At 33.8% G+C, this 72,089-nt stretch overlaps 1 protein-coding gene across 1 annotated transcript; it reads left to right on the forward strand.

The window, feature by feature from the left end:
- Positions 1-44,235: 44,235 nt before the first annotated feature.
- LOC145259624 (uncharacterized) lies at positions 44,236-44,667 on the forward strand. The gene has a single exon (XM_080117280.1). The coding sequence runs from the start codon at positions 44,236-44,238 to the stop codon at positions 44,665-44,667; it is 432 nt and encodes a 143-aa protein (XP_079973406.1).
- Positions 44,668-72,089: the final 27,422 nt, after the last annotated feature.

The following is a 72,089-nucleotide window of genomic DNA, read 5'->3' on the forward strand; positions in this document are numbered from 1 at the left end:
TAAATGTGTTAACTTAAGTGGAACGGCTCCTCGAGAACTTGTTTATATGTGACTTGAAGACAACCATATTGTAGTTAGCTGGAAAGCAGGAAAACGGAAGACAGTTCCACAGGCGTGCAGTTCTAAAAAGAAGCTTTGTTCATAGAATCTACGTTTAGATTTAGGCACAGCTAAAGAGTCGGGGAATTATTGATAGTGTTTTCAGATAGACGAGTGTTTCTTGTGAAAGTTTGGCGATGGGGGGCATAGATTGTAGCTCAGTCGAGCACTTGCCATGAAAATAAAGATAAAGCAAAGACTAACTCGCAACATCGCTTCTGTGGCAAAGAGGTTGGAGGGAAGAGAATAGGACTAGTGTATTAGTGCAATGAAAAATAATGTTGAAAAAATAAAACAAAATTAGTATATTCATTCTTTTCTTTTATTTTTTCAGGCTCCTATCCTTATCTCCATAGTTGTTGCTTTACCACGTTTCGGCCAACTCATCTTCTAACCTTCTTCAGTGGATTAACCGCGACGAAATAGGCCAGAGAAGAAGAAGAAAACTAGAGCATAAGTTGGCCGAAATGCGATGAACCAACAACTGTAAGGATGAAGATTAAAGTTTGCAAAAAAAAACGTATACACGCATTATGAAACCTCATCTCAAAAGATCCCCCCCCCCAAAAAAAAAACAAACAATATAATGTCATTATAGGGACCTTACGATGAAGAACACAAAATTAGATTTATAAGACCATAAAATCCAACCATGATCTCACTTCCGGGCCCGATACGTTGCGTCTCTCCGGTTCCGGGTGTGCATTATCTGTTAATTCCTACCAAATCAGGCCAGATGATTACTATGCCAAAACGTAGTGGGACAACAACTATGGAAGGTACTAATTACTGGGGATAAAATACAATACTGAGCATCCTATCCCACCCTTGTTAATTACCCGAAGAAGGCCAGAGCATAAGTGCTAAAGCAACAACTATGGCGATGAGGAAAAGAGTCTATTAAAGAATTTCTAAAAACAAAAATAATATAAAACAAAATTAAAACAATCAGAATCAGAAATTAAGCTAATTTTTTTTTTTTTTCGATATCGATTCCGATACTCTAGAATATTTTGACTTTTCCAATTCCCGATTCCGATTAGTCGTCTCAACGCTAGTATTCTTTTTGCGTCGGATTAGTTGCTTTTCTAAATTAATAATCGATGAATCTATCCGTCGTTTCAGTAAAGCATCGCTTTAGATTCGATTTCGTGCGCGCCGAAGCAAATAGCGCGGCTTACAGATGATGGCGTAATGAGAAATTATGAAAGCGTAAAAAAAGAATGAGTAGGGATTAGCGTTTGGTTTTGATGGCAAGCGTTGATAGCTGTGATCAAACATGAGACTAGGGGTAACAAAGGGGCAGGAAAGAAACAAAAAAAGGGAGAATAAAGAAATTATAAAAATGAAAAGCATTGGCGTCGAAGCGTTAAACCCAGATGTATTTTGGAAACATGGCGGTGATGAGGAAGGAACCAGGCTTGGAAATGAGCATAAAGTTTGGTTATGGAAGAAATGATACGCTTAGTTCTATCAACTGTAGATGAAATGATGTGACATCGTAGAAGGTTCCTATTATTTTTAACATTAGGTTTTGTTGTTTGGTGATCTTGTTTTACGGCATATCAACCTTTACTGCGTTATTTATGGCGAATTCTGTTACTTTGGTAAAAGTGTTAATATCTTAAAATATTTATTTATCGCGTTTCTGTTGATTTTATTGTTTAACGACATATCACCCCATTTCGTGTTATTTAACGTTGAATCAAGTCAATTTTTTTATGGTTCAATGTCTTTATGACTACAAATATCAATTTAGGTTGTTTTTTCTTTTAGTTTTCCCGGAGAAAACTGTTGTTTTGTTTTGGGCTTAGCAGAACATTTAGTTTTTCAAATGGAAGAAAAAACATTAATATTAACGTTGGATGCTAACGTTAATGTAAGCAAGATGGCTTGAATTAAACTAGATGTACTCATGGCGCGTTTGGTCACAATCAGTTTCACTTTGATTTTATTCGAGAATACATGAACTACATCCATTAAAAACTACTTCTTGTAAAACAAAAAGTAAATATTCACTTTTTTTTCTTTTGTTTGTTTTTTTTTATTTCAAAGAAATAGTAGTATGTCAGTCTCAGGATGTTTAGAAGAAAAACATTTAGCATTAGTTTAAAAGTTTAATCAGTTTTTCTTTGTTGAGTATAGTGCAGTTTCGTTTGAATCCAAGCACTATTTAAATTCATTTATTCAAGTAGTGTCTTACCCAGTACAGACATTGGCGTCTGTGACTTTCTATCTCGCTCCCTCGAGGCATCGAGGAATCCATTGTTGCTCATCATTTAGAAACCGATCCAAGTATTTTATGTATTGCTACAGCTTTCTTTACATTTGAACAGACAGTAGGTTGCAGTTTTTATCTGTTCGAACAGTGCCCCTATTGGGCGATTGTCCTGACCATTGTACTCAAAGTCACAACTTGACTCGCAACAACGAACTGAATTAGTCACCTGCTTTCAATGACGCGACATTCGGATCGTGTGACTGAAGTGGATTCTCGACCTTGTTCAAGGATCTCCCACAGACAGTGGAGAAAAGGGGGTACCTTACTATTCCTGTAACAGTAGCGCTGTCCCGTCACTCTGTACAGCGCCTAGTATTAACAAATGGTCACCCATCTGGTACTACCCAAGCCCATCGTTGCTTAACCAGTGGGCTGGATGAAATCGGTGTGTCAATATGAACCCCAATTAAATATTAAATATCATAGAAACATAATAATGTGGCCACGCTACACACCTTATTAACTAGAATTTATTTTTTATAATTCATAATGATGAGTTTAATAGTTTAGGATTTTACAAAACACATTACTGATGGTCCTGCATGCAGCGATCTTTTATAACATCTATTACTAAACATAACTCTAAAGTTGATGTAGAGCAATTCTCTCTCGTATATAAGATTTTTTTCTGACTTGCTTGATTTAATGACACTAACTATATCTCGTACTCTCTGCACTAGAGATTGACCCTTCGAAGTTAATAATACCAGAAAAATGAACGTTATTACACCGAAAGTTTAAAAAGGAACTGTTGTCAAAAACATTTAATAAAATATTATATAAGAAAATTTGAATTTTTAAATAAAATAAACTACGGATGAAATACGTTTGAAGCCAAATTACAACGCGAAATTATTAAAATAAACAAGTGTTTATTTTTAAGATATATTTCGGAGTAAAACTCCCTCGTCAGTCTTTTATACTTTTTCTCTATTTACTCGCCATGATGTAAAGTAAAAGAAAGTTGAATGAGGAGTCCGCGTGATGTTAACTGCGGTGTTGCTTTTGAAATGCCGAATGGATGCGCCTGGCCACGTGATTTGAAAAAAGTTTTTTTTTTTTTTTTTCTGTTTTTTTATCCGTGTTGGAAGGTTGGATGAAATTTTAATTATAAAAAAAATATACGTACGAAAATTTTCTTCAAATTAACATTTTACAATTCAAATTTCAGTTAACACTTCTTATATATATATATATATATATATATATATATATATATATATATATATATATAAAGCAAAACAAGTAATAATAAAAAAAAATTCTATAATTCTCAAATGAATCTTGCAAAAATAATGCTTTCGAATATGTAACCATAATCGTACTATCAAAAATTGCTCAAACGACGCAAACATACACATCAACCTCAAACTTATAACAACTGCCAATAACACAGGATGTATAATTTTTTCATCCTACGAGAGGTTGAATGCTTGGTGTTAATACCACCTTGAAAAATTGAAAGTACAAAAACTAGTCTTCTTTACAAAAAAAGAAACTGCTTTGCACAGAAAGATTCAGAAAACAAATGACTTTAATAATTTTTTTTTTTTCTAAAATTTTTAACTAAACCTTATGAAATACATTTTCACATGTGTGAATAAACTTTTATTTTATTTTTTTATATTTTCGATTGTGGGTGAGAGGGACTACATATCTGAGAAAACCTTATCATATTTTGATATATTTTAGAGGGCCCTATAAACAATGAGAAATGATAGAAAGGAAGAGCGGATGAAAAAGAAAAATATTGAAACAAGAAAATTAATATCAACGAATAAAGTAAAATAGAATGAAAAAGAAAGACTAAAAATTAAGAAAGTTATAAATCCAATAACGAAAATAAATAAATAAAAAAGAAAAAGAATAAAATAAGAAAATAGCAGCGAAATAAAAAAAAGGATTGTGGAAAATAAAGCAGAAGTCAAGAACTCTATATCATTGACAAAGGTGAATAAAAATGAAAGAGAAAAATAAAAGGCGTTGTTTGGCACTTCATGAGCCTGAACGAAGATCGGGCTCTGGAAATGACGTTAATTTTTAAATAACATTTTTGTCCAGTTTTTCAGATTCAAGTTTGAAATATTATTTCTGTTCAAAAGCAATTTTCTTGTTTGGAATAGGACTTTAATCTTTTTTTTTATAAAGCTTTTCTGTAAATATCATTTATATTTAACAAGATGCTTGACTGTCATGTTTGAGTTTGAAATAGCATTTTTCTATGTGTCAGAAATATTATATTCGCCCGTCTGTAAGGCTTAAGTTTGAAACAACATTTCCGGCCGATTAAAACGCTTAAACTTTAATTAGCATTCCAGTTCAGATACTATTATTTAATAGACCGTTTAGTCGACACTTGAACAACCATATTATAAATTTCTTCATCATGGGTTTTCCATGCGTATGACTTAAGGCAAATTAAGTGAGATAGAAGAATAATATTTAAAAAAAAACGCATCTAGAGCTATCATTCCCCCATCCCACCAAATACAACTTTCACATTGTTAAAAGATTGATAAATCCAATTTCAAATGCACACATGAGAACATCCAAGATATATAACTCTATATTATGATTGTTTATGCGTTGAAAAACTGTTCATCAATTATTTGGATTTTGGAAGTTGAATACAGAGATGATTAGTTAAATCTACGTTTCTATTATTTATTAATTAATGCCCTTGTGTAGAAATGCAAACTAAATGACATTGATTAAGCTTTAGCCTTGAATTAGAGTAGGAAGGAGATTTGGGGTATGCTTTTGACAACCACTTAACTCTCGCTTTAATTACAGTAGTTTTTGTAGTTCTTTACCTTAAGTGACTTAATCATTTGTCCAGTAGTAATTGCTATTAATAATATATAAACACGCAGACCCCTCGTTAGATTTGAAAGCACTTTCATCCATCTGTAACGCTTCAGTCGGAAATAGCATTTTCCAAGATCTAAAATGCAAAAGCTGAAATATCTCTACCTCTATGTCTATTAATATATAAAAGTCACTGTGCGTGTGAAAGAGTACCTTCCTCATAGGTTCCGAAACGGCTGAGTCCACCTCTCGCAAATTTCACATAAAGCTAGTTTTGTATAGAAATCCATCTGATGGATATGGGAACAATCTCATCTTAAAAATATCTTCTATCTATAAAGATAAAAAATGAAAATAACTTTTGCAGGGCAATATTTTACTTTACACTGGCAAGGAGAATAATACTTTCAGAAAATCATTTATTCTTAAAAGAATAAACAGGTTTATTATAATCTACAGATGTAGGTTCGTGGTAGAGCATTCGACGAAAGATCGAATGATCTTCTGTTGAAGCTGAGGTGTACCTCACAATTTTATTTTAAATTTCTTTTTATTAATGAGTTCAATTTGCAATTAGATAAGAGGTGCCATTTAAAATCGCCGCAAATCATTTCTTCGCTTACATATTTTAAATAACTAAACATTAATCAGTAGAGCATTCATCGGCAAGCCCCCAAATCAGCTGATTTGGTAATGTAAACTAACACAGATGAAATTTCATGAGCAAAATTATCATGATTATGTTTTTACTTTATTTATTTATTGGGGGGGGGGGGATTAGTTCACCGGGAAAATTATTTCTCGTTATATATAATAATCAACACAGGATTTATTATACAGTAATACATAAGCAATCTACATAAACTAAAATATGTTAAAGTGTATTATACAACCGAGCAACGCCAGACTGCCACCTAGTAACATATATCTCCGCCCATCATGCTTAAATCTGAAACAATATTTTCAATAATCAGTCACTGAAATATAATTTTCGTTTGTTTAACATTTTTAAATTAAAAAATAAAAATATTTTTCTAGTTTTAAAATAATTGTTTTCTTCAATCTGATAACTTTAAATTAGAAATATTATTTCGGTCGTCTGTTACGCTTAACCTGGAAATATTATTTTCGACCTGTGTCATAATCATAGGCTTTAAGTTAGATTTCCGTCAGTTTATCATGTGTAATTTTGAATGTAAAGATGGAATAGTATCTTGATCACTATGTACGTAGGTTGAATAGATGCATCTTGTTCTGGATGCGTCCACATATTTACAAAGAGGCTCTGCTCGTCCTCTGGTCTGTACCGCTTAATTTTGAAAATACGCTTATCACGCATTTCTAAGGATAACTGTACGTTGATATATATTTTTTTCAAGATCGTAATACTGAGAGGAGGTATAACACGTCACCCACCGGAACTTTGACAAAAGAGAAAAGTTCATGAATAAAAATCAGAATTTTAAAATCGAACCAATCATACAGAATTGATCAGGAATCGAACAACGAATTGTGAAACATCCCTAGAGAAATCGAAGTTGGAGGACCAAATGAAAAAGTATAGTGAATAAAATGGGGTCATCAATCATGATATTGTATCGAAAAATCAAATTGTTTTGACGATCGGTAAAAAGCAAAAAAAAAAAAAAAAAAAAAAATGGCATCGTTAAAGAGGGGCTTGGCCAGTAGCAGAATTGCGTCTGGACAGCGGAAAGTAAAAGTTTTTCTAAAACAAAAATTATTTTCTTGATTCATTTTTTTAGAGAGAATTATTGCTGAAAACAAAAGCAATTTCATTCGGTTTTTATCCATTATTTCTATTTATTGAAGACTTTTCCTCCCCAGTGGTTTCAATTTTAGTAAACTATCTTCCCATCTCTTTGCCCCTCCCTCATTCTCATTCTCTTTCTCTCTATCTACCTATCTATCTAACTCTCTCTCTCTCTCTCTCTGTCTTTCTCTCCCCCTCTTGATAGATAGATAGACAAATAGACTAAAATATATTACTCGTTGAGTGATGGTCGGTTTAATTGTTTAAAATATATAAAGAACGATTTTGCGAAGCCAATTGATACCCAGGAATAAGAATTAGGAATCGAAATGTATCAAACCTGTACTTGCGACATATCTTCTTACTTACTCTACCTCTCATCTCTCTTCCTCTTTTCCCCTCTCTTCCACACACCCATATATATATATATATATATATATATATATATATATATATATAAAAGTGAAAAGTGTCTGTGTATCTGTGTGTCTGTGTATCTGTGTATCTGTGTGTCTGTGTACATTTACCTACGCAATAACTCTGTCAATTTTTAGTCTACAAACTCGAAATTTGATATACAGGGTACTGAGATTTGGTAAAATCGATGTGACCCGTTTTTGGCCAGAAATGTAGCGATTAAGGGGTCAAAGTTCAACGATTTGACCTTTGATAACTCTACCAAACTCCTCCGATTTTGGGTCTACGTACTTGAAATTTTAGATATAGGTTCCTTGGACATGGACCTAACTAAATAACTTGATTTGAGCACAAAGCAATACATTTTAAGGGGTCATAATAGGGTCAAAACATTTTTAAAAAATTGACCTCTACGGTCTCTTCCAAATTACTCAGCCAATTTCGGGTCTAAATATTTGAAATTTTACATAAAGGGTATTCAGTGATAGGGCAAGCTTTTTCATCAGTTTGGGTCGAAATTTTTTAGTTACCAATATATAAATGCATGTATGTATGTATGTATGTATGTTTGCATGTCTGCCTTAAACTTTCAATAGATGCGACGGATTTTACCAAGATCAGTATCGTTTTAAAGGCCGACCTTTCATACGACAAATATCGAAAAATTGGCTAAAAACATTAATATATTCCCTTCAACTAGGTACTTTTCTACTGGGGGGGGGGTCACCTTTTTCGCCGATATATTTGAAAGTTATCCTCTGCTTTAGATTGTCTATCCTTAATTTTAAAAAATGTCGCTACCGGTTTGGCGGTGGTCGTAACAGCATAAACGTTAGGTTTTACCTGCTCTTTTCCTCTTCTCGATACGGGTTCGAGCCTGCCTTCCTTCTACCACTTTTTTTTTTTGCTCAACATACACATCCGAACACACGGGCAACGCCGGGCGCCCATGATAATATATATATAAAAGTGAACGTGTATGTGTGTGTGTACATTTCCCTACGCAATAACTCTGTCAATCTTTAGTCTACAGACTCGAAATTTGATACACAGAGTACTGAGATTTGGGAAAATCGATGTGATCGGTTGTTGGCCAGACATTTGGCGATTATGGGGTCAAAGTTCAACGATTTGACCTTTGAGAACTCTACCAAACTCCTCCGACAATTTTGGGTCTACGCACTTGAAATTTTAGATATAGGTTCCTTCGCCATCGATCTAACTAAATAATTTGATTTGAGCCCAAAACAACAAATTTTAAGGGATCATAACAGCATAAACGTTTGGTTTTACCCCGTTCTTTTCCTTCTTTGCGGTATGGGTTCGAGCTTGCCTTCCTACTACCACGCTCAACATACACATCCAAACATCCGGCCAACGCCGGGCTGAAATGCTAGTATATATATATATATATATATATATATATATATATATATATATATATATATATATATATATATATATATATATATATGAAAATCAACTGCTCATCAACTCGGAACTGCAAACGAATGGTGGCGTGTGATCTTTTCAGATGAGTCTCGATTTTGTATCTCCTTCGGCGACCAAGGGCCACGTGTTTGGCGAAGAACCACGGAACAGTATAACCAAGAATGCGTTAAGAAGTCTGTGAAGTTCCCGCAGTCTCGCATGGTTTGGGGCTGTATGAATGCTAAAGGTGTTGGTAATTTATGCTTCATCAAAGGAATTGTAAACGCAAAAGTGTACTAAGAAAACCTGGAAGCTAATTTACTGCCAGTGTTGGATAAACAGTTTAACGGAGAGGTTACAAACATCGTTTTTCAACATAACTTGGCACTGGCGCACTCTGCCAGTACCACGTCTTCCTGAAGGATCGATCCCTGTTCTTGAATGGTCAGCGAACTCGCCAGATTTGAACGTTATGGAAGCCTTGTCGGACCAGATAAAGAGGAAGCCCCGCAAAGAAACACCTACTACCTTTGTAGCCATCACGATTGCAATCCAGAACACATGGAATTCAGTGTCTACACTCGATTGCGAATTGATGCTGTTACTAAGGCAAAAGGTGCTGCTACTAAATATTGATTAATTTTATTTGTATTTATGTTAATAAAAAAACTATTTTGTTTACTTACTAGCCTTGGTCTACTATTTTGAAACATAAAATATTCAAAAACTGACATTGCAATTGATATTTATTTTTAAATTATAATTCACAATTTTTGAAAACGCATTTTCTTATATTTTCTCGTGAGTATATGTTACAGATCTGTTTCGTTAGTGTTGTGTCTCTATAAATAACAACACGAACGCAGAAAGTAAGGGTAAAACAAATATATTACGACGAAAATAAAATACATATTTACAAAGGTGCAGTTGTACTGCAGTTGGAAGATTGTCCGGCAGAGGGCGTGTAAAAGTCTTTCATGGAGCAACCGGCACATGCGTCTTGCCTATCCGGCGTTCGAACACAGCTCCCCGGTCTTGCTGGCTTGATACCTTTATCTATATCTTGTTCACCCACGTATGATAATTAGTGGGCGTCTCCACAACATTTAGCAATCAAATATAAAAATTTAAAAATATGCTATCACTGTATTTTTGACTCTACCAAACTCTTCAGACAATTCTATGCAGAAAAAAAGCATCAATCTTTACATATTACAAAAACTCAAAATCCTACTTCTGATGTGGAGGTTGTAATTCTTAAATCTGTAACATATGAGAATATAAAAGAGCATGTGTTTTCAAAAGTTGTGAATTGAACTTTCTTGGAAGCTTTTTTAACCTTGAAATCCATATAAAATTTATAACAATTTAAATGTCGACCTTCGTTGGAAAATTGATTTTTCAGTAACTCATTTAATCTCCTGCTATTGCTGAACAAACCTGCTTTCTCGAACTCAAAATAGTTCTATTTTTTTTTCAGGAATCGCCAGTTGTTTAGCATGAAGCACTCTTTGGGGGATTTAAAAACAACACAGTATATTAAAATTATGGCTCCCAAGCAGTGTTGATCAAACACCACCTACCTAAATAAAAATAAAATCCGGATTATGAGTCCAGTTTTGCTGCACCAGGTTAATTTAATTAGGCTAATCTATTTATATTATAAAGTTATATAACCTAGATGTTTCATGTACCGCTTAAAACGACTTCAGTGCAACAATTATTTTTTAAAACAAAAACAAAAAATAAAATAATAAAAAAATCACATTGTTAAACCATTAATAATGCAGGTTTAAATCGTCGAACAGTCGTTGTCATGGAAAATCTTATATTTTATTTATAATATGGTTCTTCACGTGTCAACGTGGGCCCCTAAAAGAAGCAGAGATTAAGCCATTTTTGAAATGATCCTGTACCTTGTGTAGTTTCCGGTGGGAGTTTAGTACCGTACCGTTCTAGGAGGATACTTTCCCAAGCTTTAATGCCTCTCTTTGAGAAAGCGTAATTTTATTGCTGTCTGAGGCGCCTTTACCGAGTAATGCCGATGGTGCAAATGTTGCAGGTCATATTACTACCCTTCTGTGGTGCTGACTTCGAGATCTAACTTTCTGGCCCTGGTGTTTAAGTTTTTGCATTGAGATAGAACAAAACAACTTTATATGTAAACGGAACGGAACACTTAAATATATTGATTTTCTAAAGTCGAATAAAGAAATGGTTTCTGTAATCTACCATTCTATCGGTTATCTCTATATTCTATGCTGCTGAAAAATGAAATAAATAATATCCGTTAGCTTTGATATTGAAAGTAGGAATTAATAACGAATATAAAGCACACACAAACACACATCCTTTGCACTGCCCGTCACAACAAAGTATGTAAGTACCTCCATTAGAAGATCTGTGGAGAGATGCAACTCGACAGTTCGACGAACATCTGGGAACATGTATCACCACCGATAACATCAAACGGAAAAGTGACTGTATTCTATAACAAAGACATTCAGGCGGGCAGATCCATAAAAGACTAGGCCATCAAGCTAGATATTGTAATATGAAACAAGCCCGAAAGAACTGCGCACATTATCGATGTCACAGTTATAAATTATTTTGGCATCAATAGAGCTGAACGGGAACAGATAACAAAATATCAGGACCTAAAAAATGATGTAAAAACGACATGGTCTCTGAAAGAAATAAACATACCGGTTGTGATAGGAGCAACTGGTTTAATAAAAAAGAATCTACAGAAAAACTTAGAAGCAAGCCCTGAAAGACCAAGCTGTAACGAAATAAAAATAGCAGCCATAAAGGGAACATCATCTATTCTTAAAAGAGCCTTCGGATATGAATTTAAACCATAATACAATCACGGGTTAGCTCGAGGAGGGGGACATTTGGTCTCTTAAAACTTACTGAAGTAAAATGTATAATAAAAAAGTGAATGGCTACTAGACACTCTCCTGGAGTAGTTAATGTCTCTCCGTACATATTTCTTCAGACCGTCTTGGCATTAGGATACTTTCCCTGAAATAATCTAAATCACATATAGTGGGGAAGGTTATTTCAATATTCCAGAAGAATCTTGCATTTAGTATTACAAGCGCCAAGTGAAAGATTGTTTCAGCAATCTGCCCCACTAATAGTTTGTTTGTTTTTTTACAGGAATCGCCACTTATCAAGGTCCAAGACCATTCGGGGATAAGGGTTAATGGGTATACATTGGTCAATATCATTATAGCGTAGTTAATATAAGTAGTGGGAATTTTGTAACTCCGATTACTTAGGGGGATGGTTCAATCATGATCTTGCTTACGTTGGACTTGAAGACAATCAGATTGTTGTCAGCTGGAAAGAAGGCAATCGGAAGAGAGTTCAACGGGCGTGCAGTGCTAAGAAAGAAGCTTTGTTCATGGAATCTACGTTTAGGTTTAGGCACGCATGAGTAGTGCGGGAAATTATTGATCGTGGTTTTGGTTAGACGAGTGTTTTTCGTGAAAGTTTGGTGAGGGGGGCATAGATTGAAGCTCAGCTGAGCACTTGCCATGAAAATAACGATAAAGCAGAGACAGTTTCTTCTGTGGGAAAGAGGTGGCAGGGAAGAGAAAATTAAGTTAGGAAGTCTATTATAAACTCTGTCAACTTCTAGCAGCTCTTGCCCAGATGTGGCAACAGTACTCCGTCGTTGGCCGTACCTGGCTTTTATATATGGTAGATTATTGCAGCAGGAGTGAGATATCTACTGGAGCGGTAGAAGGATCCCACAATTTTTCAGCGACCTTGGCAATGGATTTGATGTCCGTGTTCAATTTCAGATCAGAAGTAAAGGTCAAGCCCAGAAGCTTGTCAAAAATCGGAGCCTCCCCAAGACAGGAGCCATTCATTTCAATTAATGCCAGAGGGGAATCAAAACGTGGATGATGTAAAGAGAGAAGCTTTGTTTTAGGTGCATGAAAAGTAAACAGCTACCTTTTCCCCATTTGTCCACATGCTCAAGATCAGAGGAGGGAGAATCAGAGAGAACTTGGTCGTTTACGATCTTTGATGTGTTACGATAGATTGTAGTGTTGTCAGCATAAATGTCTAAAAATGAAGGATGTGATTTGGAAGATCATAAAAGTAGATTAGGAAGAGAGTTGGGCCCAGGATGGATCTTTGAGAGGCTCCAAAATTTATACTGAGAGCTTCTGATTTCTGCCAATCAACTACTGCTCTTATGAACCTATCAGAGAGAAATGATTTAATAATTGAGTAGACATTTCAAGCTATACCATAGCTGAGGATCGTGTGAAGTAATCCGTTAGGCCATACCTTATCAAAGGCCTTTGATATGTTAAGAGTGATTGCCCTAGATAGAAGGCCTCCGTCGAGAGATTCGCTAATACTATGAGATATAAACTGTAAGCACGTCTGCTGTATTTGTCGCACAAATAGGAGTTCATCGCTATGGCCAACCTACACAGACTATTATGACAAATGGTGTATATTTCTCTCTTCACCTATTTTTGCGTTGTTAACAATACTGCATTATTGTTTACATGACTTCCAAGATAAAGAACATTTTATAAACCTTTCGAAACGAGAATATATCGGCTAGTCTGTTTAATCTGACATTAACGCCTACTTACGGGATAAAAATTCGGTTATTTTTTTTTCTAATATATTCTACAGCTGTCGCTGAAATTCTAGCGATTCTAAATATAATTTTAGATTCCTGTTATAAAAAAATATTTTTGTAAAAAAGAGAAAAAGAACAAATACTTCTTGTTTGGTTCCTGAACGAGGTCAGAAATGACTTTGTACGTTGACAGATACAAAGTGGCGAAATAAAAAATAGCTTGCATAAATAAAAAGCTTTTTTCATGTTTACATAAGAAATATGTGTCGGGATTTTATTTAGAGGGATAGAGTATGGATAACGTATGCATATGTTTCTCCTTTTGAGTGTCCCCGTTTTTTTTAGGGGGGGGGGCATTATATATATATATATATATATATATATATATATATATATATATATATATATATATATATATACTAGCAGTTCAGCCCGGCTTTACTCGGGCCCTATATACTGTTTTTTGCATAAGGTGTCACCACTTATCAAGCCCGATAGGCCACTCAAGGATAAGGGGTAAAGAGTGTACAGTAGTCAAAAGGACAATATAGTAATCGATTTGTAATGGAAGTTCGGTAAATTTGTTAACTTACGTGGAACGGCTCATCAAAAACTTGTTCACGTTGGACTTGAAGACAACCATATTATAGACAGCTAGAAAGCAGGAAAACGGAAGACAATTCCACAGGCATGCAGTTCTAAGAAAGAAGCTTTGATCGTGGAATCTATGTTAAGGCTTAGACACAGAAAAAGAGTGGGGAGAATTATTGTTCAGAAGTTTATGTGCATATGTATATATATATATATATATATATATGTATATATATATATTAAAAAGTATATGTATTATATATATTAAACAGTATATGTATTATATATATATTAAAAAGTATATGTATTATATATATATTAAAAAGTATATGTATTATATATATTAAAAAGTATATGTATTATATATATTAAAAAGTATATGTATTACATATATTAAAAAATATATGTATTATATATATAAAAAAGTATATGTATTATATATATATTAAACAGTATATGTATTATATATATTAAAAATTATATGTATTATATATATTAAAAAGTATATGTATTATATATATTAAATAGTATATGTATTATATATATTAAAAAGTACATGTTATATATATATATTAAAAAGTATATGTATTATATATATTAAAAAGTATATGTATTATATATATTAAAATGTATATGTATTATATATATAAAAATGTATATGTATTATATATATTAAAAAGTACATGTTATATATATTAAAAAGTATATGTATTATATATTAAAAAGTATACGTATTATATACAGGGTGTTTCAAAAGTCTTGGGAACATTACAAATGCGTATATCTCATGAACTATTCCAGGTAGAAAAATGAAACTGGTGCCATTTTAAAGCTTGCTTAATCAAGTTTTTAGTCATACTAATGATTTTCGTCTTATCTTTTCAAGTGCAGTAATGGCGTTCTCTAAACAAGACAAGGCATTTTGCGTCCTCCAATTTGCAAAGACTGAATCGTGGACATGTGTTCAGCGTGCATTTCGCAGGAAATTTAAAAAAGAAGCCCCTGAAAGGAAATCCATTGTTAGATGGCATGCTAAATTTGTGAAAGATGGGTGTTTGTGCCCAAGTAAGCGAACAGGTCGCCCTTCAACTTCAGAAGATGCAGTTGAGCAAGTTCGGACAGCCTTTCAGCGGAGCCTCCGTAAATCAGCCAGCAGGGAACTTCAGCTTGCTCCAGCAACTGTCTGGTGTGTCTTAAGGAAATGACTGCAAATGGTATCTTACAAGCTCAAGTTGGTCCAAAAGTTGAAGGACACTGATAAGCCACTTCGCCGTGACTTTTGCATTGCAATGCAAGAGAAGTTGGAAGATAACGGCTTTGATGACCGGCTTGTTTTAGCGATGAGGCGACCTTCCATCTGAATGGCAAAGTTAACAAGCATAACACTCGCATATGGGGTACTGAGAATCCTCATGAACTTCTTGAGCACGAGCGAGATTCACCAAAAGTGAAGTGTTTTGTGCAATTTCCAAGAAAGGTGTCTATGGACCGTTCTTCTTTGAAGAGGCAACTATCACTGGTGAATCCTATCTCAACATGCTGGAAGACTGGTTAATGGCTCAGTTGGAAGAAGCAGAATCTGATGACTTCATTTTTCAACAAGATGGTGCACCACCACACTGGAGTCTTAGAGTAAGGTAGTTTCTAAACACAAGGCTGCCTGGTAGATGGATTGGGAGATCTGGGCGAGGTGATGACGTTCTCATGCCCTGGCCTCCTAGGTCTCCAGATCTTACCCCATGTGAATTTTTCCTTTGGGGCTTTGTCAAGCAACAGGTCTCTGTGCCGCCCCTTCCAAGAGATATTGACGAACTAAAGGCTCGAGTAACGGCAGTTGTGGGAACCATTGACGTCAAGATGCTGGAACGCGTTTGGCAGGAAATGGACTATCGACTAGATGTCTGCCGTGTGACGAATGGTGCTCATATTGAGCAACTTTGAAGATCCCCCAAAAAACTTGAAACTTTAACCTTTCCAACGGTACCAATTTCATTTTTCAACTCCTAATAGTTTTTGAGTTATTAAAAATCGTTATGTCCCAAGACTTTTGAAACACCCTGTATATTAAAATGTATATGTATTATATATATTAAACAGTATACGTATTATATATATTAAAAAGTATATGTATTATATATATTAAAATGTATATGTATTATATATATTAAAAATATATGTATTATATATATTAAAAAGTATATGTATTATATATATTAAAAAATATATGTATTATATATATTAAAAAGTATATGTATTATATATATTAAAAAGTATATGTATTATATATATTAAAAAGTACATGTTATATATATATATTAAAAAGTATATGTATTATATATATTAAAAAGGATATGTATTATATATATTAAAATGTATATGTATTATATATATATATATATTAAAAAGTACATGTTATATATATATATATTAAAAAGTACATGTTATATATATATTAAAAAGTATATGCATTATATATATATATATATATAAAAAAGTATATGTATTATATATATATATATATATATATATATATATATATATTAAAAAGTACATGTTATATATATACAGTGATGATCATATTTATTGGCACGGTAAAATAAAAGTTAAATTTTGTCTAATAAATTCTAAAAAAGGGATTAAATTAAAGAAAATAACAAAGTATATTATGTATTTTTAACTGGCCTTTCCGATGCAGCAATCGGATTTTAGAAAAAATAAATAACAAAGGAACAACAAACATAATTGCAAAAAACCCTTGTTCAAAATTATTGGCACGATTTATTTAATAATCAATTGTATAGCCTTTGGCCTTGATTACCTTCCTCAGTCGCTTTTCATAGTTTACAACCAAGTTGTTGCACTCCTCAGTAGTAATTTTAGCCCACTCTTCCTGACAATAATCCTCCAATTGAATAAGATTCTTAGGCTTCCTTTGCATTACCCTCAATTTTAATGTTCTCCATAAATTTTCAATTGGATTAAGGTCTGGGCTTTGTGATGGCCACTCCAAAACATTAATATGATTGTCCTCAAGCCATTTCTTAGTCAGTTTAGCCGAATGTTTTGGGTCATTATCTTGCATGAACCACCAACGACGACCAAGTGAGAGCTCTTTAGCAGAGTCTTTCAGGTTTTCATCCAATATTTTAACATAATCTTCCTTTTTTATGCTACCTGTGACCTTAACAAGTCGCCCTGGTCCAGAGGCAGCAAAGGATCCCAAAAACATCAAACTGCCTCCACCGTGCTTCACTGTGGGTATAGTGTTCTTAGGCAGGAAAGCTTCGCCAGATTTTCTGTAAATATAAGACACTTTATTATGGCCAAATAACTCTATTTTCGTTTCGTCAGTCCATAGAACACGTTTCCAGAATGCAACATCTTTATCAATATGACGTTTTGCAAAGGCTAGCCTTGCTTTCAGGTGCATAGGCTTCAATAAGGGAGTCTTTCTCGGACGACATGCTTTTAAACCAGCTCTCTTCAAAACTCTACCAACTGTATGTCGAGATACATTCACTCCAGAGGTGCTCTGTTCATCAACAATCTCCCCAACAGAGATCCTTGGGTTTTGTTTTACTTGTCGAACAACTTTCCGTTCATCTCTTGGGGAAAGAATCCTTTTTCTCCCTCTACCCTCTAAACTCATAACGTGGCCTTGCGATTTGAACTTGTTTATTATGGCTCTAACAGTGGATTTGGGAAGGTTTAGCTTCTTTGAAATCTTATCATAGCCCTCCCCATTGGTATGGCATGCTACAACAAGCTTCCTGACGTCTTCGCTGTGTTCCTTAGTTTTAACCATGGCGATTGAAAATTATAATTTAGTCACTTATAATAGTTTAAATAAATCGCTATCTAAAAATTATCTGAAAAAAAGTATTCACTGAATTAGCATTAAACAAGCATAATATGGCTATAAAAAAAGTTCAGAAAGCACGTAAACCGGAAATTGATTGATATTATACTGATACTAAAAGAAAAACAAAGCCGTGCCAATAATTTTGAACAAGGGTTTTTTGCAATTATGTTTGTTGTTCCTTTGTTATTTATTTTTTCTAAAATCCGATTGCTGCATCGGAAAGGCCAGTTAAAAATACATAATATACTTTGTTATTTTCTTTAATTTAATCCCTTTTTTAGAATTTATTAGACAAAATTTAACTTTTATTTTACCGTGCCAATAAATATGATCATCACTGTATATATTAAAAAGTACATGTTATATACATATTAAAAAGTATATTTATTATATATATTAAAAAGAATATGTATTATATATATTAAAATGTATATGTATTATATATATTAAAAAGTATATGTATATATATATTAAAAAGTATATATATTATATATATTAAAAATATATGTATTATATATATTAAAAAGTATACGTATTATATATATTAAAAAGTACATGTTATATATATATTAAAAAGTATATGTATTATATACATTAAAAAGTATATGTATTATATATATTAAAAAGTTTCACTCATGTTCAGGTAAGGTGCATCTTCAATTTACAGTGTTTAGACCCAAAATTGGCTGAGGATTTATGTAGAGTCTGCCAAATAAACTCTTTCAACTTTGATCTCTTGGCAGATAAATTTTCTTCCAAAATCTTATTTAAAATTTGCTGCATGACTGAATACCCCTTAAGTAAAATTTCAAATGTTTACATAAAACATTAGCTGAAGAGTTTGCTAGAAACAGAAAAGGTCAAATCCTCTGAACTTTCACCCTTGGTACCGAAATCTTCGAAGAAAAATCGATTAAAAAGCTTGCCCTAGTTCCGAATAAACTTTATGTAAAATTTCAAATGTTTAAAAATAAAATTGGCTGTGTAATTTGGGAGAGACCCAGAGGTCAACTTTCTTTTTAAATCTGACTCCAATTTTGACCCCTTAACATTTATTGTTTTGGGATAAAATTAAATTAAAACTTTTGATCCATGTCCAAGCAACCGACTTTTAAAATTTTAAATGTTTAGACACAAAATTGGCGGTGGAGTTTGGTAGAGTTTTCAAAAATAAAATCGTTGAGCTTGGCCTCTTAACAGACAAATTTCTGGCCAAAATCCGATTAATAAGATTTTCCAAAATTTTAATGCCCCTTATGTAAAATCTCGAGCCTGTAGACTGAAAATTGACAGTAGTTTAGGAAGGAAACGTACACGCACATACACACACATACACACAGAAAATTTTACTTTTATATGTATATACTAGCATTTTAGCCCGGCATTGCCAGGGTGTTTGGAGGTGTTTGTTAAGCGAAGGAAAGAAAGAGCGGGAAAAATCGTGACGTCTTTGCAGTTATGACCACCGCCAAACCGGAAGTGACGTGGGTTTTAATTAAGACTAGACAATCGAAAAGAAGGAATGACTTTTGAAAATATCGGCAAAAAAAGCGACCTCTCCCGGTCAAAAGTTTTAGGAAGACATGCTAATATACATACATACATTTATATATTGGTAGGTCAAATTTTCGACCATAACCGATTAAAAGCTTGCCCTGGCTCTGATTACCCTTTTAAAAAATTTCAGATGTGTAGACCAGAAATTGTCTGAGTAATTTGGTAGAGACTTGAAAGGTCAATTTTTTTTAAGTTGACCCCTATTATAACACTTTAACATGTATTTTTTTAGGCTCAAATAAAGTTATTAAGTTAGATCCATATCCAAGAAACCTATATCTAAAATTTAAATTGGTTATGTCCAAAATTCGCGGAGGAGTTTAGAAGAGTTCTCAAAAGCAAAATCGTTGAACTTTTACCGTCTAACAACCAAATTTCTGGCCTAACACGGATTACAAAGATTTTCCCAAATCTCAGTACTCTGTATATCTAATTTCGAGCCTGTAAACTGAAAATTGACAGAGTTGTAGCGTAGGGAAATGTATACAGACAGACACACAGACACACAAACAGACACTTTCACTCAGCGAAACTTGAAACAGCGAAACAGTACTGTATGTGGATGACTATAGTGCTCCTCACCTTGAGTTGAGCATATTGAGAAGTGAAACACGAATTACCATTAGCATATAAGCGACGCTCTTTGTGTAAACAAATGGAGCGGAGGTATTTCAGACGATATCAAAAACATCGTTAAACTCACTACTCGTTCAAGCAGCCGCCAATAGCGTAATGGTTAGAAGCCTTGACTGCCGAGTAAACGGTCGGGTTTCAATCCTGGCTTGAGGTAGTTGCCTGTCTAGCCGCACTGATGAGCTGTGAAACAGCGAAACAGTACTGTATGTGGATGACTATATATATATATATATATATATATATATATATATATATATATATATGCGAGCTCTGTACTCTATTAAGCACTCCTTATTAATCACGCGGGTTTCATTGGATTCACATATATGTAATTAATTAATCTGTACTACCATATATATATATATATATATATATATATATATATATATATATATATATACTAGCAGAAGTACCCGTCGTTGACTGGGTTCAAAAACAGCCTACAGAAAATGGACTGTGATTGATGAAAGTATGATAGGTTATAAAAAGGAGGGGGTTGTACAGAGATAGGTTTTGATATTCCAAAAGTTTACCCTAAGAAAAATATGATGAAAGTAAAGATAATTTTCACGAATAAATATTGTTATATATCAAGTTTGTTTCCATTCGTAGCCAAGAGTGACCAACAAAATGATGTTTCTTCACAATGAGAAAATGTTATATGTATAATAATATAAATATACAAGAAATAAATGTTACCATAGTCAATAAAAGTTACTTTTTTATGGTAGAGAAGTTCATTGGTTTGTATTTTTAAGTAGTTCGTAAAAAAAATGTATTTCTTTTAATTCACAAACCGATTTAAAAAAATCAAAATGGAAGCGACTTGGAAATAGAGAGCCCCGTTTTCAGTTTGAAGAAGGGGCACCTGAGCATTCTGTTAACAATTTAAGAGAGTTCCGTCAACGTAAGAAATATTTATAAATATATGTTAATGTTTTCCCTTATTTTGTGCGTGAGGAATATTCGATTATGGCATGTGTAGTTTATTTAAAAATTCATTTAAGTAGTTATCACCTCAAATTTCGTTTTAATTTCGGTTCGCTGAAATTATTTCAAGTAAAGTGCATTAAAAACTATTTCGAGAAAAAAAAACATGTACTGAACTTTTATTGACTATGGTAACATTTATTTCTTGTATATTTATTTTTTCGGGTAGTCGTTTGCTGGCTTTTCTGCTAAATACTCTTACTAAATAATATCGACGAAATATCGAAAAACAAAGAAACAAAAACAGTTTTGAAAAATAATGAAGCTTTACTTACTTTAGTAAAATAATCCGAAACAGCAAAATGGGATATTAAAAAAGTAAACACGTAATTACTTTAGTTTTTTAAAGCAAAGAATCAGTATAAATATTTATAAGAAGAAAATGGCGCCCTTTTCAAGCAGAACAGTTTCGTTTCAGTTTTACAGTATTGAACGGTATAATATTGTGCCGTCGGATTCAGCGTTGTACTATTGTAATGTAAGTAACACTCAATAAGGGTTGTAATCAACTGAATTCCTTCTAGTACACTGACAAAAAAAGCTTAAACAGATATATAAATAAAAATAAAAAGGTTATGTAAATATTTTTAAAAAGACAGGTAATCACGTGAGCAGGATTTTTCCTCCTTTTGACAAGATGACAAGTAACCTTCTTAATTTTTATTATTTATCTATTAATCTATTTTCGAAATATTGCCACTTGAAAGTAGAGGAGGAAACAAACAGAGTTACGCAAAATTTGTGTCGAGAATTGTCTAAAGTTCCGACTTTTTTTAGGGGGAGGGCTTCCACTTTAATAAGAACGTGAATTTATGAGGTGAATTTATTCAACACAATATGATTCAACTCATTACATTTAACGAGTGTTCAATAATATATAGAGAAGATATACTTTTAAATAAGTATTAGCTGGAAATGGAGAATCCTACCGGATGCCAGACATTCATTTGTTCTCTCATATATTCTAACTGAGAAGGCTTACCCTCTATGTAAGTGCAATTGTTTAAAGTTTTGTTTACCGGGTATATTTTCTAGTTTTTCTTCTTCTTCTTTTAATGAGTCCGGTTGCTACTATAAATACTGGAATGGTCGATGTATTCCTAACATACCAGTTCATTTTCTATTCAGCACCGTTTAACTTAGTAACATTGGCGGTTTTAACTTCTACTAAGTCGCTTCTGTTTCCTCTTAATTTGAATGTGTTTTCATAAAAAATATTTGCTTTAATCTACACTAATACATAATATGCTTATGGATTGCCTATTTTTTTATAATTACAAAACCTCTTTTATATATATATATATATATATATATATATATATATATATATATATATATATATACCAATTGTTGCATAAATAGAGCAACTAGGTCACCAAGTGCTTTCGGATTAGTCTAGTGGATTTATGACGTTAATTCCTCAGCACTTGACGACTAATTTACGCGTCTCCGCCCATTACTGTCTTATGACGGCAGACATATTGAGCCGATTGTTTTGCACGACGTTTGGGGGATAACATTGTACCTAGACGACATTATATACGTTTTTCTTTTTCTTGTGGTGCACATCCTTCGTCGCCTAATAACCTTCATCAAAGCGTTAAATTTATTAAGGTAGATTTGATTGATCTTTAAAGTGAAAAGGAAAAGGAACAACATTGTTACTTCTTTCAAATTCCACTATTATTATTACCGTAAACATATTATTTTCTGTGCATATGAATTATGCTGTTTGTTAAAGTGGCGATAAAGCGTCTAAATAAATAATGTTAGAAAGTATTCTTAAGGAAATTGGGCGCGAATATTATTATTATTATTATTATTATTATTATTATTATTATTGTTGTTGTTTTTGTTGTTGTTGTTCTTCTTCTTATAATAATAATAATAATAATAATAATAATAATAATAATAATATTAATAATAATAATAATAATAATAATAATAATAATAATAATAATAATAATAATAATAATAATAATAATATAAAGAAACATGTCTAACAGTATGGATGCAATTTGGCATGTTTGCTACTGAGTGGATGACACGGTATTGAAAATTGCATCTATCTTATGACTGAACGTATACATTTATGACCTGAAATTTATATATTTTTATTGCAGATATTTACAGCTTGAGACTTTAAAACATAACAGAAGGAGAGATTTTTCATTGAATTCAGTTATGCAGAAAAAAATTGCTCTGATTAACATTCATCGGTGCACTTGGTGTCAGTAGAGTAAGGAGATGGGTTCTTCGATTTCAGAGTAGCAACAGAGGTGTGCGACAAAGAAGGCTCCGGACGAAGGAGGCATCAAAAGAAGCCTTTTAGTTTTTAAGTTTTAAAATAAGAGGCCTTACTTTTGGAATCAGCGTCGTATAACGGAAACATCTATACCGTACGCCTCTTATTTTTTTTAGTGTACGAATCTTCTCGGTAAGCCACAGTCTTTTAGATCCTTGTGGTTGTGCTTCGATGTTAGGATCGACGGAATATTCCTGATGATTTACGAAACAAATTACTGATACTTCAGCGACTTTTCTTTAAATAATTGCTTGCATCGTCGAACAGTTTCTTCTATGAATATTGGTGTGAAGGTTCGAGTTAGAATTTAGTGTAAGGTGTGAGGTAAAATGTTAGGACTACTGAGACGCGAACTTACATTAGATAGTAAATGGGTACGTTTGCTAGTATTAATCATGTTATTTTTAAATTAGGAGCCGACATCGAAGCATACACGTTTCATTGGGTTGGTGAGTATGTCATCTTGACTCTGTCGTCTATACAAAACGGACCCAAAATTAGCTTGAGCGAGAGAAAAGAAGAGGGGGCAATAGTGTGTAAATTATTGGTAGGCGACATGTTGTTCCGAAAATGCTGAACATTAACAATAATTAAAACAACGATCCGTAACCCAAGAATTCGTCCCGTCGCTGGCAGAAGAGAAAACCTGCTAACACTGTTAATAAAGGTTCATTCATCAAATCGATTACTTCCCTTTTTGTGCACGATTAACTGGCGGTGTCACGAGTCATAGCAGAACGATCGACACGACAAGTTCTGAATTTAATCGCTACGCACCGGTAAGTTTCGTCATAACTCTTCTGTCTGTAATTGATTTTGGATATTGAGAGACACATTAGACCCTTTTTTGGATATTGAGAGCACATTTTTTTGGATATTTTTTTGATATTTTGGACATTTTTTTGGATAGTGAGAGACACATTTTTGGGGGATATTTTTTGGATATTTTGGAGATTTTTTTTGATATTGAGAGCACATTTTTTTAAATGTTTTTTTCGATATTTTGGACATTTTTGGGGATATTGAGAGACAAATTAGACCCTTTTTTGCTATTGAGAGCAAATTAAACCCTTTTTTAGATATTGAGAGCACATTTTTTGAGGATATTTTTTGGATATTTTGGAGATTTTTTGGATATTGAGAGACACATTTTTTTGGATATTTTTTTGCATATTTTGGACATTTTTTTGGATATTGAGAGCCCACTTTTTTAAAAAAAAATTGTTATATTTTGGACATATTTTGGATATTGAGAGACACATTAGACCCTTTTTTGGCTATTGAGAGCACATTAGACCCTTTTTTGGCTATTGAGATCACATTAGACCCTTTTTGGGATATTGAGAGAACAATTTTTTTTTGGATATTTTTTTTGATATTTTGGACATATTTTTTGGATATTGAGAGACACATTTTTTTGGATATTTTGGGCATTTTTCTGGATATTGAGAGCACATTTTTTTTGGATATTTTTTGATATTTGGACATTTTTTTATATTGAGAGCACATTTTGGGGGGATATTTTAGACATTTTTTGGATATTGAGAGAAACATTAGACCTTTTTTGATATTGAGAGAACATTAGACACTTTTTGGGATATTAAGAGCACATTTTTTTAATAATTTTTGTGATATTTTGGACATTGTTTTGGATATTGAGGGACACATTATTTTTGGATATGTTTTGGATATTTTTGACATTTTTTGGATATTGAGAGACACATTTTTTTGGATATTTTTTGGATATTTTGGACATTTTTTTGGATATTGAGATAACATTTTTGTGATACTTTTGGATATTTCGGACATTTCTTTTAATATTAAGAGCACATGTTTGGGGATATTTTGGACATTTTTTAGATATTAAGTGACACGTTTGTTTTGGATATTTTGGACATTTTTTGGATATTGAGAGCACTTTTTTTTGATATTTTTTGGATATTTTTGACATTTTTGGGGATATTGAGAGCACATTTTTTGGATATTTTTTGAATATATTGGACATTTTTTGGATATTGAGAGACACATTAGACCCTTTTTTAGCTATTGAGAGCACATTCGACTCTTTTTTGGAATATTGAGAGCACATTTTTTTGGATATTTTTTTGGATATTTTGGACATTTTTTGGATAATGAGAGACACATTTTTTTGGATATTTTTTTGATCTTTTGGACATTTTTTGGATATTTAGACCACATTTTTTTGGATATTTTTTGGATATTTTGGACATTTTTTTGATATTGAGCGTACATTTTGGGGGGAAATTTTTAGATATTTTGGACATTGTTTTGGATATTGAGAGACACATTATACCCTTTTTTGGATATTGAGGGCCCATTATACCCTTTTCTGGATATTGGGAGACACATTAGACCCTTTTTGGGATATTGAGAGACACATTAGACCCTTTTGGGGATATTGAGAGCACATTAGACCCTTTTTATGATATTCTTTAAAAATAAAATCTATGATCAAACTGATTTGATGGTGATAAATTTTGAGACACAGACTTTAAGAAATAAAGGGATGAAACAATTCTATGAAAATTGCAATCTAAATTGTTTTTTATACTAATGACTAACCAGTTCAATCACTAATTATGATGGACAAAACCACTCATGGATAACAGATAACAAGATGAAATATTTGAATTATATGATCTAAGTACCAATTATAAGGTAGTCGAAAATATGTAAGGACCCAACACGTTGTAGACTCCGTTTCAAAGAACATAACAAAGGAGGGGGAAAAGAAATCCAACTCGTTGTTTCAAGTTTAAATAAAATACTTTAATTCCTCCTTCTCCCGCAAGGCGTGACTTCTCCTCTCGACTGTGACGTCACCCACGTGTCGTTAACGTGACCCGTCGTCTGTGCATACGTTCTTCTTTTTATAATCCTTTTCTTTTTCCTTACCGTGACGTCATCTCGCACACGGCCCAGTCTTTGCTGCCATATGCGCGTCCGAGCTCTATTACACATTTATTTGTATGGAACGTTACGTACCTAAAAAAACAGAGCTATTAAACCCGGTTAAGTGATATAGGAGAAGAAAAGAGCAACCTTAATAGAAGTTAACGCCCCCCAGTAATGCAGAAATAAACAGAGCTGAGGGGGGGGGAAGAGTATAAAATACTAATATGTGTGTACGATATTAAAAGAAGTTGGAGTATTAGGATTATCTACATTCCAATAATTATAGGAGACCTCCCATAAAAAGTCTAAAACATAATTTAATAAATTTACTCAGTGAACCAAGTGTAAGCAAAATACAACCAATTGAACTGAAAGGGACAGTGAATATCTTAAAAAGATCTCTCGATTGCAGTTCACAAGGTAGCGGGTGAATGTCTGGCATCCAGTAGGATAACTCATCCCTAACTAATACAAGATGATAAGAAAAAATGTTGACATTGCATACCTGTGTGTGGAAGTCATTATCTAAAAATCAGAACAGAACCGAACCAAGACATCAGACATTGTACACGCAAAGTTCTCAATACTAAAAGCTAGATGGTTGATAACGAAATTCCGAACTTGTCTTACAGGCATAGATTATTTTCTAAAACCACTTCTAGTCATCGGGTGATCATTGCAACTGGCGTAAATTGACAAGGTTAGCAGGTTTATTATATCATGTTAATTATATTGGAATAGCTTACAGTTACGATTTATGCAGCGTTAATGGACAGAAAGAATTGTAAATTAACAGATTGGAGACGGGCATCGCAGAAACGGGATAATCCAAAGGGATATGAAGAAATAGAGTTATATGGAGAGAGAGAGAGAGAGAGAGAGAGAGAGAGAGAGAAAGAGAGAGAGAGGAGAGAGAGGGGGGGGGAGAAAAACACAAAAACAAAGATAAAGACAGAGGGCGGATTATGTTAGTACTCTGTTTTTACCGCTATTAGATTAAGACAGATAGAGTGAAAAGAGGTAGAGAGAGAAAGAGAGAGGGAGAGATAGATAGAGAGAGAGAAAGAGAGAGAGAGAGAGAGATAGAACCAATACTGTTACGCTTATTAGATTTATAGCTACGGTTACAGTTCCGCCAATTAAACAAACTTGTTGCACAGATAGAGGGAAATAGGGGAACGGACTAAATAAAAGAGGGAAAGACATACGCTGAATGGAATACGCATGTAGACGAACAATGAGGAAGACAAAGAATCCAACTTTATTGTGTTCCTAATTACTTGCCTCCCCGCGAGAGCAGAGTTAGACATAAGGTCAGTTTTTAATGTGAGGAAAATCAAGCTCCAAAAAGAGGCACTCGGGTTACGAACAAAAATAAAAATTGTCTCAGTCACGAAGGATATATCCTCCGCTGACGGAGCACAGAAAAAGTGAAGCATCAGAACACATATACTACACTGTGATCTTTTTGTTAAAATTATAATCAATGTTGCGGTTATGTTTTAAAAACGGTTTAATAATTAATACCTTGACAAAAATATATGAGAAACAAACGGACAGACAGTCAGAGAAAGACAATCAAACGGAGTGAGTGGGTGAGAGATAGATAGATAGATAGATAGAGAGAGAGAGAGAGAGAGAGAGAGAGAAAGACAGCGACAGAGGCAGAGGCACAGAGAGAGAGAGGGGGAGGGAGAGAGAATGCGAAATTAAAAAGAGAAGGTATAGAGAGAAAGAAGGAAAGAGAAAGCTAAAGAAACCATTTCCTCAGGGTTTTAATAATATGTGGGATCCAGGTTTCGAATCTTGCAGGATCTCTCCACGTTGTTGAGGCGTGCCTGTGAACAACAACAACAATAACAATATATATATGGAGAGAGAGAAAGAGAGAGAGAGAGGAGAGACAGAGGGGGAGAAATACACAAAAACAAAGATTAAAATAATTTTGCATTCATGATCGTTTTTTTTTCTGTTGTTTGTGATCACTACTTATTAAAATCAAGATTAACACACATTCTTTTGTTCATAAAAATACAATTTTATACGTATATATTGAAACGAGTCGGGCGCAAATACATTCAATACTTATTGCCTGGAATAAGTATTGAGTCTCTTTTTAACGATAATAATATGTTCAACAAGAAAATTTTAAACAAAGCTTTTTCGCATGCGCATTTCGCTGGTCTAAATTTTAAATCCGTTAAATGTCTACTCTTTTATAACGTTACATTTTAAAACATGTATTTCGTTGGAAAAAGATTTATTGACTAAATGCTAAAAATGTCATTAACAAATTGATAATATTTTTGGGGTGATTCAGATGAAATAAACACGTTTAGTTGTTTAAAAAGTGGGTTCGCCTAGCGGGAAGTCTGTATCGCAGAATTGGGCGGTTGGCGTAAGTAGTTAGCGCCACAGTACTGTCCGTATAGGATCGCTTTTATGAGATCTTACTGATTAAACCATATCTTTGCATCGGAATAATTATATGAAATATGAGATAGGGTGCTGTTACCAAAGAGGTTGGTCATTTGAATAAATTTGATAAGGCACGAAATCTGATAATTTTAAAATCATTCTCAGCTTTCATACATAAAGCAACTTTCATATCTAACCCCGACTTCCGACTTCAGCTGACTGTAAATTTAGATGCAAGCACACGCTCGCGCTCTTCAAGCGGTGCTCATTTAAATATGGAAAAAGAAATTAAGTTGTAAATGTATATATATATATGTGTGTGTGTGTGTGTGTGTGTGTGTGTGTGTGTATATATATATATGTATATATATATATATATATATATGCTTCTAGTTATGTATAAAAGACACTGTGTGTGTGCCTGCGTGTGTAAGATTGTGTGTATGATTCGTTCTCTAGAGACTCCGAAACAGCTGGGCTGATTTTGTTGAAATTACACACAAATGTACTTTGTTTATTGGAGTATTGTTAATTAGGTTCGGTATAGAAATTCAGCTGATTAGAGCCGAAAATCAATCATCGAAAAAAATCCGGTTCAAGAAGGAACAGGTCGAGTTTGACCAAAGTTAATGCCCTTATACAGCCTAGAATATCACGTGTAAGTGCGAAGTTTTATCACCGCAAAAACAGATGAGTTCGGCGTATAGAATCGACAATAGTTTATTTGATTTGACGGGGGTGCGTTGGAAATGAATGTATCTGTTTAGAGGCTTGACTTTTGTATTTTCAACTTTAATTCAAGCCATTATATTTAGTTGAGATAAAAATCCAGACGGAATTTATCATTTTGGTTTCAAATGATGCCTTTTCAAATAATTTTCATTATAATATATTTCATATATCATTTAAATAGCGTTTTTTGCTCTATCTAATCGTTGCAGTCGGTTTAAAACAATTATGTCTTCTGTTCAGAAAATTGAATACAAGGTGGAAAAAAGCAAATTCGCCCAATTTTCTTATTTCAATTCAAACTATGACAGAAAATTTCGTAATACAGCTCGCGATATCAACGACGCTTTTGACTCAGGAAACAATAGGCAACCAATCGACTTTATTGAAAAAAAGCGATTTAAGCGACTCTATGACTAAGAAGTGTGGAAGATTCGGTTATCCTAATTTAATGTTGTGCAACGCCGGGCCCTCCTCTGAATATATATATATATATATATATATATATATATATATATATATATATATATATATATATATAGACGAATATTGGCTGAAGAGAGCTTGATAAGGATACCTTAAACGGGCCTTATTATCGGGCTTGCAACCGACGGTACCAATGATCTGTCTCAACTAACAACTTTCTGTACACAAAATACAAAATATAAATACGCTCTTAAAATTTGGATTTTCCTTTTAATTGAGCACTCTGCTGGCATTCTTTTTCCAAAAAAAAACTAATCATATATATATATATATATATATATATATATATATATATATATATATATATATATTGGATCCATTCAAAAATGTCACAAAGCAAAAACAAATAAATAACATCTACGTAAATCGCGATATATTAAGCAGCCGTGAGAGATAGAGCACTGGTAGACATTTAGGCTACTTTCCATGGGGTCCCGATTTTGAATCTCGCTATATTCAGCTTCTTTGATGAGCTGTAGACGACAAAACACGTGTCAGTTGATAATTACATGTTAAACAATATATATGCCGCTCCCCATTTGGGAGTACCAAATTGGTAAAAAAAAAAATTATTCCCAAATCGCATTTAGGTAAAAATGCACTTTCGTATAAATAATTGTTATACTAATAAATAATCAAAAAGTATAGCAAAACAAATAAATATCCCACACAAGCATACACACGCACACACACACACACACAAATATATATATATATATATATATATATATATATATATATATATATATATATATATATACACTCACTAGCAAAAGTACCCGTCGTTGACTGGGTTCAAAAACAGCCTACAGAAAATGAACTGTGATTTAGGAAAGTATTATAGGTTATGAAAAGGAAGGGTTGTAAAGAGATAGCTTCGAATTTGGGGGTATCAAAACCTAAGCAAAATATGATGAAAGTATAAATAAAATAGATAACCCCCATAATTTATTATACCATACCTGTTCACACTGAAACACTTATCACAATATTCTGTGGATCTATATTAAAAAAACCTTGTTAAACTTTGTGACATATTTCCATTCTATGGAACGAACATCCTATAATTTTATTATACCATATTTCTTTAAACTGAAACATAATTATCAAAGTATACTTACGAAGATAAATATGAAAAGTCTTTATTAAAGTTTGTGCCTATTTCCATTCTATGAAGGCCAGGCGAGAACGCAGACCCCAGAATTTTATTATACCATCCCTATTTCAGTTAAAACATACTTATCAAAGTATTCTTATGTACATCTATATCAAAAACACTTGTAAACATTTTTTTTGTTTGTTTTTTTTCATACTTTGTGGACCAGGCGCGAACGCAGACCCCACAGTTTTAATGAACCACCGCTCTGCCAGATCAAACCTCCACTATTCAGTTTACAATAATCGATGGTTCTATCAGGTAATCAATATATGTTGTTCGAAAAACATTTTCCACTTTAAAAAATACATTTACGATGATATGTGTTGACAAAAATATAGCTGATAATGCCGCAAAAATGTAAACGATTTTGTCACAAGATCTAATTTTGTAAATTTATATAGCACAAAATTTATATAGCACAAAATCCGCAAAAATGTAAACGATTTTGTCACAAGATCTAATTTTGTAAATTTATATAGCACAAAATTTATATAGCACAAAATTTATATAGCACAAAATTTATATAGCACAAAATTTATATAGCACAAAATCCTAAACAAATGCCATTTTCTAATTCAGCACAACAACAATACCTTAAATCAGTTAAAGAAATTTAGACAACATTCAAAAAGTAAAAAAAAAAATGAAATGTTGCGCAGTGGCGTCTATTTGTAAAAGTGTTGCATCTTGAAACTAAAATATTAAAGAAAATACAAAACAAATCAATCCAATAAGGAAATCCAGTATCGTAAAATTATGCACGATAGAAATATTAACATTCTACAATACTTTTTTAAAGTTAAATACCGTATATTTCGGCGTATAAGACGATGCTCACAGTAAAAATTCATCTTTAAAAAACTAATATTTCATAAGATACGGGGTGTTGCAATCTCTAGCCTAGACTAAACAAATATGGTTGCGTATTTAGCAGTCGGCTTATGCAACTGATATATAACAAATTTATGAAAATCTGCTGCAATTATGTACCTTGTCTTCTCTGACAGTCGTCTTATGCGCCGATATATACGGTATACAAAAATTTGAGAATTGATAATAAAAACATTAATCTATATATCTATAAAAGTGAAAGTGTTTGTCTGTGTGTGTGTCTGTGTACATTTCCATACCCAATAACTATGTCAATGTGTAGTCTACAGACTCGAAATTTGATATACAGGGTACTGCGATTTGGGAAAATGGATGTGACCGGATTTGGACCTTAATTTGGCGATTAAGGGGTCAAAGTTCAATGATTTGAGCTTTCAGAACTCTACCAAACTCCTCCGACAATGTTGGGTCTAAACACTTGAAATTTTAGATATTGGTTCTTTGGACGTGGATCTAACTTAATAACTTAATTTGAGCCTAAAACAATAACGTTTAAGGGCTCATAATAGGGGTAAAAGTTTAAAAAATTGACCACTTTTTAAAATTTTTGCTCAACATACATCTCCAAATACCTGGGCAACGCCGGGTACCCAGGCTAGTATATCTACAAAAGTGACGATATCTGTGTGTGTGTGTGTGTGTGCCTGTCTATCTGTGTACATTTCCCTACAAAATATCTCTGTCAATTTTCAGTCTACAGACTCGAAATTTGAAATACAGGGTACTGAGATTTGGGAAAATCTTTGTGGTCGGTGTTCGGTCACAAATTTGGCTGTTACAGGGTTACAGTTCAACGTTTGACCTTTGAGAACTCTACCAAACTCCTCCGCCAATTTTGGGTCGAAACACTTGAAATTTTAGATATAGGTTCCGTTGACATGGATCTAACTTATAAACACGATTCGAGCCCAAAACAATAATTGTTAAGGGGTCATAACAAGGGTCAAATTTTTTAAAAAATTTGCCGATTTTTTTTTTGCTCAACATACATCTATAAACACCCGGGCAACGCCGGGCTGACATGCTAGTTTAGTGATATAAAGCGGAATGTGTGTGTGTGTGTGTGTGTGTGTGTGTGTGTGTGTGTGTGTGTGTGTGTGTGTGTGTGTGTGAGTGTCTGGTCACGAACAGGCTCCTATATGGTTGACTATTTAAAAAAAACTGATTACATATAATGATAGAAGATGTATCGAGACACAGAGATGGGTATGTTTGATCTGGAAGAACGGTGGGTCATTAAAATTTTGGGGTCTGCGTTCACGCCTGGTCCACAAACTATAAAAATAAAAAAAATTTAAAAAAAAAAAAAAACGTTTACAAGTGTTTTTGATATAGATGTTCATAAGAATAATTTGATAAGTATGTGCTAACTTAAATAGGGATGGTATAATACAATTGTGGGGTCTGCGTTCGCGCCTGGCCTCCATGGAATGGAAATAGGGACAAACTTTAATAAAGACTTTTCACATCTATCTACGTAAGTATACTTTGATAATTATGTTTCAGTTTGAAGAAATATGGTATAATAAAATTATGGGATGTTCGTTCGCTCCTGATCTCCATAGAATGGAAATATGTCACAAACTTTAACAAGGTTTTTTAATATAGATCCACAGAATATTGTGATAAGTGTTTGAGTGTAAACAGGTATGGTATAATAAATTATGGGGGTTATTTATTTTATTTTTACTTTCATCATATTTTGCTTTGGTTTTGCTACCCACAAATTCGAACCTATCTCTTTACAACCCTTCCTTTTCATAACCTATCATACTTTCATAAATCAGAGTCCATTTTCTGTAGGCCGTTTTTGAACCCAGTCAGCGACTGGTACTTTTGCTAGTTAATATATAAATATTGTCTTTCATCTGGATGTTGATTGTAACGTAATACACGACATCACACGTGTTAACATGTAGATCTTAAATACCCAATACATTGTATACTCGGTCGCAACGAACATAAGAACGGAGTAGAAAAGAAATTTTTTAAAAGTCGCTGTTTAAGATTTTAAGAAACGATCTTTATTCGTAATTCTCCTGCCACACGTGACTTCTCATTACGGCTGTGAGATCACCCACGTCTCCAACGTAATCTTGATCTTTTCGAATGTCCTCCCCTATGTCTGCACTCGTTCTTCATTTTATATATTTGTTTATTCTTCGCCGTGACATCACTTTGCACATGATTTGGCATATGCATGCAGCCGCCATACGTGCGTCCTCGGTCTGTTACATTGATGAGAGTGAAGCAGAATCACGATGATAAACAGTGTCAAATGCTGTAAGCCCGATTCGTTAACAAGATGACGTCTGTGTCTGAAAAAGTAAATGTTTGAAATGATTAAAATCATCACTTACATCTTCCATCGACATCCTCATTATCTTCTGAGTCGGGGTTCGAACTCCAGTCGAAAGAAGGAAAATAAAGCTATCCTATACATTTCTTTAACACGACTTTTTATACATTGAAAAAAATAAATAAACGGTTCTTAAGTAAATCGATAGTTGTTGATGATTTTCCTTACTTCTATTTGCTATCTACGTTGATCGATGCATTGATCGAGTCATTTTCCGAAACTCGTTTCAAAGAATTACGATGTGTTCGATTATTCTAATATCAAAACTTATGCATTGAAAAATTCCATGAAAGAGCGACAGTGAGAGGCGGGAGGGAAGTAATGGAGAGAAGGAAAAGTGGGTAGTGAGAAAATATAGAGAGGCAAGTGAGGAGGGTGTGTGACAAAGAGAAGTCCATAAAAGGAGAATAATGTGTGCTGAAAAAACTTTGGATTTAGCCTAAATTATATATATATATATATATATATATATATATATATATATATATATATATATATATATATATATATATATATATATAAGGCTGCCCGGCGTCGCCCGGCGAATTTAATTTTTTGTCTCCATACATGAGGTCATGCATAACGTAATCTCTATAACGTCATGTATGATGTAACGTATGACCGTCCGCTTCTGTGATGTCACAGTAAACACACACACACACACACACACACACACACACACGCTATATATATATATATATATATATATATATATATATATATATATGTAAATTTGTGTGTTTGTGTGCGTCTATTCCGTATAGACTCTAAAACGACTGAACAGATTTTCCTTAAAGTTTACAGAAATTTAAGCGATAAATCTGTGAGTGATCTTAGTTAAGTTTTGTCTCAGAATACCGCCGATAATTACCGATAATCGAAACAGTTATTTTAATTTATCTATTATCGGTGAAGCTATTCTTCCATGTCGTCCTTAGCAATGATACAGCAACAGGCCGTGAATTATGTAGTAAAAAATAATGGTTACCACTCAAAATAAAGCATTACTTTACTCATTTGAATTAGGTTTAGTAGCAAATTGTGAAAAGAGAAATTGTATATGGAAATCGATTACAAAATTGTTATATCGCCCCGTATAATGTAATGTAAACACATTAAATGATATATTAATATATCATGTTGTTTAAAATAAATAGCAACAAATGTTTTTAAACTTAGAGACATGAGTGTTTCTTGCTTGTGTAATCATCACAATAGAAAGTGATAATTACTGCTGGTCAGAAGATGAAAACCTAATCAGAGAGACACCCTTAACTTCCTACCTTAAAACTAACGTCAATTAATAAAAAAAAATGAAGGGAATTAAATGTCTATAAATGCCAAATCAGCGAACATGTAGAGTAAACCCTTCGTGAGTATTCAGCAACCGATACTGAGACTTATTAATTTTCATTAAAGGTGGCCGTTTTCTTAATTCTATAAAGAGGGTTCAACTGGCAATTCCTTAAAAAACCTTTTCTATATATAGGATCTATTTATCTATATCTATATGTTTATCTATAACTATATCTATCTCTCTCGCTCTCTCTCTCTTTCTCTCTCTCTCTCTCTCTCTCTCTCTCTATATATATATATATATATATATATATATATATATATATATTAAAGGAAGATTAAATAAGTATTGAACACTTTTAGTAAGTTATTTATTTGCAAACTATTCTATTCTATTAGTTATTTTACAACATGTCGGCCACTTATTCCTCTGGCCTTCTTCATGTATATATATATATATATATATATATATATATATATATATATATATATATATATGTATGTATATATATAAATAGAGAGAGAGACAGAGGGAGAGAGTGAGAGAAAGAGAGAGAGAAAGAAGGAAAAAGAGAAATACAAAAGAACAAACTAAGTTATGTGTTCATCTACGTTTTTTCTTTACTGCGAGACTTCTCTAGATGAATGAAATTTAGACGAAGCGTTGATGAACATATAACTTAGTTTGACCCGTTTTATTTCTCTATTTCATCAGAATAATATTTCCATTATTCTCATCTTATATATATATATATATATATATATATATATATATATATATACATATGCATATATATATATAAAATAAAAAACACAATTTTACAGAAGTGTATATATATATATATATATATATATATATATATATGTATGTATTCTGTAAAATTGTGTTTTTTATTTATTGATATGCATGTGAAAAAGACTTTTTTGTATTTATTTAAAAAGAAAATACAACTTTGTTATATATGGGTTGTGGAATATATATATATATATATATATATATATATATATGTGTGTGTGTGTGTGTGTGTGTAATGTAATACGTTCATATATATATATATATATATATATATATATATATTCAAATGTAATATGTTTATATATATATATATATATATATATATATATACATATATTACACACACAGAATCTTTATCCTAACCTATTCTTATCTACTGTTATCATAGTATGCACTCATTTTTCATATGTAAATATATGTATTTACATAATTGTGTATTTAACCTACTTATCTCAAGCTTCTCTCTTTTACACACACACCAGTAAACGTACGCACACAAACATACGTACATATACACACACATATATATATATACATGTATATATACACATAAATTTACACACAACCTTGCGCAACTCTATTATCTGCCACAAATAAACCAGTTATAGTTATTAGTAAATAATACCAAGTAAAATTAAGTCTCTTAAGCCGTTATCTAATCTGACTGACACGTACATAACAAACAAAAAAAAACATGAAATACCGACATTTCAGAATTGTGCTCTTATTAATAATATAAGCGGTTTATGTGAATTAACATTTTCCAGGAATTGGTAAAAATTATCCCCTGCCACCCCTCCCTCGATCACAGTCACTTGCTTCATCGCCCCCCCCATTCTTTACCCGAACCTTTTGCTCAAAGCAGTGTTGCCCACCCCATTAACCTAAATATCGACTGACAGCCAGCCTGGCGACATTGCCAGCCTTGATTTAGACTTGATCGATATGTGTGTAATGCAATGTTCGAATTATCCTTCATAATTAATAACGATATAATAATACTCTCTTGGGATTGTAAGCAGTGTGCCGGGTCAATGGTGAACGGGTATGCGGTGGGTGGTAACTGTGCGACGCTCAACTGTACTGTTCGGTGGCTAAGTGCGCGTGGCTGTATTTTATACAAAGTCGACGATGATCAACTCAATAAACTATTTATGCTTATTCTAGGAGTCGTTCAAAACAAACGTATGCAGCTATATTGTTTCCTTTTATTTACTAGTGAGTCACTGTTTATCAAGGCTTGGGGACAACTCGAGTATAAGGGTTAAAAAGAATGTAAATAAAACTATGCTCGATAAAGCAAAATGACCAGAAACAATAAATGAAATGGCCAGAAGATCACTTAATATGAATAGAATTTTTAAGATGACAGCGCATCTTTGTGTTTTGGTTTGTTTCTTGTTTTTCGTTACATTAGACTTGAATACTACCATGCTGTAGTCGGTTAAAAAGTGGTCTTTTCCAGAGAATAAATGTTTTTGAAAAGAAACTTTGTACATGGAATTTTCGCTTGGTTTTTGATAAAGAGAGAAAGAAGGGAAAGTTCTTGCTATAAATTTCTAACAGGGTCGACTTCAGATTGGAATTCAGTTTATCGAGATGCAATAGAAAAAGTGAACGAGAGGAGAAGAGATACACCTTTGACATGTTATAGAAATCGGTAAATACGAGAATAAATCATACCCACTTAATTACAAAGTCGCTTTCGTATACTGCTCAGAAAGGAAACGTCGAGCCACAACTTCCAAAATATGACAGTAGTACTCCATCTTTGGACGTATCTGGAGTGGTAGAATGTTTCCATCATTTATGCAGTAACCTTAGTAACCGATTTGATTTACGTCTTCTTCAGATTTGTAGTAAAAAAACAACCTTAGAAGCTTAAAGAGAAAGCGCCATACATTTTGGCTAGAGAAAAATGAGGATCTGAGCTTTGATGATGAAAAAGAAGAAGCTTCGTCTTAGAGATGTTAAAAGAATCTCTTTTCTCATTGCACCACACGCTCTAAGTACGGGAGAAAGTAGTCAAGAAGGCCTTGATTATCAATGCTTTTCGGAGAGCTGCCATAAATAGTTGTGTCGTATTATTTAAGAATATGTTTTGCTTTATGTAAAGAGCTGAAAACGATGAAAATGATTAACGAAAAGACAGGAGAAAGACCAAGGTTATAGGTAGGAGGAAAATAGTCAGGATTAAAAAAGTTTCACAGTTTGCAGTTCTTGAAGAGAAGCTTCTGGCATAGCAAGTTGTATTGCAATGAGGTAGCAAAACAGGAAATTGACGAACGCCAGCATAACGGGTGAAACGAACTTGAACGATTGAAACAGGGAATAGATCAGAAATCCTGAAGAACACACGTCATAATAGTACGTATAGAAAAGACAGAGAAGCAATAACTTATTGTTTTTTTTTATTTACTTACCTCCGCACAAGGGTAAACTAGACAGCAGATTGTTTCATAATATGATGGTTATCCATCACCCTAAAAAAAGGTGCATTCTGAATAATACAAAAATAAAAATTCTTACATTCAAAAAATATCTCTGCTCCTCCGACTAGGAGCAAGAACAGATACTTCTTCCTGATCATTGCAGTAAGTGTCAGCATCATTCCGGCAACCTATCCATAAAAAGTTTTGCCATACACTTTTTCATTGGAATGAAGTGTGTTCCATCTAAATTTTCGAAGTATATATATATATATATATATATATATATATATATATACAGAGAGAGAGAGAGAGAGAGAGAGAGAGAGAGAGGCAGACAGACAGAGGGTTAGAAGTTATTTTATTTATATTAGGACCTATTGAGATAATAATAAAACAAAAATATGGATGATAAATAAAACTGAATAAATTACAATAATTTTTATCCTGGAAAATTTCAAACAAAAATTTATGGCAAACATGTTTCTTTGCTATATTTTTTTGTTTTAAATTTAATTAACAGAACTTCTATATCATACAAACGAAAGAAATATTGAATTTCAACTGACACATCTGGTATCTACGTAATTGTCAGGTCCCAAATAGTAATACATCCAAAAATTAGATAAAGTAAAGAAATAATTATTAGTGAAAAAAGAAATTTGTTAAAAAAAAAAAGCGAAATCACTCTCGCTTATTAAAAATGAGATAAATTGGCAGAGGGAAATCAATAAATTCTGTTGTTTACTTCACATGGCGAACGTAATTCAAAACGTTGTGCACAATTTATTCCCTATAAAATCTTTATCGAAAACAATTTTTCATCAATAAGTATTTTTCTACTTGGTTCCGAAAATGTTTGGATATGTTACTATTTGCGACATGGCAATTACGTTGGCACCAATCGTTTGTATAATAAAGAAGCTCCTAATTAACTCTTAGATTTTCAAAGATAGACATAAATTCTTATGAATACCGTTTATGGCAAGTATTATTTGACATTCGGTGAAAATGCCTACAGGAAAGCAATACCATAGTAATGTGGCCACAGATGGGACATTTTGGGTGATAAGCTCTATTTATGGGTATTAAAACAAAAGTTAGGCATAAAGTCATAATGAAACACATTTGCATTCGTGATAAAATGTTTTATTTCTCTATATGTCTTTAAAAGAGCACCCAGAGGTGTGAGCTCAGTCGAGCACTTTCGATACCACAATCCTGTTTTGCATGCATGCATCAGTGTTACGAAATCACCTCACTTTACAAATGATAAATGGAGACTTACCGAGAGTATGAACATCAGTTTGCAAGAGACGTGTTCAGTTTTCTGGGTATTGTCCACGTGACACAGATGAACTTGTTTTAAACGTTCTGTGGAGGCAACCATCATCTCACAATCGATCACGAAATATAGGATAAACGAGATACTTTTATCTCCAAGGAAGATCTTTTGGGTGCAATGAGAGAAGGGTGTAGTGAGTTCTATCTTGGCTGAGGCCGCAGGATGATTGTGATATTGCATTAGGTCGCAGGTTTTGAACGCTTTCTCGCATTCATTAGATTTAAAGGAGACATAATTGTGTGCGTATGCTTCCAGAATGAACTCGGAAAACCCTTTATTTATGGATTTATTTTTGACAATTTTATTTAAGCATTGACAAATAGAATCTCCCACATATTCACTAATTAATCAATTCACCACGTCGATAATTCTGAAAGATACGAGACACACTTGAGAACACAAAGTGCGCCCATTAGTTTGTTGCATGTTGCATATGTGGTTTAGCAAGTTATATTGAAGTTTTGTGTTTCTTTGCTGTTGTTTCTAATGTGGCATCTTTATGAATACGGAAATTCACTCAATGGTATGCTTACTGTGATGGATAAATTATAAACTGAATGATAGAATGATGGAAAATAGTATGCAAGGAGTAAAAATGTAGACTGGCATAGGCAAAGTTTGGTTACTTATGAAAGCGGTTTATGACAATTCAGATAGGTGGATCCTCACACTTTTTATCTTGCAGAAAACGGGCGCTATCATTCCAAATACAGTTCTTGGTTTCCCCAAATCTCATCTGAAACTGGTTAGAGTAAACGTTTAACTTCGGTAAGCTAATTGGAACTAGAGTGATAGATTATTTCTTTAAAATACTAATTAAAAGCAAACACTCTCGAAATAGTCCCCATCATCGATTGGACACTGTATAAAAGTAGTTAATATATCATTTAAAGCAATAAGACACAAACGCACAGAGGCAGTAGGAAAGGACAGGGAAAAAAAAAGGAAAAAAAAAACAGAAAGAGAAGATCGGGAAAGAAAGAAAATCAAAATAGTAAGAAATAAGAGCTGAAAAAATAAAAAAAGAAAGATAAAAAAAGAAGAAAGAGACAGGGAAACTGTAATCCGGCGTGTATTTTATAAATAAACAGATATTACGGCGTCCGTGGCGTGTCATATTTGAGCGCTTATTAACATAGATCTTCATTAATTTAAGCCAATATTCTATTCCTAGCTCATGTAATTAATGACTTATAAGTTGTTGAGCTCCTCTCACTCTCCTTCTTCCCCTCTCTTTCTCCCTTTCTCTCCCTGTATACACACATACCCACACAAATATATATATATATTAGCCTGGGGGCCCGGCGTTCCCGGGTGTTTGGAGGTGTGTGCTAAAGAAAAAAAAGAGAGAGAAAAATGGTAGTAGGCAGGCAGGCTTGAACCCATACCGCGAAGGGGGGTGGGAAGAACGTGGGAAAAAAGTAATGTCTTTGATTTTGTGCTCATCGCCAAACCGAAAGGTTTAAATTAAGGCTAGTCAATGTATCTGCGAAAAAAAACGACCCTTCCCTGTGGAAAAGTGCCCAGTTTAGGATGAAGAAATTAATGTTTTCGCCCATTTTTCGATATTCGTCGTCCAGAGGGTCGAGCTTTAAATGATACCAATCTCGTGAAAATTCGTCGCCTCTGTCGAAAGTTTTAGGCAGACATACAAGCAAACATGCATACGTCCTTACATACATGTTAACAGACAGGTGAGATCTATATTATAGGCGGCGGGTTTTTAAAAGTAAGGCCTCCTTTTTTATTCTGCCCAAATGGATCCAAAGGGAACTGCAAATTTCAATGTTATGATGACTAAACCAATGTAACTATGACCTGAAATTTTCAGCTTTCTTTTCCAGATATCGACGATATGAGACTGTGAGAAAGCAACCACTGTCATGGACGCACAAGTGAAACCAGCAAAGTTAGAAGATCACAATGATAAACCTATCGCTAGAAAAATTGCATTGTGTTTAATGGTGACTATGAAGAAAATCAAATTTTGGAGTACAAAATGTCGCTCGTTTTAATCGCACCACTCTAGTCTTTGCAGCATTTCAACATATTCTGTAAAAAATAGTATGCATTATTTTTGGAATGGTACTCGTACATACACATATATATACAAGTTAGAAAAGCATTTCATCCAAAGCATGAAAATTGTTAAACAAAATGGTTTTACTATAGGCTTTATAAATAAAGGTACAAGATTCAATTTGAAATGTATTCATCTTTAAAGTGTACTTTTATAAATTTTACAAAGTAAGGTATGCAAATTTAATGCCTATAGTAAAAACATTTTCTTTAACAATTTTCATGCCTTGGATGAAATGCTTTTCTAACTTGTATCCTATCTTTTTAAGATTATATTTTATTTAATTTATTAATTTGAATTTAAAAACCTTTCCTAGTCTCTATTTCAGATTGTATTTCTCCACAATTCATTTTTGCAACCCCCTCTTTGTATTATTACAGGTCTGAACATTCTCTCTGTTTCAGGTTGTAATTCTCCTCACTCCACACCTCTTTTTTGCAACTCTCTCTCTTTGTCATAGATGTCTGAATAATAAGAAAATCTGTTTTTTTTTTTAACAAAAACTTTAAAATAACTTTTTTAGATTCATTTTTTTAAAACTTCTTTCAGAATAGAAAATCTTTACAATTTAATAAGGAACATATTCCATATAGGTTTCATCAAAAATATTCAGTAGATAACGAAAAAAATAGAGATGAAAATTTCAAAAGGAGAGTATAACGTGTTAAGCTCAATAGTAGTCCTCGCTAGCATAAGACTTTGTTATTGTTATTCTATTATTATTATTATTATTATTATTATTATTATTATTATTATTATTTTAAAAAAAATTGTGTCCTGCGCTTTCGTGCGAGGACTAATTTATAAAATTGTTGGTTTTTTTTGTGTATTTATATTCATATTAAAATCGCTTTTATATTTATTTATTTTAAAGAAAATATAACTTTAACTTACATTCATCTTCAAAAGGTCTAGCAAATTAGCATATTCTTTTAAACATTCATTTTAATTATTTCATATTAGATTTTTTTTCGGTTTTATTATGGAGTGATTCTTCATTAAATAACAATTACGTGAAATTATATTTATGCAGATAGTTTACATGATTTATAGTTGCGTAATATTTGCGTAAAAGGTAAACCGAAACCTCTTTCTATATATGTATAATTATGCGTATACATATTTGTTTTAAAAAATAGCCTACAAAACTCTTCTGTCAGGTTTCTGTCAGTCAACAGACATAAAACTTTATATATAGGGTATTCGAACCCATGCGAAACTTTATATTTGAGTTTTAGTTGTGGAAAATCGGTGCAAAAGTGTAAAAATTTAAACAAAAATGGAATTTGCCAGGTGAAGGTCGAACAACAGCATTACGAATATGCATGCGTAACATGGTAGCTATTGGTTCATGTTTTAATTTTTAGCTTTGCAGCAAATATGTTTTCATAGGTCGAGCATTAACGTCAAAGGAAAAAGTAAATCGTAAACTGACCGTTTTAGTTTCGATTCTCGGTGGTGGCGCACGAGCCCTTTTTTTCTTTTAACTTTTAATGCATCTCTATATATTGCGTTCAATATAATATATTAATAAATACGAACTCTGCATTAATCAAAATATCATATTTAAGCGTATATATATATATATATATATATATATATATATATATATATATATATATATATATATATATATATATACACTAGCAGCCAAAAATCTGGGACAGTTTAGTTTTCTTTTCAATTTCTGCAGAACATTCGCGGGGGGATTACAACTAAACTTGCTCACATTTAACATATATCTTATGGTGATATACTGTATTAATTACACTTCATAATAAAGGATAGGGGAAAAGTTATGAGCATTTTAATTTTTTTTTTAAGTGGCTAAAACCGTGGGATAAAGCAAAGAACATAATTCATTGTTGACTTGGTAGTTCGTTTTTTCCACTTTTTGAAGTTCTAAAATGACGAATAAGTCAATTACGTCACTTTGTAGTCATTGCAGCCGGTTCCACCATCCTTATGACACCTAAAATTGATGCTTCCATCAAAAGACCAATTATTACACTTCATGGGGAAAACCATTCAATACCAAAGAGAGCTGATGACTTGAAGCTGTCGGAAAATGCCCTTGGGAGAGTTATAAAGGATTTCAAGAATACTGGGAAAATTCTACCACCGAAGGAAAATGGCAGACCTCGAATAACTTCTTCTAGACAATATCGATTGATTAAGAAGATGGCCCTGAACGATAGGTTTCAGACAGCTGCTAGCATTTCTCGTGAACTTCATGGCTATCCTGACATCAAAGCGTCTTGTAAAACAGTATCAAGTCGCCTGACTGAAATTGGTCTGTTTACGAGATCAACAGCTAAGAAACCGTTGATAAAGAATTTGAAGAACAAGAAACTCAGATCAACTTCACTTGCGAACATTACAATATGGCGTCGCTAGGACAAACATTGATCCGCACGGCATTAATTTCAGTTAATAGACACTCAATTTTCAACATATAACAACAGCGAACAAATGTTCCACCCCTTCTACTAAACTGTTTAGCTTCTCTGCTAAGACTAAAACTTACGTATCATTATATATAATAATAAATGTCTTCTACATTTTTGTTCTTTCTTTCTTTTTTCTTTTCTTTAGTTGTTTACTAATATTATACCAGTCGGGGTTTAATGACGAATGTTTTCTTATTTTTTCACTTTTACAAATCTAATTACACATATCAGCTGGTACTTCACCATAATAAACGTTTTTCCGTGAGTTTTGCTCGCCTATGACCAGCGAACAGAGCGAACAGAAATCAATTAAAAAAACGAACAAAAACGTAACAATTTACTCTAATAAATTCATAACTTTCACTATTTTTTTATATTTTTATTGCCAACGTTTTTTACTTTTTTTTATTTTGTTTGTTTATTTTTCATAAAAGTTTTGTTTTTTTCAACTGACCGATTACCTAGGCATAAAAACTTATTTATCATGTCGACACTTTCTTTTTAGAACTGATTAAACGCTTTCAAATAAGTTAAAATACAAAATAATATTATACAGGTAGGTGTCAACGTATATCTTATTGGCTAGCAGAAACACTTATTTGTAATATATTTGTTTTGTTTTCTTTTTACTCTTCCTTTCCGTGGAGAATTTTATTATTTAGAAAATGTGCTAGAGCTAATTTTAGAAAAAAAAACAAACTTAGGTGCTGTATACTGAGAAGAAAATCGATAACCGACTTGAAATATACTGTCATCTGTAGAAGGCAGTTATCTACCTCTGTTTTCGTTCAATCTTAAGAGTTAATAATTTCTTTCTTTACAATAGGCCGTACCTGGAGGTTATCGCTCCAAACGAACACTGATCGCCAGTGACCACCAGTGCTGACAATCACAGACAGTGACTTTCACTAGCTGTTACTGGAAAATAATGCCCGACGGTGGAAGCCAGATAATTTCATTTGAGCAACGGCCGCCAGTGTCCGCTATTTTCCAGAGACGACAGTGGCCACCAACAACAACTGTAGTTTAATTTGTTATCGAGCTGAGTCCTTTAACGATACTGTTCTGGATATGTCATGCTTCCAACGCGCAACGCCAGTTAACAAGTCCTGCTAGTATATATATATATATATATATATATATATATATATATATATATATATACTTGTTTATTGTTATATAAACATGCTCACATCCCGCTGCTACAAATAGCCACTTGTTTCAATCAAACAACAGATATCATCAGGCAGCGACTTGACTATTCAAAAGTTCAATGAATAATCATTCATTGAACTTTTGAATAGTCAAGTCGCTGCCTGATGATATCTGTTGTTTGATTGAAACAAGTGGCTATTTGTAGCAGCGGGATGTGAGCATGTTTATATAACAATAAACAAGTATTATCAGCTCTTTTTATTGAGCACTATCTAACAACCTCGTTGAATTCATTAGTCCATTACTTTTGAATATAAAAAAACCCGAGTATATATATATATATATATATATATATATATATATATATATATAGTAAGTTATAAAATATATATGGCTGAAGAATGGATGAAACGCGGAATATTCAGTGTAGCTTAATCTCCATATATATATTTTATAACTTACTAACTAGCTCTACCTACATATTGAGCACTGCTGAATTAAATACTTAAAGTTCATGCATAAATTTATACTTTCATATATTAATTTCTGTGAGTAAATGAGGTAGTTATATATATATATATATATATATATATATATATGGATATATATATGTGTATATATATATATTAATGCATATACACCCATCTAATATGCATATATATGTATCTATCTATTTAATATATATTAAGATAACAGGTGTTTGTTTCTATATCGTCATATATACCTTTATACTTTTTATTGTGTTCTTTTTAAATGCATTCAACTTTGTGGTGATACATGTGAAATAATGCGGCACCTGTGTCGGTTCTCGTAACGTATGCATATTCATCTATATTTATGTATAAACGTTGTTGCCCGGGGGAGCATTAAATTTCCATTAAAATGTGTTTTCAAAATATTTAATGCGAGCTAAATGAGACATAATTATGCAATTTCTCAAAATTAGTCCAACTTCTAATCATTTTCAAATCCTCTAATTAGGGATTAACTGAAATAGATTAAAACTTTTTAAGCCCATAATTTCACTCAAGCCAGTTATATTAGTTTCTGGCAGTTTTCAGTAGAGTATCAGACCGTATGGATTGTTCTTGACAAACTACATTAAAGCATTCGCTCATATACTAGATGATATGCATGTCTTTATATATATCTAGCTACCTATCTATCTATCTATCAATAGCTCTATCTGTCTATCTATCTATCTATCTATCTATCTATCTATAGCGCTATCTATCTATCTATCGATAGCTCTATCTGTCTGTCTATCTATCTATCTATCTATCTATCTATCTATAGCGCTATCTGTCTATCTATCTATAGTTCTATCTGTCTATCCATATATATATATATATATATATATATCTATAGCTATATCTGTCTATCTATCTATAGCTCTATCTATCTATATATCTATCTATCTATTATATACATATATATCTATATAGTTATACAATTCTCTTGATCAGTTAACTCTCCGTGTTTCCATCTTGTCTATAAAAACATTGTTGTGATGAAAGGCCACTTGTATTTAATAAAATTCATACTCCCTTCCACAGTCACAACATTGAATACAAATAAACTTGAGTCTTTGCGTAACTTTTAGATATAGTGTCACTCAGGAAGCTATGTTTGGATATGTTTTGGTTTAGGTTTCGATTCTAAGTGGTGGCACTCAAATCATTTTAATTTATTTTACTTTTGAAACCATCACAATATATTGGGTACAATACACTATGAAATAATTGACTCTATAATGATGAATAAATGCGAAATCCGCATTAAATTTAACTATTTATCATATTTATCATTATTTACATATTTAAGTGTACTTTACGACTAGGCAACACTGGAGGCCCCTGCTTATATATATATATATTTTCTTGAAAAAGAATTTCGGCCTCAACAGAAAGATGTTCAACAAAATGTTTAACCATAAAATTTACCAAAAACTATTAATATTAAACTATAAAAAGAAAGATACTAGAATTTAGGCAAAAAATATTTTATTTCAACTCAATCAGATGTGCCTTATGCGCTAATAAAAATGCAATTGGCACTTTGTTGAACTTTTTAAGATTTTAAATATTTATAAATTTTCTCATTATAAAAAACGATTATTATATTGATTATAATTTTTTGACAGAAGAAATAAAATGAATATAAAACATTAGAAGAACAATGCAAAATTATCCAATTATATCAATAAATATTAGTAAATTGTGTAAATAAATCTTGAAAAAAATGATTATTTAGTAAATTGATTTTAATTTATTGTTCATTTAAAAAGATATTCAAATATTTAAAATCACTTAATTGTCAGAACATTTTTTCATTATCAAAAAGGATTATTGGATTATTTTTAATTTGCAAAATAAAAACCGGCAATGAAAAAATCGTAAATCAGCAAAAATTAATAAATTGTTTCATTATAAAAAATATGTATATACTACAGATATAATCTATGTTTAATTAATTTTAATCAAGTAAAACAAATGTTTTCTTATCAATAGCATTGAAATAAAACAATCGTTTTTGTTATGATAAAATTTAATTAATTCGCTGATTCTGGATGTTTTAACTGTACTTCTATCTTTCCGAATTAAAATTAATCTAATAAATGTATTATTATGACAAACTTTATTGATAATTTAGTGACTTTAGATTTTTCTTATGATTTAAAAATTTGTCTTCTAATGTTTTGTATGCAATTCATTTTATTTCTTCTGTCAAAAAATTATAATCAATATAATAATCGTTTTTTATAATGAGAAAATTTATAAATATTTAAAATCTTAAAAAGTTCAACAAAATGCCAATTGCATTTTTATTAGCGCATAAGGCACATCTGATTGAGTTGAAATAAAATATTTGTTGCTTAAATTCTAGTATCTTTCTTTTTATAGTTTAATATTAATAGTTTTTGGTAAATTTTATGGTTAAACATTTTGTTGAACATCTTTCTGTTGAGGCCGAAATCCTTTTTCAAGAAAATACCTAACTTTTTAAAATTCTATTCATCAACAACATAAGCAACAATAAAAATAATATAATTATATTTATTAATTAATAGAACATGCTAATGATCACAGGAAAAGTATTACATAAAAAAAAATTTACAGAAATTTTTTTTAAATTCTGAATTTAAGTGATTCATAAAAGTGCTATCGTTCGCCTGCAGGGATACAGTTATAGCCCCATACCACGCTGATTGGGAGGTTAGCACTCAAGTTTTTGCTATTTCGATTGGATATATGGTCTGATTTTTCTCAGTTATTTGTTTCTTTTATATTTTTCAAAAGAAATGCCAATATTGATGGACGACATTTTGGAATGAAAATTAAAATTATATGAAATATTGGTGTCACTGATAATATTTCACTTGTTATTATTCTAAATAATGCAAGTAAAATGCCCAAATCGACTTTCATAAAAGTGAAGAATATCTGGTTTTACAATGAAATTTCTGCAAAAAATTTATTGAAATATATAATTTCGGAATTAATTCATTGAGGATCGTAATTTTAAAATAAAAATCTATTTGTTTGAAAACACACATATTCCATTGCAGTAGAAAACATTCTAGTGGCTTTTTCCAAATGCTCAGTATTTTGTTGACAATATTTGCGAATAGAAGAGTCAGTTTTGAGATAAATTTTGAATTGCTTGAGTGTAAATAAAATTGTTGTTTTTTTTAACTCTAGTATCTTCCTTTTTAGAGTGTAATATTGATCAATAGTTTTCAGTAAAATAATTTTCCGGTTAAAATTTTATAGTACATTTATCTCTTGAAGCAGAAATCTTGTCTCCAGTTTAGTTATGATTCATAACAGTGCTATTGTTCGCCTGCAGAGTTACAGTTACAGCCCCATGCCATGCCTAGGTGATGGTTGAATTTTAGAAGCGAAAACCACCACTATTTATTTCTATTGAATGTATGACCTTGCTTTTATCAAATGTTTGCTTCCTTTATATTTTTTCAAAACAAATGCCAACAATATTGGACATTTTGGAAGGAAAATTGACATTCTTAGAAAAGTTAGTGTCACTGACAATATTCCACTTATTATTATTTCTAACAATGCAAGTATAATGCCCAAAATCGACTCCATTCAAAGTGTGCAGAATAGCTGTTTTTACTTTGAAATTTGTTCCAAAAATATTTTGTTTTTTTGTACTGAAATTCATAATTTCAGCATTAATTCGCCGAGGATTATAATTTTCAAACATAAATCTATTTATTTGAACACACAAATATTTCATTGCAGTAGGAAACGTTCTAGTGACATTTTCCAAATGCTCAGTATTTTGCTGACATTTGATACAATGTTTGAGCACTGAAGCATCAGTTTTGAGCAAACTTTTAAATTGCTGTCGACCATCAGTAGGATGAAGTTGAATAACTAATATCTGTGGTATCCCAGCAATCTGCAAGGTTTGGAACCCACAGCCAACTTTAAAGGTGCAATTACATTCACTATCTTGTAGTCTTTGGCAGTTTTTTTGTGTATTCTAAGACATTTCATCACTTTACTTTCTTCAAAAGTGAATAATTATTTGGCACTGTCAGGACACTTGTTTATCAAAGATTCCCAAAATGCAATAGCACATTCTTGTTGGCCACTATTAAAAACGCCCCCGATTGATTATCTAAGATCAGCAACACTGTGAGTTCCAGGGACAAGCAATCTTTTTAATTGCTGAATTGGCAAATCAATGTTTGGAATGCTTTTAATGATGTTAGACAACAAAGGAAGGTAATAAATTGTCTGAACAATACTGTTAGCAAAACAAGCATTTCTTTCATTGATCAATTTGAGGTCCAAATTATTTTGAGAAATTGAATTGTCTATTTTCAGCCATTCTCTATTTGGACTATTATGTTTTTGCTTCAAATCATGATCTAGAACGATTGTTTTTTTCGTTTATAAGTCTGTTTGTACAATGACACACTTTGAGGCTTAACAGAACAAGGAGGAAGCGGTGGCAAATCAACCCTGTCTCTTTTGGCCCTCAATCTATTATATTCAGTCCATGCACTTTTGTTACACATGGTCAATTTATGAGGGTCAAGGTCAATCAAATAGACATTGCACAGCTTTCTAGCACGTGACAAAGCTACATAGGCCATTCCATCTGAAAAGACATCAAATCCCAAGTCAACAATGATACCATCGACTGAAATACCTTGGGTTTTTTGGACAGTTAAAGCATAGCTGAGTGACAAAGGTATTTGAGATCTAGTCACAAAGGGGCCACGAGAAAGTTCATAGTCAGCTTGCACAAATTCAACATTGACTGCATGATCCATATGATCAAATTTTACAGTCACAGCAACAACTTTGCCATCTTTCATTTGTATTTCAGTGACTGTACCCATTGTACCATTTCAAAGTCGTTTTTCGATATCAATATTTCGACGCAAAATGCATCTAGCACCAATTCCAATTTTAAACACAGTTTCGAGTCCAGCTGTGTCAGAAATCTTTTTAAGTTTAGAAGTTTTTGGTGTCTGTTTTGATTTTTTTTTTTGTTACGGTTTTTTGTCTTAAGTTGGAATCAGTTGCTGAAATTTCAATGATATGAATATTATTTTTTTTCAACATTTTATAATTCACTTCCTCAGCAGATTCATTTGTGGGTACAATGCAAATAATATGCATTTTCCTTTGCAAATTTTGCAAAAGATCAGTAACTTGATCAATATTTGCTTTTTGTTTAGGATTGATTCGATGCCTTTTCAAGATCTCAATATCCTGATCAGTTGGTGACCCAAGTCTAATTCTGTTAAGAATATTAACAAAGTTTTCATTGTCATCTTTTTGTCGTATATTTATGATCAATTCATCATAATCGAAATATGACCACAAATTTATACCAGCAATTCCCAAATTTGATTTTCTAGCATCTTGAATAGATATTTTGGAAAATACAGATTTTTCATTAACAGGTGGAAGTTGGAATAAATCACCAAATGCAACAATTGACATGTTTGCAAATGGATACACTTGTTTCCTAATATCACCAAAAACATCTTGCAAACGTTGGTGAATAAATGTTAATTGCAAGTGACTAACCATGCTTATTTCATCAATAATGAATAATCTCACATATCCAAGCATGGTTCTCAAACTTTTTATTTTATCCTTTGATAATGGTTCATATTTAGGTGTAGAACCATGCTGCACATTTAGTTGAAAGACTCTATGGCATGTAGATCCTTTCAAAATGTAAGCACTGACACCAGTAGGAGCACAAATAACTACACTGGGTCCATTGATGGCAGGATATGTGAGAGTAATTTTATCTGCCAGTGCATTGATCAGAAAAGATTTGCCCACACCCCCAAAACCACTAATAAATTTGAGAATTTGTGGACAATCGTCACAATTGCACCTGTGAATAGGGTTTTCCTCATTCCAATGAAGATTTTGTTGCTCAAGTTTGGAAATAATTTCATTATAAATTTCTTTTTGAATGAAATTCAATTTTTGCTCATTTTCTAAAACTTGAGCTTCAGTGACATGTCTGATTTGAGGCATATTTAAATCAGCTTCATTTTTATCTGCCTCTTTAGCCATATTAGGATCGCAATCAATTTGATCATCATCAGCGTTATTTTAATTTTCATAATTTTTAGATTTTTGCTCTATTTTTTTGCTTATTTCAATAGCATCTTTAATTTTTTTTTTAATACTTTCATAATTTGTCATTTCAGACAAATATGGAGCGTTTTGATGAAATGATTGCTCATATGATTTACAGCCATCAAGTAAATCAATTTCTTATTGGCGCCAAGGTTTGAACAGCATCAACAAATTGTGATAATATCGTTCTTTTGTTTCAGAAGTCAATCTCACATTTGGCGTCTTTATAGCTTTTTCTTTCACTTTTTTTAAAAAGCCATGATTATTTCGCAGCTTCAATGAAACTTTCTCATCATCATTTGTGGAAGCATTCATTGTTCTTTCATAGTTTCTCGCAACATAGTACAAACTTTTATTTTCCATGGAATCAGGTCTATTCGGATACCATGTTTCAACCATATTGCCATAATACAAACCTGTAGAACCAGGCTGCATTTGATCCAATTCTTCTTGTGGCAAAAATCTGCGGGTTCTATATTCAGATATATCAGCACCGACCCACATTACAGTTGCAGAAGCTCCAAACAAGTGATGTCCCAACAGCTTATCAGCAACTTCATAAGCTCCTGAATCTCTTTTGGACAATGTATAAAGACCAGCGCTTTTGCATTTACCATAAAATGATTTTGATTGGTCCAATGACGACACACCTTCAGTCTCAGATGTTTCATATTTAGTCTGATAGCTGGTGATGTAATGGTTCAGAATCATTGAATTGTCAGAAATGTACTGCAAGTCAATATTAGACTCCCACATCATCAAAATAGCTGGGTTGTAAGCATTAATGTACTGCTCTTGTGAGCTTCTATTCAAATTATACAATTTTTTAATTTTTTTGCCACATTTATGTGACCTAACACTTTCTTCAATTGTGTTAAATTTGAAATTTCCAGCAGATTTAGGAAATCCATAGCGACAAATTGTGTAAAATTTATTTCTGACAAATTTTTTACGGTAACATGATCCACCACAAGTGTGTCTTTGCACTTTATTCACCAAATAGGCTAATTTAGGTGATTTAAAATGGTTGGGAAGTTGACAAGTAATAATAGATTCAATGAAAGTTTGGACTATTTTGTGTGAATCTTTGTCAGTCTCATCAAAAATAGGAGCATCTTTGCAGTACACTTTTATGTGTACATGAGGAGTTCCTCTGTTTTGATACTCTAATCGCCAAAAATAATGGGCAACTTCAGTCAGAGGGCCGTTTTTGTCAAGTATGACAATCTTCAAAAATGATGTGAATCTATGATAAAAATGTTCACTGACTGCCACAATATCATTATTATTTATTTGTCCAAATTTTTTAGTTGTATTATTCAACTTTTCAAGAAATTCGTGCAAATCTTTGAGAATATATTCATTGCAAGACAGTGTTAAAAAGAAAGTGGGTACTCCATAACACTCATCAAAAGCTTGCAAATCTGTGTATTTTCGAGCCCAAAATTCCTTAGATCCTCGCATATTTACCATCATCATTGACAAATTGCCTTCCAGTTGCTTATCATTATTTGTCAATCTTTTTTTCAGTTCAGCAACTGTTATTTTTGGCATTTTTGCTGTTTTCATTATAGCATAAATACCAGCATCAATGGCTGGTTTATCAGCTTTATCGGTAGAAAACATCAAATATTGAATGTTTCTTCTGAATCTAGGATCACAATGGTTCAATCGATTTCTGATGTACATGTATGGTTTTACTTTGCCATATGGACGTTCATTTGAAAACATTCCAAATCTACCTCTTGTGAACAAATCAGGAAAACAAAACAATTCCAATAATGGGTCATTGTCAGTTAGTAATACTCCTTCAACTCTTTTTTGCCTGAAAATCGTCAAATCCTTTTCAAGTGGCAACATTGGTTGCATTTCAATGAGCGTGTGATGCTCATATGAAATCTGAGCCCCAGTCTGAGTCAGAAAATGATCCATTTTCAAACTTTCATTTCGCCCAGTGCATGTGACAATTTCATCCAAGTTGGCATTTCGATCAATTTTAATGTCATTGTACAAGATATTGTTGTTTTTCAACCAATCCAAAGCTTTGAGAACTTTATCCATATTAACCAATGAGCGCCAAATAATTTTTTTTTTGTTTGGCAATGTATCAACTATAATTTCAAGTAATTTATGATCATTGTTTGGCAATGTAGTCATAGCATGGTTGATAGTTGTTTCCATTGGCATTGGCAATTGACTAGCTATTCCTCTGATAGCTGGGATCAACTGGCTTTGCAGTCCTTTAAACTTGTATGGCACCAATTTAATTATATTCATAAAGTATTTGGCTCTTTGAATAAGAAGACTTTCATACATATTCAAAATGGAGATTTCAGGTGGGATGTCATCAACTTGAAGACCATTAATCGATGCCAAATTTGGTACTTTTTTGTATGTTATCATATCCGATTGACATTTTTTGCATACAATACATGGTAATGTGTAATTTGCTTTAATAATGTTAAGTATTGTTTAAGAGTTTATTTTATCCCAGTTGTCCCATTCATGCAATTCTGAATCTTTTTTGCGCATTTTGCAAATGTCACAATGATTTATTTTAAAATCATAAATTGCCTTTCGAAATTTTTTAAGCAAAGTGGCATATTTTGTTGTAACATAAACCTCAGTGTGAAATTCATTTTCATTTGAAAAGGATTCATTGTAAAGGTCAGAAATAGTAGCATCCCTGCTAACCTGGTAAATTAACTCAGTATATATTGACCATTCACCTTCAAGTATTGCGATGTCATATTTGTTAAGCCATGTTCCAATCGACAATAATCGATATACTTTTCTGATCACTGTTCTCAGGTGTTGCGAGTGTGGTGACAAGAGTTTCAGCAGGGCCAGCTTGTCCGTGCAATCACTTTGGCCACAGCAATAAATTCTATCAGAATGCATACCTTTGCAACATTGGAAACTATCTAATTTCTTCTTCATTTGAGCAATTGTCAAATTCGGACTCAAATCAGACAAATTGTTATGCAATCTTTTAGCATATTCCAATTTCTGAGCTGAGTCTGAACAGCCATCTTCAATTCTACACAGACGAGTCATTGATATTCTGTAGTCACTGTTATTAATTTGATTTTCATTATTTTCATTTATGGGGACTTCAAATGTGTTTAATTCACTGCAATCACATTCTTGGCAATGCATAAATTTAAAATTGTGTCTTGACAACTAAGCCAATGGCGCGTATTCATATTTGCTTTTATCGCAAAGAAAGTGCTCATTGGTGAAGCAGTGGAACAAATTATTGCCCCAATAAGTCTGCAGACCGCCATTGTTGGCTTTTTCTACATAAGAGTGTATGCATCTGAAGTACTTCTTCAATTGGTTGATCATGAAGTTTCTCATGCCAACTCCTTCAATATATTTCTTGTTGACAGTGCTGAATGCACTTTTATTAGCCAACCTGCGTTCCTGTAGGTCTGTTATATTCTCTTAGACAATTTTTTTGTATGACATAATCATTTTCCGCATTATAATCATTTTTTGCATTAATTCATCATAACATCTTCGTCGTTTTTTAATTTGTCTCATATTTCTAATCAGAATGTGTCGATGAAAATTAGCATCTTTGCTTGACATTTCGAATTTGCAAGTAAATTTAGATGCTGTTTTTCTATGTTTATTTTTATATTTGTTATAATATGCTTTTGCACAAATTTTTTCTCTATTTTTTTATAATATTGGGCCATTTTCGCATGCATTTTTTCTCTATTTTTATTGAAATATTTTTTATTTGACTCTTTTTGCTTTTTTTTATAAATATCATTATTTACCGCTTTGAGTTTTTTTTTTATAATTCTGAACTCTTTGTTTTATTTTATCTTTATTTTTTCTATAATATTCAGCTTTTCTAGCTTTTTCAGCAATTTTATCATATACTCTTTTATTGCCATCATTTGCATTGGTGTACTCCATTTCATTTTGCTTATCAATAGGTCCTGGGTTAATTTCGACTCCACCAATGATCAGAAGCATCAGAATAATAGATCTGTTTTTATGCATAATGTAGCATTTATTGTGATAACGAGGCTTAAATTCGAAATGAATTATGCAATTTTTAATTGTGAAATATAATTTCTATTTCATAAAAGATATATTTTAATTAAATTTTATCTTGCTCACAGTGAAAATAGAAAAAATATAATCACATATTACATTTTTATAATTATGAACATAAATACAATTTTAATGACTTTGCAATGCAATATAGTTGGCAAAAATATGTCAATTATGTGCAAATTGAACAAGAAACGAGCCAGAAAATGTATAAAAATGGTCAAACAAGTGGTAGGAGTGACAAGCCTTATGCAGTGTCTTGACAAGCTTGAGTTGTCTTTTCCTGTTCTGAGTGCCCTCACTCTCAGAAATCTGTTCTTGGCGATATTCTTCCTCTCTTTCACTTGCTTTCTCCTTGCTCATATCTCTCTCTGTTTGTTCCTGAACAATCTATCACTCAGGCTTTCTTTTACTTTGATTCGATCCTTCCTTTTCCATTACAATCGTTTATATTCCCTCCTGCGTCACTCTCTTTCTCTCTAATTAACAGTCTGAGTCTCTAATTGTCACTTTGTGGTCTCAAGTCTCAGATGATCTGAATGAGCAATATAAAAAAAAATAAAATAATTAAATAAAGGTCAACAATGAATAGTAGAGATAACTGTGAAGTATTGAGAGTACTATTGAGAGGAAGAAGAAGAATCGGTCAGGGAGGTGGAAAATAGGGGCAGTGAAAGGGGGTGGGAACATGACGAAGTGAAAAAGTGGAGGAATAGTGACGTTGAGGTAGGGGAATGGGGAGAGTGATAAATAGAGAGTAGAAAATGAGGGGGGCGAATGTATAGTAAGGGTGTGCAGTAGGTGCAGCAGTAATATATACATACATGTGTGAAAGGAGATGAAAGATAAATAAATAAAAGAAATGACCCCCAGAATAATATAATACCCTATAAATTTGTCGAATATTCAGTGTAGCTTAATCGCCATATATATTTTATAAATTACTATATATATATATATATATATATATATATATATATATAGAGAGAGAGAGAGAGAGAGAGAGAGAGAGAGACAGAGCGAGAGATAGAAAGAGAGAGATAGAAAGAGAGAGAGACGGGCAGATATACAGGCAGACAGATATTAAAAACCTACTTTTCAATTTTAAAAATCAATGCATATTCATTATTTACTTAGTCATATGCATAGCAGCGATTCAAAAATATAACTATTTTTTGCATTATTTTCGAAAGGAGCTTTTATTAATTCCTTGTTCGTTTTCCTTCTTATTGAATCATTATTTTCATTCCACTATTATGTAGTTTTCTTTGCGCATATTTTCTATATTGTACATAATTTAATAGAATTTGGAGCTGCATTTAAAGTAAATTTCTCTTTGTATCTATCTGTCTACTGAACGGCATCTACCAAAACATTTTGTTAATTTTTAGTCTATAAACTTGACACTTGATATATGGGGTATTCCGACTTGTGGAAAAAATCGATTTGCTTTCCTGGGAAAAAATAAGTGTTACGGGTAAAATTAAAAGAAAAATGAAACTTGACCAGCGTCATTCGAGATAATGTGTATTCTCTGCGCATGTGCAAACATACATTTATGCGTTTAGATGTGTTACATTGTCAAGTGTCGATAAATATGTCGGTAGATAAAATGGTAGCGACTACCATTAGAGAACTAAATATTTTAATTTCGATTCTAGCTGATAGCTCGCAAGTCACATCTTTTTCAACTTCTGAAATCACTAATATATATTGTGTACAGGATAATAATCTAGAGAGAATGGTTTTAATAATAATCTGCATTAATTAAAATATCATGGTAAAGTGTATTTTAAGACCGGGCAACGTCGGGAAGCCTGCTAGTATAGATATAATTATATATATATATATATATATATATATATATATATATATATATATATATATATATATATGAGTAAAAATAGAATAAAAATAAAGCGATGGTTGATGTTATGTTATTTGTGAAGGAAAACCGAGAATTAATAAAATGGAAATCAACGTTTCGTCCTTATTTCAAGGGACTTCATCAGGATTTCGTAGGAAAAATCTAAGAGAAAAACGATTACAGACCACATGCGGAAAGGTGAAAATCCTAAAAGCCTTCCCATTCTTGGCCGATACTATAAATGTGCAGCCCAGAAAGGGAAGGACTTTAGGGTTTTTTCACTCGTATGTGGTCTGTAATTGTTTCTCCCCTACATTTTTCCTGATGATGTCCCGTGAAATAGGGACGAAACGTTGATTACTATTTTATAATTTCTCGGCTTTTTCTTCTCAAATAATATATATATATATATATATATATATATATATATATATATATATATATATATATATATATATATGATGAAATGATGGAAATAGTATTCCAACAAAATAGAGAAAATAAAAAGGAACAAACCGTATTATGTGTTCATCAATGTTTCGTCTTTATTTCGTCATTCATCAAGAGGAAGTAGTCTCGAAATAAAGACGAAACGTTGATGAACACATAATACGGTTTGTTCCTTTTTATTATATATATATATATATATATATATATATATATATATATATATATATATATATATGTATACTAGCAATTCAGCTTGGCTTTTCTCGGGTCCTATGCACTGCCCATAACTTTATGTGCATGTGTACATTAAAAAGTTGGACTCGTGTCTAGGTAACCTAAAACAAAAATTTCAAGTGTGTTGTCCGAATTTCAACTTTGACCTCTTAGCAGCCAATTTTTTGCCTAAAAATTAATTTAAAACCTTGCTGTATGTCTGAGCACTCTTAACGTAAAATGTCAAAGATTTAGTCATAAAATTGCTAGAGACCGAAAATGTAAATTCCTTTGGACTTTGCATCTTTGTCAGCAAAATTTTCAGCTAAAATCGGATTAAAAAGCTTGCCTAATGTTTGAATATTCTTTATGTAAAATGTCTGAGTTATTTGGTAGAGATCGCAGATGTTAATTTTTTAAGAAATTTGACCCATGTTAAGACTCCTTAAAATTTATTCTTTTGGCCGCTAATCAGGTATTAAGTTAGATCCATGTCCAAGGAACCTATATCTAAAATTTCAAGTGTTTATACCCAAAATTGTCGGAGGAGTTTGGTACAGTTCTCAAAGGTCAAATCGTTAAACTTTGACCTCTTAACAGCCAAAATTCTGGCTGAAAACGGCTTACAAAAGATTCCCAAAATCTCTATACCGCGTGTATTAAATTTCGAGTCTGTAGACTAAAAATTGACAGAATTATTTCGTAAGGAAATGTACACAGACAGACAGACAGACGCTTTCACTTTTATATATACTAGCAAAAATTTACTGAGTAATTTGGTAGAAACCGCAAAGGTCAATTTCTTTTTTAATTTAACCCGAATTTTGATCCATTAACATGTATTGTTTTGGGTTCAAATCAAATTAAAATATTGATTCATATCCAAGTAACTTCATCTAAAATTTCATGGGATGTGACCCAAAATTGGTCGAGGAGTTTGGTCGAGTTTCAAAGGTCACATCTTTGCACTTTGACCTCCTGACAGCCAAATATCTGGCTGAAAACTTATCACAAGGGTATTCTCAAATCTCAATACCCCTTATGCCAAATAGCGAGTCTGTAAACTGAAAATTGACAGAGGTGTTTCGTAGAGAAATGTACACACACAGACACACAAACAGCGAAAATTTAACTATATATATATATATGTATATATATATATATATATATCGTTTGTTTTTTTTGTTTGTTTGTTTTTATTATATAATAATTCTACATTTGAAATTAAAATAAGTTTCTTTATATATTAATATATTTATAAATCATGTTTGGTTTAGTTGTTTTAAGTCATAATGATCTTTTTTTATTTTATTTAATGCCGACTTTTATTATTTCAGGCACACTGATTTCGTTTGGTTGCTTCCGTTACACCATATCCACCTTTTTCAAAACACTTATTTTGTTTAAGCATTTTACGCTTTAGATTCATATTCATGTATACATCGTTATTCGATTGGCTTTTTCTTATTTTACGGCATAAAAACTCTTTTCATGTTATTTAATGCCGAACTCTGTCATGTTTGTAAAAGTTCTACGCTTCAAGTTCTTAAAATATTTATTCAGTGTGTTTAGTATTGTTGTTCTATGGAGATAAATCATTTTTGGTTTTGGCTTTGCGGAATATGATTGAGTTTTGCCAAAAACAAATCAATAACATGAACGTTTGCGTTATTAGCGGCTAAAATGACGGTATCTTAATGGAGTCTGATGTCATAACACTAACAATGTATTTGTTTCGAAGAGAATGTAGTAAAGATACCCATATATATATATATATATATATATATATATATATATATATATATATATATATATATATATAGTTATTGACGTTTGCGTGACACTGCTGTCCCAAATTTCACTTTCTGGTTACCACTTGACGCGTCTTCTCTCCACTCCAAAACGAACTTCTGCAACTTTAGCTTTTCTCTCCCCGTATCCGACGTTTCTCTTCTACAAATACACCTTCTCTGCTCGCAATCTAACTTCAGAATGTCTTCCTTCCCCAAATCACTCCTCTTTTATCTCCAATCAGGAGCATCTCATTTGCATACCTCGTGGTCACCCTGTAGGCATATAAAGAAACAGGGCAGCCATTTTTGTTTCTTTCTCCTTCATTATGAACACGAGGTAAGCCACACAAAAACGCAGTCGGTCGTTCTTGTTTTTTTTTTCTTCATTTACACCACACGCCCCCCTGATCTTTGAGATCAATAGGATACTTCGTAATCCTCCATCCAAGCAGGCCGCCTCTTCTCACGTCGAGGCCTCTAGGGGACAACTTCTCGGGGGTTAACGTTTTCAGGTTCACTACAACGCGGGCCTAAGTCAGGTCGAGCAGCATCATTTGCTTCTCGGTGGCCCTCGATTTCCCCTTCTTCACTGCCCTCACTGCATACCGGCAATGTCACACGACGCAGGTCTAAGATATGCCGGGGAACGCCATTCACCATCACATTGTTCTTCGACCGCAATCCTGTTACGACCCCTCTTTTCCAACGAGTGGTACACTGTGCATTGGGGGATTTCTCCCACACCTCTTCACGTACTTTGATAGTGGCTTCTTCACTCTCAATTCCTGCTGTTTTGTTGCACGGATGCCGCCACTGATATGTGAAAACGGCCCTATGAGGCACAGTTGTCTCATCTTGTTTGGTCTTCGGCGAGATGTTATACCAAAACACCGCCTCTATGAGTGATACGTTGCTTTTTTTCCACAGCGCCTTTAATGGTGCGATGATTCCTCTCCACTATTCCGTTGCCACTCGGCCGATACGCTGCTCTGAAAAATTGCCTTACTCCCCACTTATCGCACACCCCTTTAAAGGCTTCTGATCGGAAAGCGGAGCCATTGTCCATTAAGAGTTCCTCAACCGGCCCTCTCTCTAAAAATATCTCCCCGATGACCCCTCCCATCGCCCATGCAGCTTCTGCCCTGATCTCTCTCCAGATGGCAAACCTTCCCGGTCCACAGTCGACCATCGACAGATACAATTTGTGGCGATAGTGTGTCACATCAATGGCCAATCGCTTCCAGTCCTCCGCAACGTGTAGCTCTCCTGCTTCGTGTCTGGATGGTCCAGGGTCAATTGATTGGCACTCTCGACAGTTCTCCACCACCTCCCTAACCTCCTCCTCGGTGGTCTCCGGGTAAACCTCTCTGGCTAGGAATAACGTTCGTTCTCGACCAAAGTGGTGCATTTCGTGTGACTCTTTGACTTCTTCCCCTGCACAGCAAACCGAGGAGACCTCCTTTCCCTCCTGTAGCCAGGCCTTCTTCACGCGTGTCATCGAATCCGCCTTGTTTTTTTCTGACGGGACCAACACAACAGATACTCTCAACTGGAATTCCGCTATCAGGTCGGTGAGCGCTCCGAGTCTGCGCTTGATCAGCATTTCCGCAGCACCCCTGGTCTTAACTCTCTTATCGCCAGTTACTGCCGACCGAATCCACGACGCTACCGTTGCCGAATCGGTTTTGACTTCAATTATTTTCAATCCCCATTTCAGGGCCAGATTGATTCCTTTTATAGCGGCATCTAGTTCTGCTAAGTTGATATGGGAGAATTCGTTGTTTTTTTCTTAGCCATGCTGCATCCTCCACAGTTACACCTCCTATCTCTAGTACGACGCCCAACGCCAGGTTACTGGCATCGCACCAAACCACACCCGCGTCTTCGCCGCTGACATCACTGGGTCCTCATTCCTCACTCTCGCAATGACTTCTTGCAGCATGTTCATGACCTCCTCGTCACACGGCCCTCCCAACCATCAGTGCCTGTTTGTCGTTTAATAAAGCTGCATGCTATCCTTAGCCAGCCAGCGATAGGATAGTGCCCGACCAGCCTCCCGCAGACTGAGAAGAGTTCTCGCCTCGTCAGCTCAGATCCGACTTCGGGTATTGCATTCCCTCGTTCGAAGACAAGGCTTTCTTTTCCATCTCGCCTTAGTTTCAACCCCAGCACCGCTCCTCCATCTAGGGCCTCCGCCGGTTTTGCAGTTAACCCATACTTCTCGACATGGCTTCTTACTTTCTCTGCTGTCACCTCTGCCTCCTCCACCAGGATGTCGTCAATGGACGAACTAGTGGCCTCCTCCACTGTACAGTCTTTGCTCAGCACTGTCATCAGCACGGCAGTCATAATTTTGGGGGCTGAACTCAGCGCAAAGCCTAACCTCGTCAGACAATACACCCGCCCCTTTTACCGGACCAGTTGGTACTGCCAGAGTTTTTCATCTACATGGATCTGCAGATATGCCGATTTCAGATCGATAATCTTAGTGGCCCGCCCCATTCTTCTCCATTTCCTCATGACCTCCTCACATACGTCGATCCCCGTTCCAGTGTGGACGGCTACGTGTCTGTTCAATTCCCTAAAATCCAGCACGGGCCTAATCTTGTTTTTGGTAGGCTGAACAACCGCCAGTAGTGGCAATACTCCTTTTTCTTCCCCTGTCCATGGTTTCAGAATTCCTTCTTTTATCCACCTCTCCACTTCTTCCTCGAATCCTTTTCTTATTTCTCCTCGCAGAGTGTTTTCGTAGCAGCCCACCTTATTCTGTAGTTCTGGGGGCCCGGAGATCCATTTCCATTCCACCGTCCACCTCACGCCATCAAACTTCGCCAGGAAATCTTTGTCCTCAATGCAGCAAACTTCCGGTTTTGGGGTTCTGACTGTTCTATCACCTTCCACTCCTGCCATACCCACTGCGCCGAGACGTCCACACGTCACTTGGCCCCCTTTTAACGTAGCGCCCCCCAGTCGGTTAATTGCACTCATACCTATAATCACGTCGACACCACCGACCAGATGATTCAACACTCGGGCTTGCAGTCCAATGGGCACCCCTTGCACCATTACTTCCGCTGTCGTCTCTCCTAGGCATTTCACATCCCTGCCATCCACAGTCCTAATAATCCTGCTTCCGCTCCATGACCTCGCGACATTCCTCGCTAACAACGTTGTAGTGCAGCCTGTGTCGACAAGGGATATGGCTCTCTTCGCATTGACTACCAACGGTAACCGAGGCAATGTTCCATCATGCGCCATTTCCACACAGAAGGGGTAACCACTGGCGCAATAGCTCTCCTTCACTCGTTTCCCTGGTCCCGTGCAGCAACACAATAGTGGCTAATATGCCCCACTTGTCCACATCGGTAGCACGTGATCCCCGGTCTCGGCTCTTTGCAGTCCTTGATCAGATGAGGACCCTGGCACCGGAAACACTTGATGGCAGGTCTCCCCTCTTGTCGCCTCGCCGGCTGCCTCTCATTCAAGTTAGGCCTCATGCACATATTTCCACTCACAGCTGCAGCCACGATTGGGCTTTTAACATTTTTCACTAGGACTCTGGCGTGGACCAAGAGATCGTCCACTTCCATAGAATGGATCCCCGTGATTCTCTGCATGTTCGCAGAGATTTCACTAGGTACAGCTTTACCGTCATCTCCAGGCTCCTCCCCACGTAACCAGCCAACCCTGCCAGTCTCCTGATCTCTGCCGCAAAGACGTCAACGGACTCGCCGGTCCACCTCAAACTTGACAGCTTGCCAAGTGCTTCAAATGGGCCCTCAGCGAAGGCCAATTTCAGCCTTTGCTCCACTAAGGCAAGGTCTTCCTTGTCTTCATCTCGCATCTGCTGATAAACCGTGAGGGCTTCCCCCTCTAAGTATAGCGGCAGCAAGGTGACCACATCTTTTATCTTTTGCAGCTTCGCCACAATTTTTAATTTCTCCAGCCACTTAATCAGGTCACCCTCCCCAGTAAAGGGTCTCAACATCTGAGTGCTCAGTCTCCACTCAGCCATGTTAATTTGCTTGATGTGCCGAAATAGCTTGACGTTTGCGTGACACTGCTGTCCCAACTTTCACTTGACGCGTCTTCTCTCCACTCCAAAACGAACTTCTGCAACTTTAGCTTTTCTCTCCCAGAATCCGACGGTTCTCTTTTACAAATACAACTTCTCTGCTCGCAATCTAACTTCAGAATGCCTTCCTTCCCCAAATCACTCCTCTTTTATCTCCAATCAGGAGCATCTCATTTTCATACCTCGTGGTCATTTTTGTTTCTTTCTTCTTCATTATGAACACGAGGTAAGCCACACAAAAACGCGGTCGGTCGTTCTTGTTTCTTTTTTCTTCATTTACACCACAGTTATTTACTATAGTAATTATTAAATACCTAAAACAGTAGCGTTTCATCCTTTCGCGAATCATCAGTGCAGGGTGACACGATTAACATCGGTCGATAGATTCGAACCCGGAAACAGAAGTCATCTCTGACTCAATTAGCAAGGACTTAATCCATTCGGCCACCTTTAACCGCGAGAAATAATGTTGAAAATTGAAGATTTATTTTTAAATGTTTTTAACGTCTGTCAATCAAATATATACATGATTATATTGCTGCATCGTTCCGTATGATTGCCGTCATATTGAGTTCTCCTAATCTTGTATTCCATGCCGTTTTAGATGGCTCTGCACTGCCGCCGAAGATTTGCACACCTTGAAGCAGATGTGACATACAAATTGAGCATCCATCGAGTTGACATCCTCTGGAGGTTGAAGGATATTCCTATGAACAATCACATGTCTCCTCAAACCAGCAGTAGACTTTCAAACTTTGCTGCATGTTAAACAGATCGTTTGGTTCGGACTAATAGGTGCAAAGTTGACCTGAGCAAGAGTTTTGTGCGACTTAAGGTGGTTGACGTGGCTATCTTTTGGCAAAAGCACTCCTTCACAAGTGTCGCATTTCCAGCTCTGTGTGTCATAGTTAAGACCATCAATTAAACCTTTGCGAAGCTCTCGATTCATATTGCTGTGGGCCTACTTTCTTTTCTCTAGAGCATCACAACTTCCACGTACAAGCTTTCGCTACTTCGGCCTTTGCAGAGTAAGTTCTTCCAATGTGTCGATGTCGATTTGTAAGACTTTCAAATTATTCTTTGTAGAGTCCATGAATCTCTTCCTAGGCGTTTGTTGAGGGCGCTTGCCATTTTCCAGCTTCCCGTAAAAAAATGTTTTGGCAATCTACAATCTTTCATTCGAATCAAGTCGCCCACCCAACACATGTGAGATCTGATTACAAGGATCTCAACACTAGAGCAACACGCTCTCACAAGGACTTCAGTATCGGGTACTTGTGCTTGCCACTTGATGTTTAAGATACGTCTAAAGCATTTTGGTGAAATGGTTCAAGCCATTTAATGTGCGTTTGATGCAATGTCCATGTCTCCGATGAATACAGCAGCGTGGTTAGCACACAGGTCTTGTAAACGCAGATCTTAGTCCTGTCTGTGATCCCACGATCAGACCACACTCTCTTCTCCAACCTTCAAAAAGCTACAGATGCCTTCTGAATGCGCCTGTGGAGTTCAGTGTCGGGCCAGCCATCCCCCGACAGAGAACTACCAAGGTACATAAATGCATCAACTACTCCCAGTCTAGCACCACAGATCATGATGTTCGGCTCCACGTATGATTGACCCGGTGCAGGAGTGAACATCACCTTTGTTTTAGACAGACTGATCCTCAGACCAAAGGCACTGCAGGAGTCAACAAAGTTATTCATTATATGCTGCATATCAGTCTCGGTGTGGGACAAAAAAACAGCATCGTCTGCATACAGTCACTCCTTGCCCAAGACATGATGCATTAAATCTTCTACGATTAAAAATGCGACCTGTGGTTCGAAACTTTAACATGACACCCCTATATCAACCTCGAAACGCATAAGCAAATAGAGCAGCAAAATATATAGAGAAAAGAGTAGAGTCAGGAATATCACCTTGTTTGACACCATTGTCATCTGGGATTTCATCAGACAATTTTCCGTTAAACGAGACTCGAGCTTTCATGTCCCGGTGCAGTTCCTTGAATATTCTAACAAAGGTTAGGGGACACCTTACTTTCTCTAAGATTAATCAGCGAGCATCCCTGTTAACGGTGTCAAATGCTTTGGTTAGATCTACAAACACTTGATACAATGGTATCTGTTGTTTAATGCATTTCTCCTGAAATTGCCGGGCTAAAAAAATCATATCCATAGTTCCTCTGCTAGACCTACAGCCTCTTTATGACTCTCGAATGGTATTAGGACAAACATCCTCCAGCAACCTGTTTAATAGAAGTCGTGCAAGAACTTTCTCAGCAGCTTCCAAAAACATAATCCTACGGTAGTTGTCATGAACATTTTTCTGCCCCTTTCCTTAAAACAGAGTCACCAAGACACCATCAATCGAATCCTTATGAACAGGAGCACCTTCCCAGATTTTCTCAACCAAACCAAGGATAGCATTAGCAATATTCACACCACCAATTCACACCATCAGAAGTTCCACCGGAACACTATCCAAACCAGGTGCCTTGCCACTGCTGATTTGTGCGATAGCCGACTCCACCTCAACCAGATTAGGCAAACGATCCATTCTGAATATGATATCACATTGTGGTAGGTTATCAATTGCATCAGCATCTACTGGTGAGGGATTATGATACATATCAGTAAAGTGCTTCTGCCATCTTTTCAAGATATTTTCTCGATCCTTAATGACAACATAACCATCTTTCAACATCAGGGGAGATATTGAAGAGGTAGGAGGACCAAATACTTGGCGCAGGAGTCCATAAAATTCCGTCGAAATTTTTGTGTGAAAAGATTTATTTTTAAATATTTTTAACGTCTGTCAATCATATATATATATATATATATATATATATATATATATATATATATATATATATATATATTGAGAGTGTGTAAATCAGCGTTATTTTCAAACACTTTACTGGCCAGCATTTTTTCGCCCGCACGCTAATTAGTAGACAACACTTGTTCACTTGTTTGTATAACTAGACACCCCATCTATACTTGAACCATTAACAACCATACACTCTGTATACTAGAATAGTTACTTTCTAAAGCTAAAACACAAAATATTAATAGAAAACAGAATTTATAATAGTAATAACCTTTTGAAATGCCTGTTGATATATCTTTCTTTAGATAATACAAACAAAGGACATTCATGTGTAGTTAATACACCGGTGTTTTTTTACAAACACGATATAAGACAAGAGTCTGTCTCGTTTAGTGTCTTGGAACTCTTTCATTCTCAAAGGAGTATTTCTACATTATCTGTATAATATTGTACGGAGGGGTACTAAATCATTCAATCATAACACCTTCCCCCAAGCTAATTCTTCCCTAGAATTTGGCTTTAGCATTTAGTTCTTTTTTAGCTTGAACCAAATAGAACCTTTCCGTTTTTGGTTCACTTCTCTTTATAGTTTGCATTTGTGAGTTTTTCGATTTTGGTAAGTAACTAGTTTTTGGTGTTACTGATACTTGCCTTGGTACTTTCTTTTTCTTTGAGGGTTCAATTTGGAAAGTGTCGTACAACATTTCCATTGGCACCTCTCGGTTTTCGACCGTTTCCATGTATCACGGTCTCAATTGGTTTGGATGTCTTTTATAAGAAAATGTCCGTCCTTTTATGATATAGACCATTCTCCCGATTCTTTTGAGACTATTTTATCTTCCCTAAAACTCTTTCCTGTCTGATAGTTTAAAAAAAATCTTTATCACCGTTCTTATATGCCCTGTACTTTGCATTATCTCTAATAATTTTTCGCCTTTTTTCTCGGGATTAATCGGTCGAACAAAGAACGTACTTTTCTGGCAAACATTATTTCAACTGGTGATAAATTTGCATTAGTATGCTGCTTTGGCGTTATCCTATAAATGGTTATGAATTGTTTAATACTCTTTTCTTCAGTGTCGATGTTGTTCTTTTCCAATGCTATTTTGAAGGTATCGACAAACCTTTCTGCTTGCCTGTTTGACTGAGGGTTATAAATTGGTGTTGTGATATGTTCCGTGGCCAGTGACTCACAATAGTCCTTAAATTCTTATCCTGTGAACATGGTACCATTGTCAGTAAAATTGTTTTTGGTACTCCAAAACGACCAAATACCTCGTCTAACGCCTTTATAGTGTTTGCAGCTGTGGGGTGTTTGCTGTATAAATTTCTGGCTATTTTGAAAAAACTAACTACGATTACCAAGTATACACTTTCAGTGTTCCTGCGTAATCTATATGGATGCATGTCCAGGGTACATCTGTATTAGACCATGGCTGCGTCCTTATGGATGGAGCTTTTGCTGCCAGTTGGCAACCTTTGCGTTATTTTACCATTTTTTTCTGTGTCCTGATCCATTTTAGGCCAGTATGTATATGCTCTCATCAGAGCTTTCATTTGTAATACTCTATCTGCATACATTTGGAGTTCGTCACAAATCGAAAATGGAAACACTTTTAATCTTTTTTCTTCTTTTTACACACTTGTTTTTTTTGTTTTTTTTTTCTTGTTAATGCAATAATCCATACCTTGCTTTTTTAATTCTTCGAGTATTACAGGTAGTTCTCTAACAATATTTACTAGTATGACTGTTAGTTCATTTTCTTTTTTAGTGCCGATATAACCGTTTCTTCGAGCAATTCCGTTTTAATTGGAATCAATCGGGACAGACCATCTGCATGTACAATTTTGTTAGACGGTAAGTGTTGATTCCCGGTGGAGTATTTCTACATTGTCTGTAAATTATAGTACAGCGAAATGCTAGGTCATTACGCTATAATACCTGTAAAAGTGACATGAATAATTAATAAGATGTGATCTAGTGAGGAAAATAAATGCTTTCATGAGTAGCCTAAAAAAATTCGGCGCTAATTAACACTGAGCATAGATCTAAATGAATCAAAAATACTCGGCTCAACAGTGAAAATGGCAACTACATCAGTCAGTCCTTGCCTGAAAAAAAGAAAATAATGGAGACAATTGGAAAAGTTTCGACCAAAAAATTATAGACAGGAGTATACTATGCTATTTAATGAAGCATACTTAAAGAAAATAATAATACCTATATATGTGCGTATATATATATATATATATATATATATATATATATGTATATATATATATGTATATATATATATATATATATATATATATATATATATATATTTATAGTGCATGAGATGCAAGGTGTTCCGAATATGTAAAAATATCTATTTACGTTCAAATTAAGTGATTATGGAATTATGTTAGATTAAGACACGAAGAGATAGGATTATCATTTTTAAATATTCATCGCATAGATTGTAAACGCAGCCAAGGCAATTATATATATATATATATATATATATATATATATATATATATATATATATATATGTGTGTGTGTGTGTGTGTGTGTGCATATATATGTATATGTGTGTACACAAATATATATATATGTATATATACATGTTTATATGTGTCTATTCCCCTCTCTCTCTCTCTCTCTCTCTCTCTCTATATATATATATATATATATATATATATATATATATATGTATATATATATATATTATTATTATTGTTATTATATAAAAGTCACTTTGTGTGTGGCGCGGTTTCTTTCATATAGGTTCCGAAATGGCTGAGCCTATCTTTTGCAAATCTCTCACAAAGATAATCCACACGTAATCTATATGCCAATGTTCCTATATATATAATGTACAGAAATTCATCCGATAAATATTGAAAATCGAAAAATCCGATCTTAAAAGAAGTCTTTCTTTCTAATAGATAAAAAAAAAAGAATTTTTAGTTTACATTGGAAAGGGAGATAATAAAATATTATTCCTTCTTTAAAAAACAGAATTATTGACACCTGGAAATATAGCTCAATTTAAAAGGTCCACAAATCATTTTTTCGTTCCCATATTTTAAATCTACACATTATTCAGAAGTGACTTTCCAGGGTATTCCTCAAGACCAAATAACAGCTGGCGTGATATTGTAAACAAACACAGACGGAATTTGATGAACGACATTATCGATATTTTATTTTAGTTGACCCAATGCTAACAAATGTGTCCTTGTTTAGAATCTATCTGCGCATAGTACCAATATCTATATATAGACATAAATATATATATATATATATATATATATATATATATATATATATATATATATATATATACAAGTGAGCGTGTCTTTCTGTCTGTCTGTGTGTCTCTGTGTCTGTGTATCTGTGTACATTTCCCCACGCAATAACTCTGTCAATTTCAGGTCTACAACTCGAAATTGTATAGGGTACTGCGATTTGAGAAAATCTTCGTAATAAATTTTCGGCCAGAAATTTGGCTGTTAAAGGGTAAAAGTTCAACGATTTGACCTTTGAAAAATCTACCAAATTCCCCGCCAATTTTGGGTTAAAACACTTGAAATTGTAGATATATGTTTCTTGGACGGATCTAACTTAATAACTTGAGTTGAGCCCAAAACAATAAATGTTATGGGGTCATAATAGGGGTCAAGTTTACAAAAAATAACCTCTGCGGTCTCTACCAAATTGCTCAGACAATTTCTGGTCTAAATATTTGAAATTTTACATAAATGTGAATTCAGAGATTGGGCAAGCTTTTAATAGGTTTGGGTCGAAAATTTGAGCTACTAATATATAAATGTATGTATTTATGTTTGCATATCTGCCTAAAACTTTCGATAGAGGCTGCGGATTTTCACAAGATCGGTATAGTTTTTAACGTCGACCTTTCAGACGACGAATACCGAAAAATTGGCTAAAAACATTAATTTCGACACCCTCAACGGGGCACCTTTCAACAGGGAGGGGTCGCTTGTTTCGCCGATATTTTCAAAAGTCATCCCCTCTTTTCGATTGTCTAGCCTTAATTTAAACCTACGTCACTTCCGGTTTTCCGGTGGTCGTAACCGCAAAGACGTGATGTTTTCCCCGTTCTTTCCCTCCTTCGCGGTACGAGTCCGAGCCTGCATTCCTATTACCACTTATTTTTCTTTTTTGGCTCAGCACACACCTCCAAACACCCTGGAAACGCGGGGCTGAAATGCTAGCATATATATATATATATATATATATATATATATATATATATA

Source organism: Euprymna scolopes, chromosome 35, assembly GCF_053919585.1.
Source record: "Euprymna scolopes isolate OS-2025 chromosome 35, ASM5391958v1, whole genome shotgun sequence".
NCBI lineage: Eukaryota > Metazoa > Mollusca > Cephalopoda > Sepiida > Sepiolidae > Euprymna > Euprymna scolopes.

Coding starts and splice junctions, on each gene's coding strand:
- LOC145259624 (XM_080117280.1), top strand. CDS start 44,236: ATGACACCTAAAATTGATGCTTCCATCAAAAGACCAATTATTACACTT.